Below are 72089 nucleotides of genomic sequence, written 5' to 3' on the forward strand. Positions count from 1 at the left end.
CTATTCACATATATAGTTTATTTGTTTTAATTTGAAATCAAAATGCTTTCAAATTTGTAAGAGACTTATACTCTAGATAACATCGTTTTGTTGGTTTTTTTTCCCTTATAATTTTTCCTTCAATGCTTCTCTCAAACCTTCTTTGCAAGACAGAAAATATTACTAAAGACACAAAGAGACTTTTCAATTGATAAAGTGCCTAACATATATGGAAGATTTAGAAATTATAAACATATATGGACCTAAAACAGAATCCCTAAGTAAATTAAGCAAAAATTTAGAGACGCATAAAAGAAATAGACAATTCAACAATTTAGTTAGCGGTTTCAATACTCCTTTCTCAGTAGTTGACAAGATAACTATAATAAAAAGCAATAAGTATACAGAAGACTTGCAAAATCCTATCATTCAACTTGACCTGACATAGAGAACCTCTCATTCAGCAGTAGCAAAATCCAAATTCTTTTTAGTGCACATGAAACATTCTTTGGGATAGACCCTATGCTAGGATATAAAACAAGCTTCAGTAATTGAAATAGATTGAAATTATATTATGTATGTTTTCTAACCACAACAGATTAAATTGGAAATAAACAACAGAAAGAAGTCTGTGCTTACAGGAAAATATATAGCCTTAAGCACTTACAGTTGAAAGGAAGAAAGAGCAAAAATCAATAAGCTCAGCTTCCCCCTTAAGAAGCTAGGAAAACAAAAGCAGCAAAGCCAATGCCAAAAAAGAAGATGGAAATAATAAGATCAAGGTGGAAATCAAAGAAATAGAAAAGAGAAAAAACATTAGAGAAAAATCGATAAAACCAAACGTTAGTTCTTTGCCAAGATCAGCACAGTTGATAGATATTTAGCTAGATGGATACAAGAGGGAGAGGTAGAAGCAGGGCATGTAAAAGAGAATCAGCACTTAGTATGTTGACCCTGATCTCACCTCTGCCACATTTAGAGTGTAGATAACAGAACTCCGAGATACATTTGGAAATCCAAGATTGGAGGTCACCAATGTCTCATGTTTTATTTGGATTACTAGGTGGTGTTGGTCAAACAGATTCTCCTATGCCTTAATGATATGGAAGCAGTAGGAGAGAGATGGTTTCACGGATGTCAGTGAAAGAGAGAGCCTGAAAGGAATCCCCAGCCTCTTGCAATAACAAAGAGTTTTTTTTAGGAGATTGTCCAAATATTGTCCCTGCTACCAAGAGAAGTTTGGAACCTAGATAAGAAACCAATAGGGAAAGGAGCCTCTAGAGTTTGACGAAGGCCCCAAGAAGATTGTGTTTCCTATAGAAAGACATTGTCCTTGTATTTTAATTGTTACAGTGCAAAGAAAGAAATTATATCTTAATGAATTAAATTCAACTTGTTCTTCAGGGACTGTTGAGCTGTAGTAAGTGGAAACTTTATGCAGATTCATGTATAGATTCCTGGACCTTGGCAAAGTCATGTGACCTCTTTGAGTTTCCTCATCTGTGAACTAACGTTACCTACTATATAAGTTCACCTAATGCTACAAAACAATATTGTAATTCTAGTGTTTAAATGATATGCAATATATAAAAGGCACTTTATAAATGTTCATAAACACTGTAAAATATTATATTACATAATGTAAGAATAAAGCTTTCTGGAATGTCAGGGATCAGTTAACACAAGTGAAGGATTTGGAAGGGCATCGTGGCTTGCCTGGTATCTTTAAATCACATCACAAAAATAATTGCTTATTGTTCTTAAAAGCAATCAGCACATACAGCACTCTCTGCCACCTGATGGACTCTGAAATAACTCAGGGGGCTTTTTGTCATCGCCAATGTCCTGAAAAATGGAAACACAGTGTATCGAATATTTTATTGTCCGTTTGTTGTCCTTTACCTATATAATCACTTATCTTGTTAAAATGCTGGTAAGCAGTACTATTTATGAAATATAACTCGAGGAAAGCTGTATTTTCATCACTCACTGAGTTATGCTTTAACCTGTTACTTCTTAGAGATTATATTTAACAGATAGGAGATTGAATTACATAGATATTGATGTTTGTGGTAATCTTTGGTTCATATAAGGACTTTACATAAATTTACATTTTGTTCCAGAAGAAATTATTGGAAATAGTACTCTATTTAATTTATTGGAATTATACTTATGATGAAAAGTTTGTGCAGTAGGCAAGCATTTATTTAAAAGTATTTTAATTTCCTGTAGGATTTAAAGACAGCTCTTAGAAAAGAGTTACCATTGAAGTCATATATAATTTTACCATATAGATTATCAGCCAAATATATCATATTTTCACAATCTTTTGGTGATGCAAAATGCATATGATATTCTAAAGCCTCAACTGTCAGTTGTCAGCCCTTCAGCCGTGTGGCTAGCAGAACTGACTTGCCTTGTTGGAAGATGAGAGTGAAGGGCATTTGCTTCAAGCAAAAATAAAAACCATGATATTGTTTTTGAAGTCTCTGGAAGATTATGATTTATACCCAGGTTTGGGAAGCACAACAGATAAAAGCATATAAAATATATTGAATAAGGATTTTTATTTTCACAAATAAAATTTAATAGTCAGTTATCCTTTATAAAATATACATTTATCAACTGGATTCTAAGTACCAGGCACTATTCCAGACATTTTCACATCCATTATTTCATTAAGTTCTTTTCAGAGATGCAACTTAGTAGATTAAAAAAGAACAATAACAACAAAAGAAAACCCCAAATTAATATTAGCCACTCTACTATGGAAGGAATGTAACATAGCGTCATGATGGCTAAATGAAAGGACATAGCTTCAGCAGCTACTGTTTTAAAATGAAACAGGCCTTGTCACATTCCTTTTTGAAATATTGTTTCATTGTTGATTTGTTTGGAAAGGAGTGACAGAAGGAGGTGAAGAGAGGACAAAATTATTCTATTTTCTTATTATAGACTTTCTATTTTGTGCTGTATGATGCCAATAGAAATAACTTAAAATATCCAAGTTCCCTCAGAAGGTTAGGAGGTACAGCACTGGTGATTTTTGCAATATTGTGAGGAAATGAGGTCCTATTCCAGGTATCCGATGCCTGGAATGCAAACGTATTGGATTACCTTAAAGTTCTCCCCTTCCCATTGCTCTTAAATGCAAAAATCATGAGATGAGACCCCCAGGAATGAGAACCTGGGATGGGTATTCTTTTAAAGTCCCTTAGGCTGTCCCGATGCAGGCTTCTGTGCCTGGAGATTTGGGAAATACTTCTTCTAAAGGTTTTATTTTAAACATAGAGAAGAATAGGGATATAATGATACCGAATATGTCAAAACTCTTAAAATTCCTGCTTCCTTTCTCAGAGCCAAAACCTCACAGCATCATTGCAAAATTCCCACTTTAATCCCATGGCTCTCCGGGTTGATTCACTGAGCACTCAGAATGAGGGAGGGAACGCTTTCCCAAGAGACCCTGTGGGAACCAGAGTTGGAAAAAGACTCAAATTGATGTCTGTTCTTACTCACTTCTCTGAGATTTAAAAAAATTAGAAAAAGACAAATTAGATAATAAGGGGAAGAAAAGGACCTCCTTTGCTTTCTCATGCATTATAAAATAAAAAATCTGATATGAAAAATAAACACAATCGATCATTTTGTCCAAACACCTACTTAGAGAGTTAAACTGTTGTTCTTCCCTCCACCCCTTCCCCCCATCTCTGATGAGGTGACAGAGATCCTAAGAGGTTAAAGAATTTGCTCCAAATTACATATCTACTCAATTGCATTCTAGTTACTGAGAATGACTTAGAGTTTAAACAACTCTTTTTAATATTTTACAGTTATAGGACAGAGTTACCCATTAATCTCTGCCATTCTCAGTCTCACACTGAAGCTGAAAGAGTTTACCTCATTTTCTGCAACAGCAAAGAAAGCCCTGGCTTCCCTTAGTTTTACTCTGCAATTGCCCACACAGGACAAGAGCTATGATCTATAGATAGCAAATACCAAATTCTCACTCTTATTTTTTCAGTCTGAGCTAGATTATTTTAAAATGAAAGATGAGTTTCAGACTAACATCAAGAATGTCTTTGGTACTTCCAAATTGAATTGCTTTCAGGCATAAAAGCAGATTTGTGTGATTTAATCTAAGTTTATTTTTTAAAATTCTAACTCATAACACATTGTTCATCAACAAATTAGCCTATATCTTGCCTTAAAGTCAATCAAATTAGATCTGAGTAGAGAAGCCTAAAACACTGAATGAAGGGGTAGAATTTGTCCAGACAGGAACAAAAGAATTCAGTAAGATCACTCATTTATTCAATCAATCCTGCTCATGGTTTATGAAAAGATTAAATGAAAGTGAGAGTAAACACTGAAAAAGTTTAATATATTAATATTCTTAAATCTTAAGTTACCTCTAAATATATGTATGAAGATAAATTATTCTTGACTTGCATTAAAGAAATATTTTGACAACTGTAAGAGATGGAGTATGGAAATGAAAGTTAAATTTTTTTCCAAGTTCAAATCTTTAATAATAGGTATACCTATGTTTTTGACCAGATATGTCTTTAAAAATAGTGTATTTCATATTTTTTCCTCATTTTGACTAATATGTGGGTTAATTTTCTTAAAAGTCTAGTTAAAAAATAAAACAAAATCGATTTTTTTGGTCTATCAGTATCCTTGAAACACTTTAGAATCTTTATGAAAAATCCTTACAGGAAGGAACACTTTCTTCTTTTTGTGTCTTACCAATTTTTAATGAAGTTATTGTTTTAGGCTTACCTGGTATTAGAAAATGAATAATTTAAAAAAAATAATGGTTTTGAAAAATATTAATTTATTCAGGGCTTGAATCAAACAAAATATCAGATAGGACTTTTTTTTTCATGGATGGAGGTGAGGCAGGAGATCAGCATGGGGAACACAGGTGGGGCCGAACGATAGGAACAGAATTCGGGTTACGGATCAATGAAAACGAAAGCTGTAGTCAAAATAGAATTGTAACCATTGCAAAAACACCTTATTTACTCTAGTTTGGGGAAACCCCTAGGGAGAGGCTTACGCATATGGATGGCAAAAGCGTCCTCAAGTAACTCTGACTTCATTATACTAATATTATCATTATCGTACCTTGTCACCCCCATGAACAGGCTTTGGAAGCCATAATACATCCGGGCTTGAGGGATGGGAGGGGCTAACACATCCGGGCCTGGTGGATGGGAGGGGCTGACACATCCGGGCCTGGTGGATGGGAGGGGCTGACACATCCGGGCCTGGTGGATGGGAGGGGCTGACACATCTGGGCCTGGTGGATGGGTGGGGATGACATTCTCATTGGCCTGGGAAACAACAACGAAGGAAAGAAGAGAGAAGAGGGGCACCCCGAAAGGACCAGGTGGGTGCATGGCGCCACTGCGCAATTGGACGTGTGCCTGCTCTGACCCCTTTGGAGTGTACTATCGTCTGTTTGCTTAAATAACCTCCATGATTACCGATCACTTTTAACAGCCCACTTCCATGCCTGTTTGGGAGTTTGTTTGCTAAATAAAAGTTTCTGCACGTGCTTCCTACTTTGATGCTTGGTTTCAGTTTAGTTACTGGACACAAGGACCGAGGAAGATCACATGCTGGAAACAGAGATTAAAGCAGATATGAGAAGATGTGTTTCCTGTCATTTAAAACAAAAAAGGTAAAGCAAGGTTAGATGCTGATAACACAGAGACAGCCCAAACACTTGAGGCTCAAATTTTTTCAGTCTTACTTTAATGACCTCTGCACTTTAAGTCCTGATGAGAAAGTCCTTCCTTCTCCACTTAAACATTATCAAACAATACACCTGTGTTTTCTTTGCTTTGCAGTTTATTTTGTTCCATTTAGAAATTTTGTTGTCTTTCAAGTGTATAATCATATCATCTGCAGAGAGGGTTAATTTTACCTCATCCTTTCATGTTTGTAAACTTCTAATATCTTTTTCTACCATAATTTTGTTGGCTAATACCTCCAGCTCATTAGTTATGGTAATAATGAGCATTCTTATCTTATTCGCCATACCAGTGTATCTTTCCTACTTAGTAAGCTAATTCCTGGGCTTGGTGTGTGTGTGTGTGTGTTTGTGTGTGTATGCACCCATGTTTGTATATTTTTCATTGATTTCTACTTTTTGAGGGTTTTTTTCCTTGTAAATAAAAAATTAGCATAGAATTTTATCAAATACCATTTCAGCATCTGGGAAAATGATCATGTTATTATTATTATTTTTTTTGCCATACATCTATGAAAATAATGATATATATTGAAAGATTTTCTTATATTGAGCCATCCTTGTATGCCTGGAATAAATGCCACTTGTTCCTGATGTATTGTTATTTAAATATGCTTCTGCTGGGCTTGCTAATATTTAAAATTTTCTTAAATATTGAAAGTTGGTCAGCATTTTGTTTTCAATCTTTCTATGTTTTAATATCAATGTTACATACCTTATTAAAATAATTGAAACATTACTTTTAATGTACTGTAGAATAGGTAATTTGCATAAGAATTATTTGTTGAGAATTTAGAATTCTCTGTGAACTGTCAAGGCCTAGTGGTTTTTTTTTTATTTTCTAGGATAGCTTCTTTATATTTAAGTTTTTGAATTTTTTTTCAGGATTTTCGTGCATATTTTATGGTCACTGTTGACAAATTATATTTTCTAGAAATTTTTATTTCATCCAAATTTTAAACTCATTGTTCTTAGAATTAGGAAAGTAATATTTTAAAATTATCCTGATTCTATGCTTATTACCTCCTTGTCATGTCTTTTTTTGCGTGTGCTCATAGCTTTCTGCCTTCTTTTTTCTTGATTAGAATAATGAAGATTTTAATCTATTTTATTGCTAAAAATGTTTATTTTTATTATTTTTGTTGTTTTAATTTTTGGTATTCTCACTCATTTCTGCTTTTATTTTTATATTTATTCATTTTTCTTTTTTCATATGGTTTATACCCAAAGTCAATACATAGTGTTTCCTTTATAATTATTTTTCAGATATTTTGAATTTTTAGTTTACAGTTCTTTTTCAATTTAAAAGTATTTTTATGATTGGGCTTTTTTTTAATATAATAAAATTATTTTCAAGTGGAAGAACTTTTTGTCTCTTATTTTGTATCAGTTTCTGGTTTTAATATATTATGATCAGTGAATGCTTTCTGCAATATTTCATTTTGAAATTATGAAACTTTTTTATGATCTAAAATGACATGATTTTTTAAAATGAATGTCATGGGCCTTTTTACCTACTATTGGAAACATATTTGCATATATGCATTAGATCTATTTTTTAAAAATATGTTGTTTAGATCATTACTATTCTTACGTTTTTATCCAAGTAATCTATCTTCAATTGAACAGTAAATTTTCAAAATTACCTTATTATACATTAAGTACTTCATGCCATTTAACAAAATCAAAATTATTTTGATAAATAATTATCATATTTTAGCATCTTTTTCTCCTATTTATTGACATAGTTTTAATACCATGCAAATATTTTTTGGAGTATTTCCAGATAGTGTTTTAACTACAATTTGTTAAAAGTCAAAGGTCAAAAACTTGCCCTGTGTTAAGAAGGCAGATTCTGGACATGGAATTCCCCACACAATGTAGCATTTGTAATTTCAACACCAATTCTTACTTCATGAACATCCACTGTATAATGAAAGCCTATGAAATATTTAGCAATTCTTTTGTTATTGTTTTAAAATGAACATAATAGTTCAAGATGATGAAAGTTACTACCATAGAGCCCCATTTATATAGAATATGACTCCTGTCTACTTAGGGTCAAATTCCTTACATTCAAAGCATGTGTGGCACTCTTTCCCTTCAAAAGAATGCTTTTCTGCAATTCATCAAATTTCATTGTGCTTGTGTAAGTGGGCACATCTATTACGCATAGTGAGGGCTCAAAAATGTGAAAGGGATGTCAGAGAAAAGTGATTACTCCTGATCACATACAAGATATATATATTCTACTCAAGTGAAAGATGTAATTACAAAAAAAATACATGCCTAAAGATCTCTGTGAAAGAAGAAAACAAGAATTTTAAAAACATTTCTATGCCTAATCTTGTGCTTATTTAGAGATATTAAAGAATTACTATTGCTTATTTGAAGCAAACTCATTTCTTTTTACAGAATAAACACATAGAACTTAAAAATACTTAAGTTTTTAAATACCTTCTGCTGATAAATGAATGGTAGTAATTAAAAATGCTTTAGCAACTCAAGATTTTAAAAAATGAAAGGAACATTGAGAAAAAATTCACAGAAGTAAATCAGGCCTATAATCATATAAAAGATTGAACATAGCTGTGAAATGGTATGTCATGTCCCTGCATGTCACATCATGTCACATTATTGAAGTTCTTTTTTTTTTTTTTTTCAGTTCTTTTTAAAAAAGGTAATAGTCAATAATGGTAAGGGTGTGGTGTGAAGGGCTGCTGATGGGATTACAAATTGGTGCAGCAGGTTTGTGAAGAAATTTGATATGTACGTAATGGCAAAATACCCTAAACCAGTCAACCACTTCTTACCTCCAAAAGAAATACTTAGAGATAAGTATAAATCTTTATGTACAAGTATGCTCATTGAAAATTGTTTATGACAAAGATACTCAACTTTTTCCCTGGATATAAACTAAACATACAATAATTGGAAAATAAAGTTAAATAAATTATAACATATTGATAAAGTGGAAGATTATATGGTCATATAAAATTAGTATTTTTGAAGGGAATTTAATAGCATTGAAATATATACGCAGGGTAACATATAAAGTCAAATCTAGCTGCATACCTCTATTTGCATGTTATTTATAGATACAAAGCCTTCAGTCATAATTTAAGGAACACATTCTTACACATAAAAACTAAGACTATTACTGGGAGTAAAATTCTAAAGTGTTAGCAGTAGATATTTATAGATAATAGAATTACAACATTTTGATTTTCTCCTTATATTTTCAGTGTTTCCCACAGTTATTTTACCAAATATATATAAGAAAATATTTAAGTATGATTGTTATTGGGGGAGTTTATTATACTTGTTTACTTCTAATTTTAGTTCATTAACCACCATTTTTGCAGAATTATCAGACAAGCTAATAATCACTTTATTGCATTCAATTTTGTAATACAGACTCAGTGAGTAGAGTCTTATCTCTTCCCTTCTTTCCCAGTGATTAATTTCAAACTTCATTCTAAAACATCTGCATTGTGTGCAAAGTTGGAAAGAAAAAAGAACCAATATCCCACCATAAAGTTTAAGTAGCCATATTGCTAAGAAATAGAGAATAGAGAAAAAGACAATAATCCCTGGTATCCTTAAGAAATGATTAAATAAACAGCAATCACAGAAAACAGTACCAGGTACATAAATTGCAATGAAATACATACAGACAAGGGATTATTCTTCAAATGTGTCATTTGAAGAATATAAATTGAAATTTATATTCAATTGAAATTTGAAGAGTATAAATTGAAATTTATAGAGTATAAATTGAAAGAGTATAAATTGAAATTTAAGTAGATATCTGCATTATTATGAAATTGTCTAATGAAAGTTAAAGAGAGGAGAGCTTTCTGTTCAGTTATTACAAGCAATGATAATCTGAAGACTTTTTAGGCTGGCACTTGTGTCATCTCAATTTGCAGTGCCAGTGTGTGGATGTGCTGTAATGGCACTTTATCAGCCACTTGTGACTGTACTGATTACTTCAAGATAGCACTGGAGATCTGGTAGCCCCAAGAAGACACAGGCTTAGCTTGTTAACTCGCCTAAGAATCATCTGTGTTATGACAGTGAGACCGATGGAACGGCAGAGTCAGATTCCTCTGCCTAAGTGTGTTTTTTAAATTTCAAAATATTAAGGAGGTGCACATGTTTTTGTCACATGGATAGTTTTTGTCACATGGATAGTTTTTATAATGCTTAGGTCAGGGCTGTTAATTAGTGTGCCCATCACCTAAATAGTGTTCATAGATTGGGGAAGTGAGGGAAGTACCGAATTTTCGCAGATACAGCACACATATGCACACCAAGCTCAGCCAAAGAGCTAGACACAGTAGGAAAGTCTGTAACATCTTAATTTATCATGAACATCCTCATAGACAGGTTGGCAACTCTCTTAGTCTATTCAGGCTACCATAACAAAACACCATAGACTGAGTGGTTCAACCATTCAGCTCTTTGGCTGAGCTTGGCTGGACTTCAAGAGATAAGCATTTAACCATGAGAAACAGCTGGAGATTAATTATAAGTAGAACGTGTACTCTGAAAGGCATGTGGGCCTAACTCTCCCAGCTACTGGCATTTCATTGGAGTCATGTGACTGGACGTTTTTAATGAGAAGCTGATGAAACTCATTAAGCAAAATCTTTATTCATGACAAATATTGACAGGGGAAGATTGCTGTAATGACTTCTGCTACAAAGGGATAGGGACATAACTGTCATACCCCTGGTCACAGAGTTGTACAGTAGAGCCGGGTCATTTGAAAGAACTACTTGACAGAACTGGAAGGCTGAGATCACACCAAAATGAGTCATGAAGTGAACAGAAGATAATAAAGTAAATGCATGGAAAGAAAACTATTCAGATAAGCAGTTTAGAATGGAAAGGAAACAGGGAAGGGAAGCAGTTTAAATGGGAGGGGAACAGACTAGGGAAGTACTATTTTTTTCAAGGATAAGGAATGTAAATTATGTTCAAAAGGAAGTGAAGGGGCCAATAGAGAAGGAAAGAATCAGGTAAAAATAAGTGGACATAATTAGAAGAGAAATTTCTCAGAGTAGACAGGAAGGGAGGAGGTCTAAAGTGCAGAAGGAAAGGACCAGCTTTGGACACAAGTGGGAACAGTCAAAAAAAGATAAGAATGGCTCAAGATAAACTTCATGTGAAGGGACGGAAATTTAAAAGAATTCATGTTTGATAGTATTTTCTTCTTTAAATTGGATAATTTGTTTTCTGTTAAGGGTGAGAAAATTGGTATTTAGTTTAAGTAAGGTAAAAATAAAATTGTAAAGAACTGATATGGAATGGAATAATGATATGAGTCGAGTTGAATAATAGCTTTATGGACCAATATGGATGGACATGCCCAAGGTCTGATCTTTGCAGACCTGGACCATTGGTCGGACTCACTTGAACATTTTTTCACCACTTTTTGTGGCTCTGATACTAAGCTTCCTCTCAAAAGTGCTATTGAGAAGTAGAACTTTATAATAAATAAGAATTCAGTGGTGACCTGGTTTTAAAAGGGTGAGGATGATTAGTATAATGGAAAGCAATTAAAATTTGAAATAGATAGATCTTTGTATTCTGGCCATGCTACTTGCAATAAGATCTTGAGCATACTAAGTAGACACTCTGAAGCTTAATTTTTGTAGGCATGAAATGGAGGGTAATGATAGAATTAAATGAGATATTTTGTTATTTTCATTGTCACATTAGCATCTTTATTGTTGCTATAGTCTAGGAAAGAAACACTTGCCAACAGATTTGTGATAGATTGCACTTTGCAAAGATGGTCACGACAGTATCTCCCATCTCACATGATCTTCTTACAATATATTTTTCATAATCCTTCCCTTGAGAGGTAAGATTTATATCCCATGCTCTTGAAACAAAGGAGGCTTCTGGGAGTGTTTTGACTAATAAAGTCCAGCAAAAATGATGTCAGATGACATTCAAGGCGAGGGAACAAAAGGCGACTCAGCTTCCGCCTTGCTTACTAAAAAACTTTGACTCTGGGGTTCTGAGCTGCAATGTCAGGGATACTGCTTCCTTGAGGCCACAATGCTATGAGGAAGCCCAAACAGTTCCAATATGAAGAGATCACATGGAAAAACTATGTATGAAACTATATGAAGAGAAAGATGCTTGGCCAGCCCTACACCCTGCCCCACTGTACCACACTACATTTTCACTTGCAATCTGATTGCAACTTCATCAGAGACCCAGAGACACATCTGCTCACCCTATCATGGACCCCTCAGATAGAAATCATGAGAAATAATAACATTTTTATAGTCTTATGCCATTGAATTTTTGGGAGATGTATTTTACAGCACTAGTAAATGATATGATTATTTTTCTAGCCTTTTTGGATTTTTAAAAAAAGGTTTCCTTAATAAATGGAAAGATTATATTTGCTGTTACATTGCACTTATTGTCTTAAGAATGAGATATTAATTTTAAGAGGTGACTGTTTTCCTTCTCATATTTATTGCTAGAAATTTATTTTCTTTGATCTGTGAGGGTTGTAATTCTCACTTATTTCTCTCATCCTCATTTCCATCTCTTCTGGGAGAAATGAATCTGAATTCCATAAATGAGAGTGACAGCTTTACTTTCTAGATAAGTACAGTCACTAGAATCAGCAACATCTTTCTTTGGCATAAGCTTATTTGAAATTACCTTTACGTTATGCATAATGTATCCTCAAAGTATTTCAATGCATCTATCATTTGGAGATAATCATGTTTTCCTGTGTATTCTCTACTTTTGTAAACCTCATTATTTTGATCTACTTTTTATATGTGGTTGAGTCTTCATATATTTTGCAGTAGAGTTCTCTTCTTTAGTGTGTTCATTGGCTTGTGTCATTTATAATATAGTTCTTATTTGCAGTCTTGCCTTTTGTGGCCAAACTTCTCGAAACACCCAATCTCTGTGGTTATTTAGTGAGTCAAATTGATGATGATGATAACAGTGGCAATAATGATGTGAACCTTTCTCTTTCTACTTCTTTTCTTCTTATCTTTAATCTTTAAGGCTTTCAATTTACTTGTTTCCTAATTTTATTCACTGCTAAAGGGGTTACCTATAAATAAAATATCTTTACTTACTTTTCATATTGTAAAACTCATAGTCTTTTTTAAATTTCAGAAGATTATAGGGGTATAAACATTTTGGTTACATAAATTGCTTTTGTACCGTGTGAGTCAAAATTATAAATGTGCCCATTCCCCAGATAGCATAAATTGTACCCATTAAGTGTGGATTTACCCATCCCCTTCTCCCCTCCTTCCTTCCACTTGATTTCCAATGAATGTTACTTTCATCTGTGCACATAAGTGTTGATCAATTAGTTCAATTTAATGGTGAATACACGGGTATTTGTTTTTTCATTATTGTGACACTTCACATAGAAGAATGGTCCCCAGTTCCATCCAGGATAATACAAGAGGTATTAGTTCACCGTTGTTTTTTATGGCTGAGTAGTACTCCATGGTATACATCTACCACATTTTATTAATTCACTTATGTATTGATGGGCGCTTGGGTTGTTTCCACACCTTTGCAATTGTGAATTGTGCTTCTATAACCACCCCCCTCCCAGTGCAGGTGTCTCTTTTATAGAATGTCTTTTTTTTCCTTTGAAACTCGGAGTCTTAATTGTATGTTAGCCTTAGGAAATGTGTATTATCAAGGAACAAAAGAAAAGCAGTTTTTCTGGTTTCCCTTTTCAGATATCCCTGAATCCTTATTGAAAGTGCTTCCAAGATAGACTTGTGAAATTGTCTATTTTGCTTTCGGTGTTCCCAGGGTTTACACACTTTCTCTTTCTCCTATTCCAGGTATCAGCCCCTCTCCCCACCCTTCCCAGATCTCAAGAGCCACATGTTCTCTTTCCTAAATCCATAGAAAAGTTTATCCTTAAATTGTTGATTCACACTAAAATATAAATGACTAGTCATGGCATACACTTAACCTTTTCAGGAATTCATTCTTTTTAATGGTAATAGAGCTCAAGAAATGAAGACCTCATTCTAGATTTGCTAGTAGATAGAAAAAGTTTTTGGAAGTGGCATTGGGTCTTTTCAATAGCCTTGAAAAAACACTTATAGATATGATCACTGGATCAACGAATTGGTTTATTACAAACTTATGTGTATTAATTCCTGACATATACTTATGCATAAGGTCATGTTTGCTCAGATTTGGGTCTAAATTGGTTTGTTCAGACCTGAATAAATGGGAGAAGATATTTGATATGTCCCAACTGTTGCTTTTCAATCCATAGGATTCTTTTAAATAGAGAAAAAGTGCAATAAAAGCAATTGTATAAAACACAGTTTAAGGGTTCAATGGTCTTACGCCTTCTCTGTGAAAGCAGGAAGTCAGACTCAGTAAGATAAAGAGAAGTCTATTTCTTTTACTGCACGTAAATGAAATCATTTTATTTGTAGCCACCTCATCCCTGGGAATACTCTTACAGAAGGCATGTCTTAAACAATATACCATTTCCAGAGGGAGAGGGATAGAGAGAATGTAATGTACTCTGTGCAATCTGTTCTCTGTTCTTAAGAATTTTGTTCCTTGGGCATTGTTTCATCTGGGTGCTGAATATATGTGAATTGTAAGATTTATGGTCTAGTTCAATGTTGTTTGAATCACAGTGGATGTGATTTTACTTCGCTGATCTCTTGAAAGCCAGACATAAGTCAATGGAAATAGAATTTTGGTCACTTTTATACCTAGGTGAGTATTATAAAGTCTTCTAGAATACTAATGAGGTTAACACTATTTTTTATTTGTTTGCTTACATTTGATTCCAGCATACATGTTAAGGCAGTTACTGATAATTAGATGTTTATTAGTGAAATATATTTCCTTGTTTATTTCGTGAAGCATTTGGGGACTCCAACAAGTATTTTGATGTAGCATTTGTTGTATTATATGAACTTACTAAACAGTTGTTAAGTAAATATCATTGTGTAATCAAATGTCTGGGTTTGAATCCCCCTTCTACCATTCTTAGTTATATGACTTCTTTGTTTGCTCATCCATAAAATGGTGGTGATAATAATTTCTACTCATTAAGGTGGATTAAATGTGTTAATGCCAGAAAATTACTTATGAAAGTGCCTGCACATATTGATAGCAAGCACTGCCTTTAGTCATTCGCCTCTCACCAGCATGCCCAAAGATAGTTTCTACACTCTTGGCCACGCCACCAGACTTTAACCACCAGCACAGTGGTTTTTAACCTTCACTTGATACAGGAAAACTTGGAGGTCTTTAAAAAAATACTGATACCTAGCTTCTTTCTTCCTCTTGGTGAGTTTGATTTAATTGGCTTAGAGTTTGACTTGGGAATAGAGAGTTATAAAGGCTCCTCAGGTAATGCTAAAGTGCAGCCAAAGCTGGGGAAATGCTGGACTAGATGTGATCAATAAAGGCTTGTCCACCACCAAATCTTACGGCTGTTCCTCACAGTATCTGGAATCACTAATAATATATCAAAATCACTCTGTGTTAGATTTATAACTCATGTCATGCTAGGTGAAATCCAAATAGGTAATATTTTTATAATCTTAACATTTTTGGGCCTGGATTAATGCCTCTTTGGCCCAGGGTGTGTAGGTTGTTAAATTTGTTTCTGTCGTTTTACTGGTTTGTGAGATATGAACATGCTGATTAATGATGAATTTTACACATGCATATACTTTAGAAGTGGTGATTGCATATTTTGGAACCTTCTTCGCAGAGACTACTGCTTTGACTTAGTACCAGGGAATAGAATGGCTGATGTTCTCTGAATAGGCATTTGTTTGGCTCTAAGAATTCCTTAAGCATGATGTTGGCGACTGACGAGATGAAAAATGGTTCTGTGATTCATTTCCAGTCTCAGGCTTATAGAAACGCTTAAATATTTTGAAATGCCCTCCTACATCCTGTAATTGTACTAAATCAGAACTGAAAAGATCTCAACAATCTGAGATAGAACCAAGGGTTCAAATATCATACTCTATTTTCTTTTTCACAATACACTAATAATATGAAAATAAAGTTTACTAAGAAGCATGCAATGTGACTAACAGGCAAATTTGAGCTTCAAATGCTTCATTATAATTTCTCTGCACAAGTAAAAAAAAAATGTTCTGTGCCCCTCCCATGCCCCTACACATCAGGTGCACCAAATGAAACAACAAATTCATGGATTCTTGGGAGCAATTGCAATTCCAGACCATTTTGGGCCAGTCATTAACATCTTTTGTTCTCTTAATGCCTTGTAAAGTTATTCTCAAGCAATGTTCTGACTATGACTCATAGTCAGGGGACAGGGCCAGGGCCAGTGGAACTTCTCAGTGTGAAGTGCTTTCTGTAGTATAAAGACACTTCTGCACTTTAATGTATGAACTTTGGAAGCAGCAGAGAGTAGAGTCAGATGGTAAACACATGCTGACCCCATTGAGAAAACATGCTCCTTAGATTCAACATGAGCTTTATATCAAGAAAGAATGCAGGGCTCCCAAAGAGCAACAGACTCTCACTGAAGTACATACACAACAGTGTAACAGCATAAAAACACAGTTCAACTGAAATACCTTGTAGTGGTTTGTAGCAGAAAGAGAGTAGCCTTCAAATTTTCAGATCACTGAATATACCCAAGTATCAGATGCCATTTTAAAGCACAACCTCTTGACTGTATTATTCATTACAGATTTGTTCATTCAAAAAGTATTTAGAGAGTAGCTACCATGGGTTAGGTGTTAGGAGTTGAGACTTCATAGTGAACAAGACTAGCAAGTTTTCTGCCATTGTGGAACCTATTAGAAGCAGTAAAGAAGCACCAAGAGAAAATGATTATTTATATAGTTATAGAGCCAATATGGATAAATCCATTCAAATCTGGAATAGTGCAAGCACATATAGAACTTACTATGTGTAAGATGCTGTTGTAAATGTGTACACATAATAACTCATTTAATCTTACAACAATCTGTGAGGTAAGTTATATTAATATCCCTCTTTTAGTATGTGGAAAAAATGAAATACGATGGGGTTAAGTAACTTGCCTGTGCTCACCCAGCTAACAAGTATCAGAGCTGGGGTTCTCTTTTTTCTAGATGGTCTGGCTTCTGTTTTATATTTTGACCTATATCATGGGCTAGTGGTGTAATTATTAGATACTAATTAAATTTTACGATAAAGCACATTGAGTAATTTTAATACAATAAGCCTTTGGTGTTCATTATCTGAAGCAATAGTACAGATTGAGAGAAAAGAATTACAAGAAAACTTGAATGATAATGAAGAGATAGTAGGAAAAAAGTGCTATGTTATGTGTTATGCTATGACATTTAAAATATTTTTAGTAACAGTAATTTTACTTTTTAAAATAGAAAAATAATTAGTACTCATAGAAAATTTGGGAATATAGAAAAGTAAAATGAAGGAGAAAAGCTATCCATTATTGATCTCATTATTCAAAGAGAACATTTCATTTCTTTTTCTATATGTAAGATTTACATAATTATGATGTATACTACTTCTTGCATCCATTATTATATATATAATATATATATTATATATATATATATATCTCATGGTAATATATATATATATATACCTCATGGTAAAACGTTATTTCTAAACCATATTTTCAAAAGCAGCTCCCCAGTATCCCATCTTTTGAGGAAAAAAGAATTCATGCTATTCTTTGATACTGATATTATCCAGAACATCATATTTACCTGAGCCAGCCTAGTGGTTTGGGAGTTCTTTAACGTGTCCAGAAGCATGGTCTAGAAAAACCTAAGTCATTGTTCAACAACTGTACAAACTATTGGTATCAAGAGAATAATCCAAATCTCTCTAAATAAGTGACCTTTCTTTTAAAGAGGAAACCATCTCAACGGAAGCCAGTGAATATTTATCCTTTGTAACATTATAAGGGTAATTTCTAATTACTGACCCCCAGTGTCAGCTCCTTAATAAGTGAGATTATTAATAAATGTGTCAAAATCATAATTACTTTTGATTCCCAGGGCATGTCACCCTAGATACTCATGTTCATTTATTTCACCAGCATTTAATACCACAGCACATGATTTATTTGGTACTATTCCAATGCATTGTTGAAGAAAATAAATAATAATTTCCTGTATATAATTATCTGGGAGAGTAGGTCTTTGACAGAAATTACCCATTTAAAGATAATCACAAATGCTGCTAGTCACTGGAGAATGTCTGAAAGCAGTTTCTTATTCCTAGATGAGTCTGTAAAGAAGCCTTCTGTAGAACCAATGATTATAGAGGTCATGTACTTTAAATCCCAAATTCTGTTAGCAAAGCAAGGCTCCTTTGTATTATTGGGTACTTATATTTCTTAGATCAAATAAAGAGAAAAGTAAAAAGATAGTGAGAGAAGAAAAAGCATATTTTCTAAGATCACCACTATCACCACCACCATCACTGATAACAATAAAACCACGAAAGTCAGTTGCAACAGAGAGCGGATGAAGTTGAAGGGAGAGAGCAAAGGAGGATAAATGGAAGTGAAATACATGAAGAAGTACATATGTGCAGATTATGTAAACATTCTACTCAGTGATATTAATAGAATAAATCATCTAATGTGGTGTAATGTATGATTCAGAAGACTGAAGGCTGAATTTCAGATATTTTCATTAGAGATTGTACAACTTTGAAATATGACATATCTTTATTTTCCTGTCTTGAAAAAAAAGAACAGAATAACAAGAAACTCCATTTATATAGTAAGGCCCTAATCAAAATAAAATGGTAGGTATTAATGTTCTAAACATTGTTTTAAATATTGTAACAATGAGTCTTTATTTTTATTTGTTTTATGATGAATATATCTTTTTTGTGGTTTTTCCCGATCTAATTTCTGTCCTTTATATCTCTTTTTGATTGGCCCATTTGTCATGAGTTTAAAAACCAGAGCTGTTTACCAGTATTAAGTGAAAAGTCTTAATACTTTTTCAATTGTTCATAATAATGAACAATTACTAACTGATTACTATGCCTTCAACACTAACCTAAGAGGCTAATGTGAATTTTCTCATTCTCTTGGAAATTCTTTGAACTAGGTGGTATTGTTATGCTACTGTACAGCTGGGAACATGAATAACAGAGGTTAAGTGACTTGCTCAATAGTGCTGCCAGGACTTATAACAAAAGCAGTCTGATTCCAGAAGCCATCCTCTTAACAATCACATAAAATAAAAGGAAAAAAAGCCAGGAATAAATTGGGTTTCTTGAAGCATACTTTGATTTTTGCTTAATATTTTCTACTAATTCAATATTCAACTAATGTTTACCAGCTGTCTTTTAGTAGCATGCTGCACTGTGCTATCAAGGTGAATGGCCTGTAAGGCCTGCCACAGGGCATGTATAATTTAGAGACATAATGAAATACAAATCATTTATTAATTTTTCATATATTGCAAACACAGGTCTGTGTGTTTGGGGTCCATTTTAATTTTATTTTTACAACATAATTTTCACTAAAGCTTAAATGACTTAGAATATATAATATGCATCATTTATGGTTTATTTATTAGTTTGTGAGGTTTTTATTCTAACCTTAGCTTTCCTAAAAATGTTGACTGTGTTGATAGGCAAGTTGCAACTGTTTATTACATCAAGTACCCCGTCTACCACATGATGATCACCTAGCACAAACGAAGGATAAAATGATGACATAGTTTTTTGGTAGAGTTCTCAGCTCTGTGGTAGGGCAGGGAAAACGAACACAAACTCTCTTTGTCCACCTTGAATAATTACTGTATAGTGGAGACTAATCCATGATCTCAAGTTAATAAGGGGAGGCTACCTAAATGTGCCTAATTTGAGAGGTTATGGGTTTAAGCAAACATACAGGGATCAGAAATAGCAGTCATGCTGTGAAATGAAAGTGCTCCAGGAGTACTTGCTTTTTTAAGGATGTTGAAATAATGGATTGAAACCATGGGAACTGAGTGATGCATCTGGCAAGCTGTTTATACATTGTAATAGACATGAAAAAGAAAGGTGAAGAGTGAAGCTGTTGAGTTGTGAGAAGGTTACAAATAAATGAAAAAGTGGACTGGAAGATAACGATGTTTTTGGAAGGAGAGTTTTCCAAGCCAAAGAATTTTTCCTGGCATGTCAGTAGAACATCTTGCTGTTTTTATGTTGAAAGAGAGTCTGCATTACAGTATAATAATTTTGTTATGTCTGCTTTCTTGTGATTTTCTGAAGCTCATAATAAGTGTACTAGGAAGAGCTTAATTGTTGTAGTTTACATCAGAATTCAACAACATGGTAGTCAGGAGAGATCTTCTAAGGTCTATAAAATATGTGTTAGTGTCTTTTTTCACTTTGCATCTTTCTTTTTTCCTTTTGGTTATAATTTCTCAGGAATAACATAGAGATGACAAATTATCTTTTAAATTCATAGTTCTTACTCTTCATCTCCCTTCTACATCTTTTTTCATTTGAATAGCCCCTAGTTGAAAAGGGATTTTCCACCTTTGAAATATCCATATTAAAAAGTTGTAGACTGAATTTGTAAATTTCTACAACTTCTGCAATGAAATTGATGGTAGTAGAAAACATTACCATGTGTGTCTAATTGTAAATAGATAGCAATTACTTTTTTGTTTGCTCATAACATAAAAATAATGACATTATTAAAGATATCTTATTTTCTACTGAACATAGGCAAAGTAGTAGTGATACTTAACTTATTAAAAGTGCAAACTCACAGGCCTTTTTTCAAACTTACTGAATTAGAAACTCTGTAGGTAGAGCCCAGGAGTAAAGGGTTTAATAAGCTCCTCAAATGCTCCTTATGCAAACTAAAGTTTGAGAAGTACTAGTTTATACCACTTTCACTCACATTTTCTTGGCCAGAACTTGGTCACATGACCACAGTGGTGTACAAAGTAGTGAGAGCCGCCAGTCTGCAGAACAACTCTATCTTTTGGTACACAGAAGCATGCAACTATATCCAGTCTTTGGCAGACAGCTAACTATATCTTGTTGACACTAATCTTTCAGGAGAAAAGTTAGATCTCAAGAATATGTGTTTTAAAAGACCCTGGAAGTGTGTTTGCCCAGCAGTCAACCCAATTTTATTTATTTTCATTACTTTAAATCTAAAATATAGGGACAATTTTATTTTATATTTTTGGCACTTTGGAAAAATTTTCAACCGAAGACTTCTTAGAGAAAAAAGTTTCTATGAAGATGTGTTCTGAAAGCAGGAGACCTGAAATTCTATTTTATTTCTGCCAACTGCTAATCAAGTGAGTGACATAGGAAAACATGCATCTCTTTTAAGAAATACAAATTAAAATAAAGGCTTGAACATTGAAGTTACTTGAGGCTTAACAGTTTTATGGTTTCTGTGTCCATATTTTGTGATTATAATTAAATTGAAAAATTAAATGTATATGTATTAGGTTATTTATTTTACCCTTTGCAAAGGTAGTTCCCAGAGATTAAGAAATATAGTCTAGTGATAGGGTAATTAATTACATAAATAAAAAATAAAAACTACATATGTGAATTTGTTGTTCTTTCATAAATTTCACGTTTCAGTTTTAAAACAAATTGTTAGCCTACTAAAATAACTAATTTACAATGTAAAGGTATTTTTAATGACATTATGAGGTAGGCCATGATAGGATTTATTAATTATACATTTTAAATATTTCCTCATTACTGTATAAAAAATAACTGTTTATTACTATCTGTTTAGATTCTGGAACTATACTTAGCATAATAGCATGCAATATATATTTGTTAAATAAATGAAACAAAATATTAAAAATATTAAGGCCCATGGTTTAGTTATGACTCTGAGTATCTTCCTAATCATTCCCTAGAGTGTTTTGTGGCTAACAATTTCATGCCTTGTAAATCTATCAAAGAGCATGATCTATGGGAACCACCAGTGTAACCAAAGAAAAATAAAAAGGGGCCCAGTGTGGTCATCTCTCAAAAATGAAGTTAGTGAGTCAATTGGGCACTCTGTGGTATGTGGATTTTTAAAACTTTGTGCAGGTATTAAATTAAAAAATAAAAAAGTCCAATTTAAAAAAAAATAACAAAAGAAGACCTCTGTTTGAGATTGTTAAAAGACAAAGTAATTAAGTATATTTGACAGAAAAAAATATTACTCTTCAATTAAAAGAAGAAAACTAAAATATTTTAGAGTGGTTTTGAAAAAAAATGAATGCTTAAGATAAATGCAGTTTTTTGGGTCACTTATGCTCAACTTCTTTGTCAACCCAACCCCAGTCACACCTTCCCAGAGATCTTTGGCTTATTTCTTAGGAGTTGGCCATCTTTTTTCTCTGTTTTAAAAAGACAGCAGACTATTGCCTCTTCTGGGCTCTTAAAATCAATCACAGAGCATTTCATTTTTTTCAGAGCAAAGATAGCCTTTTCTATAGGAAATAGGACCATGTCAAGTAATATATAGGAATAGGCCGGATATAAGGTATTTTTGCTGTTGTTTCTAGAATCTAGAGAACTACTGCCCAACAGCAGTTTTGGGAATGGTGCCAGGGTGTGTGTGTGTGTATGTGTGTGTGTGTGTGTGTGTGTGTGTGTTTTCAGTGAATGAGTGAAATCATCTCATTTTAAAGCATAGATCAGAGCCATTTAAACAGAATTGAATGTGGACTTCAAACCATTTTTTTTCTTTTTGATCAATATCCATTGACAACATCAATTGTTTTCTCTCTTTTCTTAATTTTACTATCAAGTATTCTTAAAATTCAGTTTCTTTCTTTTTAGAATAGATGACATTGGTCTTTTAATTTCCTCTCTCTCTGCTTATCTTTCAGCTTCTTTGTTCTCATTCTCCTGCTTCTTCGTACTATTAAATGGCAGAAAATGTGCTATTTAAGAAAATTAAAATGAAATTAATTAGCATATTTTCAGGAGACTATAGGTATTCTTAATATTTGATGATGTAAAAAATTCCAGTGAAATTTTACTTTAATGTAATATAAACCTTAGGACTAATTAAATTGGAAATATATTCTAAAGGCCACTTATTCCTCTATCCTATACTAACTCACAAGCTACACAATAGAAAAAAAATTTTTTTTTCTTTCCCACTATGAGAAATCTTACATCAGTTTTGCCAAGCTCAGCATGATAACCTAACTTGCTGTGCAATTTTGATTTATGTCTTACATCAAACAGACACACATATACACAGAAAAAAAAAACATCCTTCAACCCTTAAAAATATATTCTGATTGATTGGTTAGAGAATGAAAGATTTCCAGGAATATATTAGACAAAAGAGCAAGCTATGAAGCTATAACACTAATTTCTCATGACAAGAAGACAATAACATTCATATGGAAAAATCTCGTTTGAAGGATCATAAAGATCTTCTATTAAAGATTAATTCAATTTTTTTAAAAGGTTACACAAGAAAATCATGTTAAATTTGTATTTGTATAGATGTATATGTGGTTGGGCAATATAAGCATCATCCCTGTGTGTAATGAATTATAATACATGAAGATGGTAGAAATCTAGTCTTCAATATACTTTAACTAATTCAGTTATAAAGTTCATAGTATGCATGGAATCTTTCTAGGCTTTAAGTTTCTTAAAGAATTTGAGAAGGGTAATAAATTTGTAAACAAAGTCCTCTCTAAATAACCAAACTAGGTCATCTATAATAGTTAAGAAACCTATTCTTAAAGTACATGATCCAAATAGAGCATAAGAATTAATTTAAGAAATAGAAAATGAAAAAACATAGAAAATCAAATTGAAGCTATCTTCAAAATCATCTTCTACACAGAAATAACAGCAGAGGCCACATATTCTTCCCACTTTGCTAGAAATCAATGCTTGTAGGTAAGAAAATTTGAGAATTATGAGGATGATATTTTTTTCTTATTTCTTCCAGGTACATGGTAACATCTTAGTGTTTCCAAACTGAATATATACATTTTTCATTATAAAGGACCTTGTAAAATTTGACAATTTATCAATGTTGAGATTATCAAAAGCAAATAAAAAAAATTAAAATAACAATATTTAAACCATAGATTACAGTGACTGTGCAGTGACAACTATGACCAATGGTTGTATTTTCTAAATGTATTACTATTCTTGAAATAAATGACGCAATTTCATGTTTAATCTTTGTAAAGACAGGATCTCTCATGATGGAGAAGTGCTTTTTGGCTTCTGTTCTCTGAGAGGTTAGCGTGGCTACAGACACCAGCTCCATTTGGTCATCTGTTCACATATCCATGGTAACGGCCTGGCTTGCTGTGGGCCGCATCCAGCTACAGCTGCTAAGGCAAAACCAACTTCATGCAGTGTTGTAGGGGTACGCCAACATACTCCATATTTTCCAAGCATTTTCTACTGCATTATATAATGTTTCCTTTAGTTATTTCAAATGTACAATTTAAGATCCCCATATTCACTCTTCTCCCTCAAGACAGATATTGGCCATCATCTCCTTTAGGAAAACTGGACCTTACCCCTCAAAGAAATGCCATTCCCTCATGTATACTCTCTCTGTGCACTTTAAATACGTGCATCAAAGCATGTACAGTGATTGATTGAATCTGTCTATCTTGTTTATTAACTTACCTAATTTATTACCCTCACATGGACTTGTATATCTGATGTCCCGAGGGTTTTGGTCTTATTCAGTCACCTTTGCACATTCAACTCCTTGCTCCAAACCTAGCACATTTAGCCCTTTAGTTAATAACTATGGATTAAGTGCTTATTCAGAGATAGACTGGTATAGTGGTGTAGTGGTTCAGAGCTCATTGGCTGTGTGATCATGGTTACTTACTTAACCACTCTCTGCTTCCTTTTCTTCATTTGTAAAATGAGTGTCATATAGCACTTAACTTGCCAAGTTGTTGTAAGGATTAAGTTGTCAATGTATGTGAAATTCACAAAATAAGTTAAGCATAAAGTACATAAATGTAAGCTATTCTTATGACTACTAGTTGGGGACTGTTCAGGGCCTTGGTGGTAATACAGTGGTAAACAAAAATAGCAAGAGTATCACATAGAGGGAGAGTAGAAGGAGCCAGACTGAAACATGTAGCAGATAACTCAGATAAGTTCTGATTGTAATTAAAATTACAGAGACTGTGAAATAGGCAACATTATAGAGAATTTCTTGGGTATTGGGATCTAATTTAGATAGAGTAATCAAGGAAGGCTATTCTGAGAAGGTAAAATCTGGAGTTGATACCTGGATTATGAAATGAAAGCAGTTTTGAAAAACAAGCTTTGGGAAACAAGTTGATATATACAAAGAAGAGAAGTTCAACATGTGTGTGGCTTAATCATAATGACATTAGAAATAAAAATAGTTATTTATTATTTATTTGAATTAATTATTAGAAGATTGAATGCATTGTTTTATTTTGACAAATTCAAATGCAAAGCCAAAGTAATTTGTGCATCTATCCAAACATTTGGCTTATATTTTTCTATAATCAAATGCAGTGACTTATTAAAATTTAAAAATATCATTCTTTTCAATTTCTGAATTTGGACAATGTAAAGTGATATAGAATAATAATAATTTCCTGAATCATTTTTTAAAGATAATATTGGCTAACACTTACTGAGTGTTTTCTAAAAAATATTCTAAGATGATATCAATAAAGTTAACTGCCTAAGCAAACTTAAGAGTATAACTATCCCTACAGTATGATCATGAGACACAAAGAAAGTAAGTAACTTGTCCAGGGTCTCAAAGAAAATAAGTTGTAGAGCTTGGATTAAACTTAACTGATTTGTTCTTAACAACTCTATAAACCTATCCCTTGAAAAACTTAGAAGAAAAAATGCTCCTTTAACTTTATAAACTGAATGGTCATTATTTATTCAACTTGGTTGTAGGTATACTTACATGTATGGACACACGTGTTCCGTAACACCTCTACAGGCAAGCTCATTGGCACATATCCAAGATCGCACTGTGAAACACATCAGAATTAGTGCCCGTGGTACCAAGACTGCTCTGAGAGCCTTCAAATCCCCATCAGGGATGGAGGAATCGGAGCACAGCCCTTTCTGTGAGGCTGGCGAACTTGCCCTCTGCGTTGTCGAAGGGCAAGGCTGCAGCTGACAAATGGAGCCACTGTTCTCTGTTTCTCTGCTCTGTCGAGTTCAAAACTGATGAATCCAGAGTGGGGCTCATCAATGTCAAAAGGAAAAAAAAATTCTTTGGTGTTTTTTGGTCTCAGAGGATAAATATTTCTTGTGGCACCTCTGACATGGCTACATGCCTCTGCAGGTCAGCAGTGAATAGATGGGGTGGACGGATGGAAATGGCCAATTGAGCGGACAGACCTCACCTAAAGCCTTCAGGGCCAAAGAACTTCTCTGTAATCTTTGGTTAATGGCCAATCTGAAACCATTCCCATCAGAAAAAAAATAAATATATGTCTACAACAACTAATATTGATTCTCATCTGGGCAGCACATCAGGCAGGGATGGCTGCATGGGATTTGAAAGGGGCAAAGAGAAGGCATAATGAAGATAAAGAGGCGATGTGTAACTTTTTGGCAACGAGTAGGGTACAGAGCCAGCTGAAAACACCATGGCAGCCGCTTCTGGGGTAGAAGTGGAGAGTTTGCTGTTGGGAGGGGAAGGGAGGGAATGTGTATAGTCTTCTTAAGTTTTGTTTCATTTTCTTTCCAGAATATCAGTGACCTTTTCTCCCAATCAAAGAATTTAACTTAATAGAATGCATCATTTGGGGCAATAATAGCAAAATAACAAAACAGCAGCAACAGCAAGGCGATAGCATCTGCTAGTGTTCGCCTGCTAGCTGAAATCAATAGCATGTGTAAAGAGGTCTGGCTCAAAGTAACTACTCACAGCTGATGATGACTAACGACTGCTGTTGTTGATGCTCTTAGTTGAGGGCCTCTTACGAGTGCCTGTCATTTGTTGTGTCACTAGGCTTTTGTTTATGGGCTTTTTATTCATTTTTCTCTAATATATTCATAAAGATTTGTAAGCAAATTGTCAACTTCTCATTTTACAGTCAATGGAATTCAGGTTTAGAGAAATTAAATTGATTGAGCAAAATCACATAGAGAGGAGGTCAGAAATCAAACTCAGATTAGCATTTGTCCAGGGTTCACAATCATTCTTCTATATAGCATTGCAAATATCTCATGCACTACGTGTGAGATTTTGACCAATTCAAAGGCAGAAAGTGGCAACTAAAGTATGAGTAGACTAAAGGTCCATTTTTTATTAATCCATACTTTTCTTTTTTTTTACATTATTTCTATCCTAAACAAGAGTAAGTAGTTCCACTTGGATGAGAATCACAAGCTTGCCAGCTTCACCTTGACGACTTAAGGGATTTGAATTGTTCCCATAAATTTTGGGAAACATCAATACTTAAAAGATGATCCCTTATCATCTTTCAAAGTCACAAACTATGATAACATATTCAAAAATAAAAAAGGAGAAACCATTGAAAAGAGAACAAAACAAATTATTAATAGCCTACGTCCCAGTTTTGAAGGATAATTAACATTCTCTAAGATAATTAGAAGACTTATGAACATGGTTTTCATCAATAGTCACCATTTATTAATTAATTTGGATATTCTTGAAATTCTGTTATAAAATAGAGCACTTCCAGCAATTGTCAAGATATAAAAAGGTTCATGCTGTGTTATTTATGATATGGGTTTTCCGAAATTAATAAGGAAGTGTGAACTTCTTTGTTGTTGTTCTGCCACAGCTGAGGGAAAATGCTGTCATACAATGAATGGGCACCCAGCCAGGAGGCCACTTCCTAATAAAAAGTTAGCATTGTGCCATGAACATATGAAAAACAGTTTATAAAACACCAATATGGAACTGGTTGAACTAAAGGAAACAGAGGATATATTTTTTGTAACATCCCAACTTAAAAATAAATGTTCTCTGTTTGGGCCACTAGTATAATGTATAAAATAATTTGATAATCATCATCTGTAATTGTGTCACTTTTTCTCTTGAGCATTAAATGAGGTAGCATGTCACACAAAATAAAGCATTTAAAACTTAAACCTTAAAAACTGAGGGTTGTCATCCTTAAAATACTCTTGTTTATGGGCCTTAGGCAAAGTATTATTTTTAGCCAACTCACATAGTTACTGAAATGGGAGTAAATGAAAAGAAAAAAACAAATTCTCGTGGGACTCAACAAAGAAAAACATATAAAATTTGAACATAAGCAGGAGCCAACACTCACTGAGTTTCTATTCTGTGCAAAAATATCACAAATAAGCATAGTGTTACTCAACAATTATAACTTTCCTACTCAGAAAAGAAGCGAGTATGCTTTTTGAAAAATGACTTTCAATAGGACTCCACATTTTGGAAATAACAATTTAACTCTTGCTGCCAATAACTTGTTATAAATTATTTTAAATCCTATGTAGTAGTTTTCTGTAGAGAGCCAAAATAACTCAGAGTGTCAAAAACAAAACCCCACCATTGATTGACAAAAATCTCTGTATCATATCTAAGAGACACACACAACAGATAGACTACACATTTTAGTTGTCATCTTAGCAATGATAATGACTTTGGAAACATGAATCTGTTCAGAAGGTTGGGGAGGGCTTTACAAAGGGGAGAACAGATAAGTGAACCTTACCGGATATAGAAGTTTTCCAGGCAGGAAAGGCAGATTAGGATGGAGCAGAGACCTCTCTTAGGGGCCTGCAGGCCCCCCAGAGCATGAAAATAGAGGAAACTCTTGAGTCCCTTGAGAGGAAGTTCCGGGCACCTGGCTAGCCTTGAAAAGTGAATAGTCAGTCTGATGAGAACAATGGCCTTTCAACCAAGGCAGAGTTATGATGTATTTTGGTTCCTGATGGAAAACTAAAAGATGGCATTTTAACATATGTTTTTGAGTTGTTTTTCAGAAACTCCAACAGGATGGAAAATGCAGATAAGGGAGAACTGAGAAATTGAATCCAGTTTTCATCTGGCCATTCTTTTAGAATTCTTTGTTTCTCCATTCTTTGTTTTAAATTTCCCTTTGAGGGGCATGTCACATCCATCTTAACATTCCTTTCTGCTAATCCAAGAATCTCTGAATCCACCTAAGACCATAGCCACCCTCCCCCGATGCCCTTCAGGATATCCAATCTTTTTGGCACCAGGCCAATGTATAACCTCCATGTATTGATTTATCATTTTGCCTACCAGAAATGTACCCCAACCTTTAACAACTCTGGTTTATAAGCCATGTGGGAATTTGGGTCTTAAGTGTTAGCTGCCCATATTCCTTGCATGACACTATGTATGCAATAACAATGCCTTTTGCTTGGGCAGCAACTTTTGGCTTCAGTGTCTGCCTTTATTCTGCCAGGTGAGCAGACCCTGGTTTGGTTCAGTAACAAGGTGGACATTCCCATCAGAAGCCTGATAAAAGTCAAGTTTTTAAAATGTGAGGATATTGGTTATGCTTTACATCTGTGGATTGGCGATGGAGAAATAAATTAGTTGAGATTTTTTTTCCTGTTAAAAGTGAATGCAGGGGGGCAGGTATATACATACATAATGAGTGAGATGTGCACCATCTGGGGGATGGTCATGATGGAGACTCAGACTTTTGGGGGGATGGGGGGAAATGGGCATTTATTGAAACCTTAAAATCTGTACCCTCATAATATGCCAAAATAAAAAAAAAATTAAAAAAAAAAAGTGAATGCAAATTCAATCTCAAGCACCTTTAACAAAAAAGATATTTATCTCATGTTACTGAAAAGTCTAGGGTTAGATAAATGTAAGCTTTCAGTCTCTCAATTCAGGGGCATATGCAATTAGCCAGGCTAAGTTTCTTTCTCTTCATTGTTCAGCTGTGCTTCCTTTCTGCTGGGTTCATATTCAGCTAGAAACACTCTTCATCATGGAGTGGGCTTTATACCTTACACCATCTCTGGTTCAAATCTGGAGGAGGAGAGAGCAACTTGCTCTTTGTCGCTCCCTTACTTGAGCTGGAATTCATTCTGATTGGATCAGATTGGTGACTTGCCCATTCCTGATTCAACACTGCCGTGCACTATTTGGCCAGGTGTGTGGTGCTACCACTTGTCAGAGCTGAGGATAGAGCCCCACTTGAATAGCCCAGGAGGCATGGATCCTGGCAACCTAAAAATAACAAACAACTATAGTCCATCTCTTTGCCCACCTAACATACAAAAGGAATCTTATTCCTAAATTCCTTCCTCCCAGTTACTACATACAGCTCCAAGTGTATGGCCTCTGGTTAATATGCATTCCTGTTCATCAGGTCTGAGCGTAGTTCCTCATGACCCAGCAAACTAACAGAGGGTTTGACACCATCAAATATCCCATCGTATGCACAACACATGGATAGAGAATAGAGACATCTGCAATAAAACGCCTACTGAATTAGAATGGGAAATAAAATACAGTGGCCAAGAGTCCACACCATGCATCATACTTGGCTCAAAAAGAACAGTAAGGATGCTTTGCCATGTTGGCTCTGATGCTGAAAGGAGTTCTTTTGTCAGTAGACAAAGTTGTCCTGGTTCTGCTTTTCTGGATAGTTTTTCCTATTTTTGTCCTCAGTGGTCATATGGGAGATGTGTATGTGGGGTACCCTCCTCCTGTACAAATTGCTATAGGATTGGGAATTTGGTATATGTCTTAGTGGTTATAATTGTAACCTATGGTTTTCCAGTGTTGATAGGACAACTCCCTTAAAACTTAAGTGTAACTTTCAATTATGTGTGTTTCAGACAGTTCTATGGCAAGTACAAGAATGTCCTCAAGCCAGTCTTTGTAATAGAACTAGGTCCCATATTTTTCTCAATTAATACCTGCCTGCCCTATTGCTCTGACCCTCCCCCTCACCCACATTATCTGCATCTTGGCCTCTGTCTTGGGCAATTGAGCACAGGGACTAGGGCAGATGCAGTATCTTTATTATGAAGTAATCGTCTTTCTTTCTAAGTATAGTTTAAAATATGAACTTCTTTGGAGGAGGCCGAGGAGAATGGCTTCCCATAGGTTCCAGTGTTATCTCCTGCTGTTCTTTCTACTTCCCTGCTTCTGCTGACAGCTTCAGTATGGAGGACAGAAATCAGTTTTCTAAACTGTCAAATTTCTCAGTGACATTGAATAGAAAGTCTCAGGCAAGAAAGGTATTCCTTAATAAAGCCATATTTTTTTCTCCCTGTCTGTACTCAGGTAAACCAATTTCAACATAAGTTTGTCTTTTCTTATAAAACTTACAGTGGACCATACACACTAGAAGGCACACTTTGAAATTCTATATTTTTTATATCAAGACCATTAGTTCTGATATAGCTTTGAACACCAAGATAAAAAGGTGTAATCTCTGTTACCAAATTCAAGTGTGATCATCTTTCCAGCCCAGAGTCCTCCTGCCTCCTTGATTCTGCCAATAATGGATTTGGTGTCTGTCATTTGCAATGTTCCATTCTTAGTATCAGCTTTTGTGTGTTCTGATGGCGAGGTAGAGAAAACACAGTCCAAAGTACTTTATCATAAAATAACTTTATTGACTCATACAACTGAAAAGTCAAGGTTTGCTTGATTCGGAAGGTTGTTAACAGGATTAAATTTTTCTATGTTTGTGTTTAAGATTTACATCTTCTGTGTCGACGCCTTTTTCAGATAGTGTGCTGGTTTATATTGTGCCAATTTTTTTGAACAACGTTCAGATACAGTGTGGAGGATAGATAAATAGGAAGAAATTGAGTCAGAATAATGGATTTTCCCAGACAGAAGATACAGATGAAAAGAGAACACTGGGCTAGAATTCTGGGATACATCAATGCTTAGGGCAAAGAAAGAAGTGATGATAAAGATGATTGAGAAATAGCAGTAAAAATGTATTTTAAAACTTGGGGATAAGTCTTTTTTTGACTTCACTAGACTAGTACATGGACTATCACTCTGAGGAAAATTGAATGTTTAGATGCTTCAACAAATTTTGAATACATTCATGTTTGTATATGGCTCTGAGAAAGATGAAAAATGGATTTTTTAAAGGAGGGAAATAAGCTGTGATTAATAACAAAACATAACAGGGCTTTATTTGAAAATAAAGCAACTATGAAGACAGAACCTGAGTGAAAAGTAAACTGCTCTTAAAAGAAAAGCTATATGAAGATTTTGACAATTTATTCAGGGTTATCATAAGATGTCCATATGAGTCCAATTTTCAGTTAAGTGCTTTAACATTTTGGGATACTCCTACTTTGTTATTTATCAATAACACTTTCAAATGTCTTTTAAATAAGAAACACATTTATCATAAAGAAATTTTTTATTCTTCTACAATTACTTCTGACTTTTAGAATTATTCTTTTCAAATCAGTTCCTGAGTGTTCATTTAAGCAGAGACAACACCTAAACAGAGAACCTCAGGGAAATTTAGGGTTTGTGGTCTGTATTTTTGCTTCTCAGGAAGACAGCATAAAGTTGTGTAATATCTTTGTATCATCTATTTTTTTATGGATATAGTGAGTGATTTTCCCATGGCTTGACTCTATAATTATAGATGTTTAATAACAAATCATGGCATGATTGGTCTAGGAATTTCAATCATGAAATTGGCACTTGTCAAGTATTAATTATAAAATGCAAAGCATTATACAGATATTAGTAGTACTGTTTTGTTCTCAGAACATCAGCACATATGCACAACAACTATTGTTATGACATATATATTTTAAATCCCTTCAAGGAAGATAATGCCTGCCTCAGTGACAACAGTATTATCTATCCTTTTTTTGTTTCTGTCTAAGGTATTATGAGTTACCAACTCAGAGTCTTTTGATTTCTTTGAGTATACTTTAAAAAAAAAAGTCAACACATGCCAAAAAACACCCCACCATGGTGAAGCACAATTGAAAGAAAAGGTAAACTGCTAGTTAGAGACTGTTCATGAACTGGGATAGTTAGTGAGATATTTCAGTGTCAAGGATATCAAAGAACTGCAATGATTTCAGACTCTTGTTCACATAAGACTTTCAGTTCAGTGTTTTGCATTTTTCTTTTAATGACCAGGTAACAATTGTTACATTTATGATACATAATATGTTTTGAAGCATGTATATATTGTATTATATTAATAGAATGGCTAAATAAAATTAATTGGCATATGCATTACCTCACATATTTATTTATGTTTTTGTAGTGTGAACACTTAAAATCTACTCTTAGCAATTTTCAAATATACGATATATTGCTATTAGTGATGTTCACCATGTTGAATAATAGAGCTCTTGAACTTCTAATAGATCTCTATTCCTTCCATTTAACTGAAATTTTGTATCCTTCAACTGACATCTCCTCAACGCCCTTCTGCTCCACCAGCCCCTGGTAAACACCATTTTAGTCTTTTCTTCTACTAATTTAACTTTTTTAGATTCCATACACAAGTGAGATCATCTAGTACTTGTCCTTCTGTGCTTGGATTATTTCATTTAGCATGTCCTCTAGGTTCATCCATGTTGTGCAAATTACAGGTTGTTTTAACATACATGAAAATAAAAATGTAATGGTATGTAAGACAAAATTCAAAAAGTGAATGAAGTTTGTAAAGCAAAAGCAGTAAACGAAAAATTAAAAATCTCATATAAATGATTTTTAAGATAAGAAGTGATTAAATTTTGTAATTCTAGACTATTACGACAATAAAAATGAGAACCCTACATTGAAAACTGATAAAATAGATTCGCATCTAAACTCAAATGCTATATCATGATTAAACAATAGCAAAAATGAACTAAATATTTAATTCAAAATGATTCAGAAAAAAATTATAACCCCTCCTCTCCCCCCATCCACGCACAGACAACACAGAGAAAGAGAGAGAGAGAGAAAAGGGAGGAAGAAAAGAAGGAAGGAAGCAGTTAAAGGATGTGAACTAGAAAACAGGAAAAATATAGTAGAACTGCAAAGGAAACATGTGAGTTGATTCTTTGGGGAAAAATAGTAAAACTAAACTTCTGGAAACTATAACCATGGGAGAAAAATCTTTTGAGAGATAAGGAATGTAACAACACATAAGTAGGAGATTAAAATTATAAAAATTATGAGATGACTATATATTCTTCAATTCTAATACATTTGAAAATTTCTATGAAATAACTGTTTCTTTGGAAGATACTAAACTTCTAAAAATATAAAAAATGAGTAATGAAAGAAAAAAATACAATTTGAAAAATTATTTCCACATAAAATTCTAAACAAGAACAGATGACTTATTACAAATTTACAAGGAACTGATTTAACATTTCATGCCAAATCATGTAGTCAAGAGCATAGAAAAGGACAGAAAGTTATTCAATTAGGCTTTTGGAGGTAGTATAGTTCTGAAATTACAGAGTAATCACTTTTATGATTGTCAACATGAAAATTCAAAATAAAACCCTAACAAATTGCATAAAACAGCTTATTTAAAAATCATTATTTTCAAGCAGTTTTACTCTATTAGAGAAGGGTTAAATAATAGAAATATACCATATAATGCATACATCATATATGTCCTACAAGAAAAAAAGAGCTCATTTCAAAAGAGGCTAAAATGTATTTGATAAAATTTAATATTTTGACTACTTGTCAAAGCTCTTAGAAAATGAGGCATAGAAAAATCCTCCTGATTGCAGTCTTTTCCCCTAGTCTACACCAGCCACCGACTTTTGTGGTTTTACCTTTTCTGCTGTTTTTAGCAAAATCTCTATTTTATACATTCCACCCTAGCCCTACTTTTTATCATTGCAGTTCAATTTCTCTACTAATTCCCAGGACAACTGTTGTTCGAATTAATACAGATCTTCAATTCATTTATCCTACCACAACATCACTTTTCACCAACTCCTCCTCTGTCCCCACCTCCTATCTTCATTTACCTTTTAGTCTAATTTAGATTCCAAGGTGAATCATTATAATCACCCCCTTGCAAACGGATACATCTCCCTTGTTACTCTTATTACCCCCCAACCCTGCAATACGTTATGATACTCTAACCTCAATTAACTCATCTATCCGCCTACACCATACTTGCAACCTAATAGCTGAACACTGAAAAAGTCCAACTAATTTCACTTGAAGTTGCTAACCACAAGCCTCAAAACTACTCAGACCTGTCTGATACTCCTATTCAATTTCCCATACCCAAGATGAATGAGTTATTATTAATCTTCTTGCCTCAAAGTTCTCTACCACCTCCCATTCATAAGCCTCACTCACCGAAGATAATTTAGTCTTGTAATTCATGGGCTAGTTAGATACAGGATCTCAGAACCTCATTTTTTACTTACCTAATGGTACACCAAACTTAGCTACATTTGTATCCACAATGGTGCATTCTACTGGTTAAAATGGAACAAGTTCCCCTTCTCCAACAGGCCAACTTCTCCACCAGGGAGTCGTCATTTTCACACAAAAGCAATCTAACAATTGTCTTCATTCTACTCGTTAAAATGGAAGTGCCCCTGTTCTAACCACAGGTGAACCTTTCTGTTCACCTGCATTTTATCTCTTGGGCCCTCTCAGGACTTCTCTACCTGCCTCCATTTTGGGTAATATCTCTCCTTCTCCAATTGGTTCATACACTCAGACCCTCAGACCCTCTCTGTTTTTAAAAAGCAACCACGATCACAACAAAAGCAACAAAACTTTGACTGCATATTAATCTTTCTGTATCCTTCTCAGCAACACTACAAGTAACTGTCCTCACTCACTGCCTTCATTTTATGACTTTTTTTGTCCTCCTCAAAAGATTTTTTAATATAATTGTTTTTGAGAAGGCAACATAAAACTGCAGGACAAAATCAAAGCAGTACAAAATATAAGAACCCTTCTTTCAGTGATCTCCAATACTCAGGTTTCTCTTCCTTGAAGTGATTTTTTTTTTCTCACAAGTTATAGCATATTTAGCTTTTCCACTTACTTTATCATAAAGTGTGCAAAGGTGTGTCTCATTCCTTTTAACCACTTCGTGGCTTGTTGTCATATATATATATATATATATGCACATACATACATATATATATATATATTTATATATATACATATATATACAGTTCCCCACAATAAGATTTAGGTTGCTTTCAATCTTTTGCTAATACTGAAAACATTGCTCTGAAAATCTTTGAAATTATATTTTTATGGCATGTATTTATAGGATAAACTCTTAAAAATGAAATTATCGAATCCAAGGATATATATGTTTATTTGTGATTTTGGTAGATGTTGTAAAATTGCCTTCCAGAGGATTGTACCAATATTATGAGAATGTTTCTCTATGCCCTCACTAATACAGTGTAGTAAGGGAATTTTGATTTTTGCCAAATGTATTACTTGAAAACTTGAACCCAAACATAATTCTAATTTATATTCATTTTGTTATGATTGAGGTTGATCATATGTTAAAATCTGAAAAATCTTTGCATTTCTTTTTTTCTCTGAATTCATGTCTTTACCCACTTTTTCTATTGGCTTGTTAATAATTTTCCCACTGATTTGAATGGGCAGTGCATGTATTAAGAAAATCGACGTATCTGCATACGTGTTACTAATATAGCTAAGTTACCAAGTTTGTAATTTTTCTTTTTCTTTCTCTTAAGTTTATTAAGTTTTTCTTGGAAAATTTAATTTTGTGGAACACAAATTTATAAATTTTAAAATAGATTTTACACCATGTTCTGAAAGGTTTTACAACATGTTTATAAAGACCTTTTCTAATGAAGTATGTAAGAGAATTTGCCAATGTTTCCCTTTCATTTCCTTTCCATTTTATGGTTTGATTTTTTACATTTAAAACATTGGTCCTTTTGAAGCTTATTTGGTATAAGAATTGAGAGAAAGAATTTAGCTCATCTGTTTCCCCCAGATGCTATCCATTTATCCCAGCATTATTTAATTCACACTCCCTCTGCCCTGCCCCCATTGATTTAGAATGCTACTTTCACCAGCAACTACCAAGCCATATATATTCAAGACTATGTCTGACTTCTTAGTTATATTGACTATTTGTGGCCAGTGCTAATATTTCCTGTTGTTTTATAACATTTTTTCTCATATGGCTAACGTTTAATCTCATATGGCTCATTATTTTTCTGTTTCAGATTTTCTTGGATATTATTGCAAGTTAATTTTTTTCTATATAAACTTTAGAATCAACTTACAAAGTTCCATGAAAAATTCTGGTGTAAATTCATTTGGATTGAGTTAAATGAATAAATAATCTTACAGAAATAGATATATTTATGATGAGTTGTTTCATTAAAGTACTAACACAATTGAACTTTTTTTTTTTTTTTTGAGACAGGGTCTTGTTCTATCACTCAGGCTGGAGTGCAGTGTCATCATCATAGCTCACTGCAACCTCTAACTCCTGGGCTCAAGCAATACTTCTGCCTCAGCCTCTGTAGTAACGGGAACTACAGGTGCGAGCCACCACATCCAGCTAATTTTTTAAATTTTTTGTAGAAATGGGGTCTCAGTGTTGCCCAGGCCAGTTTGGAACTCCTGGCTTCAAGTGATCCTCCAGCCTTGGCCTCTCAGAGTGCTAGGATTACAGGCATGAGTCACTGCACCCAGCCCCACAATTGAAATTTAAACTTGTTTACTCTTTTAAAACTTATTTAATATTTTATTAATGTAGGCTTTATGGAGTTCTTAATAGACTCATTTGCAATTCAATGCTACTACAGGTTTTTTTTTAAAAAAAATTATATTGTTTAGCTGCTTATTGTTCCAGTCACTGTTTCACTCAAGGATGGCTTTTGTCCCCACCAGTCTACTGAAATGTTTGTTGTCAAGAGAACCAATGACTCTCTATTGCAGAACCTGGTAGCCTTTTCTCTGTTCTTCATTTTGATTTTCAGCAATAGTTAATCCTACACCCAATCTATCTTCCCTGAAAATCTTTCCTCTTATGGGTTCTCTGGCATGGTATGCTCCTGATTTATTATTTTTTTTACCTAACTCATTAGGGACTTTTTCTCTTATTTTTCTGTCCCTTCCTTCCTCCTTACTTGATTTTTAAAATTGTAACGTTCTTGGATCTTTTTGTCTTCTTTGGCTACACTCCTTCCCCAGGTGATTTCATCCTGCCTGCCATGTATATGTTATATTTAGGATAACCATGAGAGACTTTTAGATATTGAAAAACTACCATCCTCATAGTAGATCGTGTTGCCTTGGGGAAAAAGTTGCCCATCAACCTCCAAAAAGAAGTGTCAGAAAAAGGGTTTAGAGAGAATGAAACAGAAAAAGGATAGCGAGAGACTTCCGCGGACACTAACAACCTTTATTGAAGTCTGGACAAGGCCTCTGCAAGGAGAGGCAAGAGGGTCTCCCCCTAAGCGCTTGGTGAGGGTTTTTAAGGCAGAAAAAGGAGGTCTTGCTTATGCAAAGCTAGGTGTTAAAAAGGGACCAATCAGGGCCCAGGCTCGATATGCAGATTAGGGATTCAGAATCAGCCAATCAGAGCCTGGGGGCCTTTATGTAAATGAAGGATTCAGATTTAACCAATCAGGGCTGGGGAAGCCTGTACGGGCTTCCAGAGAGGAGGGTTTTGGGGGTAGGGGTGGAGATTCCTTTGGGGTGCTTTCCGCTTGGGCTTTTTGTGTGGGGGAGAAGCAACATGACGGTTGTCCTTTTTGTCCTTCAGGAGGTACATATAGGCTTCTTTAAGAAGCTCTTGTTGCTATCTAACCAGGTTCATTTGCCCGCTGCCCAAGAAGCAGTGAATTTTCCGAGTCAGCAGGTTTTAAGGCGGAGAAAGTGTCTATTCCTAATAGTGCTAAGCGGGGAGGCGGTCCTCTCTTCTCCGGTAGCACTATGCAAAATAAAAACTCTTTCTCCATTGCAATCCGACTGTCTCAGGACACTGGCTGTTCTCTGTGCAGCAGGCAAATAAACCTGGTTGTGTGGCATCACCCTCAGAAGGGATATTACGTGAGCAACAATTTTCACATTTGGAATAATGCAACTGGGAAAATGGTGCAAAACTTGACTTTGATCCCAAAACCATAAATAACACAATTTGTAACGCGAATGCCCAATGAACTTACCTAAATTCATTAGCAAGACCTATGGACAATGTGCATTATTTTTGTTTTCCTCTTAATTAACAAAAAGAAGATTTATACTCCAGCAAATACTTCTTGTTACAACTACCTACTGTAAGACAGCATGAACAAGTGAAAAAAAAAAAATAGATTCCTGACTTTCTAAAACAAACATAGGTGGATTTATTGCCTGAGCTTTATAATCTAGAGCTCTGGCTTCATAACTTGTGTCAAAGACTAATAATCATTTTGTGTCTGATAATTGCTTATGTTGCAGTTGACAAATGTATGCTTTTCTGAGTTTCAGAGACTACCACATAGCAACGGTCACATCAGCGTGTTCAAAAACTCATTTTGGAACAAAAAGAGCAGGTAACTAATCCTAGTCCAACCACAGACTATGTTATGTTCTCTTAAAAAAAAAAAAAAGGAAAAAAAAATCTTACCAGCAAAATCTCAGTGATGGTAAAAATATGGATCTTATGGGTTAATGTCCTGTGGCTTCACTCTGTCTGCCCTTGACCCACAGGGGAAACTGAGAAAGAGAAAAGCAGCCCCTGACATCTGGGACTGGCCTGGTCCTATAAGCTAGACTTGTACAATCAGCTGACCTGACACTTGAAGTTAGACTTTATGTTTTTCTTTTCTTTTGATCATAAACAATTTTATAGAACATCAACATCAGACAAGGCTACCCCGTGACCTGGATAAATCAAGACAAAAGCAAGACCACTTGTAACCATGACTTGAACACAGACAAAACATAAACACTCCCCAGCCACATAATACCAAACATCTTCTTATCCTGGCAAACATAGAGCCTGCTGCTTTTTTCCACTTACAGCTTTACCCTCAGTCTAGTTTTCCCTCCTTCCAGATAAGATTTATTAAGATAAACAACCATAGAACAACTGCCTCTGTTTCCTGCAAACATCAAATCTAGGACAAGGCCTTATTTTCTGAAACCCTCCCTCAAATCATCTAGCATGAACCTCAATTCTTTAGTAGCTAGTTTTAGGGATAAAAATTAAAAAAATAATAAATATGTAACCATAAAGAGTTAAAAATTTTTAATATGTCTAGTTAGGTGCCTCCTTAGTAAGAAAAGCTAGAGCAGTCACCTCATGTTCAATAGAAGAAAGCGAAAATGATATTATTATATTTTTAAATGAAAATAGGCATAATTAAGTTCTAAGATCCTTTACCATTGTGTTGATTGAATAAATTAAATGTAGGAGAAAGACAAAAGTGGTACATGACGTGGGTATGGACTCAAGAGTTTAGTAGTAATTTTCAATATGAATAGACTTTCTATCACCTAATCTTCCACTGCTTTATGATACTTTATATTGGTGTGTTATAGTGTTATTTATTTTTTCATGTGTTGATTTCTTCTTACTAACCACATGTAAGTTAGGGAAGTCCAGTAACTCATCATATTTTTTATCCTGTTTTATACCTAGGATAGGAATTTTCTCATTGATTCATTTTAATACCATTTACTGTTTGATTTTAGTGTCTTTTAGAATTATGTTAAATTTTGCCAAATCGGTAATTTTTTGGATGTATAATACACACATATAGTACCAAATGATCAAATTGAAAAAGAGAAATAAGATTGTTCATGTTAATTATCTAAAATGTATAAAATAATAGGAAAATTTCCTTTTAGTTGGACCAACTGAAGGCCATTGTATCACTAAGAATATACATTTTGAAAAACAATTTGTATACAAATTGAAAACCAAGAAGATGTATATGTGTGTGTCTGTGTGTGTGTGTATATATATATATATATATATATATATATATATATATATATACACAGAAGTCCAGGATCTCCTGAGAGACAAGTAGATGACCTCTTTCCTTTATTATTTTTAAGATTTAATGATAGATTAGTTTATTTGGCCTTGACTCTTTCCTGGCTTACAAGCTACTTCCTCTTCCACACACATGCTGTTTTAATTAATCTCCACCAGTTGCAACGGCTTGATTTTTCTGGAGAAAGAAACGAACTGTTTTGCTCTGTAAATGCTTTCTATGGGCGCTCAGACACATGAGGAGGCGAAGGAACAAATGAAAGATCTTTCCTAATACTGGTAGTTTACCAAGCGCAAACAGAAGATGAAAGTGTCTTTGTTTGGGTTTCTATCTTTTCAGTCAGAGGAAATGCCCAACCATGACTGTTCATTGTTTACAAAAGTCTCAAGGATTTTAGTTTTCTCAGAGCTGGTTGTTTTCTTGAAAGGGAAATGTGAGAAAAGAGGAATGTAATTAAGAAACAGAAATTCTGTCTTTGGGCTACATTGTTGGGTTAAATCTACAAATCTTCACTGCAGTTCCATTGTTCTCTACCCTGCTTCTGGCAAAAATTTGAGCAATATTTGCCTAATCAATTTTTGTCTTGACCACAGCCTACTCTGCATATTTTCACTAGATTTTCCTCCAAAACTGAAAAATATATTTAACTGTTTAATGTAGTTTTATAAGTTAAACATATAGACATATATGTTTAATTTCCTCACTTTAAACTCTTTGAAAGAAACACCCAAAATAATTCTGGTTTTGTGTCTATGCCCTGTCTAAACACAGAAATACTGAGTACTGGATTCTTTCTGGTTCAACAAATATTTATCAAGAATATGTTTTAAATGCAAAAGTAATGGCAATCTTCTATGCCATATTAGGGCATTGGGGTTTTATTTTGTAGGTGAATGGAGACTTATTGCAGGTATTTAGGCAAAGGAGTGAAATAATGGAACCTGTACTAACATTCTGCTAATGTATTATAGATAATGTTTTGGAGAGGATTGGGCTGGAGTTCAGTTCAAAAGTACGATAGGTGATATAATCAAGTGTCTAAAGTGAGAAAATATTTGAGAAATATTTGTAAAAATACAGGGCTTGGTGATTATTGATTTGAGGACACAAGAGAGGACCCAGTTGGGGATGATTTTTAGCTATTTTGCTCAGATGAAGTGATGGGATGTGTTGTCCCCACGTGAAGCAGAGAAAATAAGAGGAAGAGCAGGTTAAGATGAGAAAACAATGACTTCAGCTTTAAATACATTAATTGTGAGCTACTTCAAAGTGTTTGAACCCTGGTAGAAATATACAACTATTAGGTTATAGAGAGAAATATGGGCTGGAAAGTAGATGTGGAATTCTTTAGTATTTAGGTTAAAATGTAAAGTTTTGTAGTCACAATAAAAATGGGTTTTTATGTACTTTGTCCTCTTTTTCTCTGTGTTTTATGTTTTCTCCAAGAAGACTTCAGACCAGCATTTTCCCCCTCGTACAGATAAGTGGGGAACTTGTAATGATATTGAGAGGTCTTTGTTTCTAAATGTTGATGTTTTTCTTAACTCCCAAATGAAGCAGCTCCTTCTCAGCTTCAAACACATCTTCTTGTTTGATGAGGACCTTTTGTTTTCCTTTAATTTCTCAGTTCCAAGGAAACAAACTACTTTGACTTTGCCAAAATGTTCATTAGACAAAACATAAAGTCAACATCACATACCCAAGGTCAATATTAGAAGGGTAAGGGTGACATTATAAACCAACTTTATTTTATTTTGTTAATTGATAACTCTAGCATTATGTTACTTTGTGGGTTTTATTTCCAAATAACCCCTGTAAAATTTTATGTTTTCTAGGATTTTGAAACCCACTAGAATGAATACTGATATAATACTAAAAAATCAGGACTTTCAATGCATTTTAATATGAATTTTTAAATGCAGAACAAAGAGTAAGGTATAATACTCATAAGGAAAATTTGTTAAAAGTTCAGAGTCCCCTTCTGATATTAAAAGAATGAACGTTCATTTAATAAACTTGTAAATATGTATATATTAAGTTGAAAACTCAAAAAGGAAAATGTAGATTATTGGATTTCTTTATTTATTTAAAACATTAAAAATACTTTTAAATAATTTTTGTTAGTAGTAATGGTCATTGAAAGTATAATTTATGTAAAATTTTTGCTCTCATAAATATTTGTGTGTTTCTTAATGACTCAGAAAATAGCACTGTATTTAAAGAGATATAAATCTGTTTCATTTTACTGCATAAGATGGGGAAAAATTGTTAGGAAACATCTGGTCTCTCTAAAGAAGCAGAAATCCCACAGAAAATCTCAGTTGACCTATTTCATAACTATTTTTTTTTTTTTAACAGATAAGGCCTTGCTCCATCTCCCAGGCTGGAGTCATAGCTCACTAAGGACTCAAACTCCTGGGCTCAAGCGATCCTCCAACTAAGCCTTCTGATCATAAGTATTTATTTTAAAAAATTGGAACTACCATAATTATTGCAAAATTAGGCAGTTTTCATTTTTTGAGAATGCCTGAATATGTTCATTGTTCACTGATAACCAAACTAAGGTGGCAGTCTTCCAAAAGATGACAGGATAGTGCAGCTTTTTATTCCAACATGAGGTGGAACCAAGAATTTAAGATTCACAGAAACATTTGAGGAAAGCACTAGTCCTTTGGTATCTCTAGAACACTCAATCTTTTTATTACCTTGGATTATGAATCAGCATTTGAATTCATGTCTTTTCTCTGATCTTTGCTGCCCCCTGGTGACTCACACTGCACTTTTTCTCCAGTTTAAATCTACTTAGTCTATACCTAATTAATGTTGTAATTATTGTGTAAAGTAAATATTTATGGGAAGCCAATATTTAAAGATTTCCAATGTGTAGGTAAAACATTAACCTTGACTTAATGTTAGCCCACTGATCCCAAGAAATAAATTCAGAAAGGGTCTTACCATTTGTAAATGAAAACTGAATTTGTATTTTTGTGTGTTTACTGATTTGTTTTTACTGTATGGATGAATAATTATGCATGAAAAACAAATTAAAGGAAGTGGCATGTACATGCATGATAGGGCTTGGTGAAATATTGTCAAGTATTATTTTCATTGAACCTCGTGTGGATCACAGCTGGGGCTTACAGATTTAGAGTGCTTGGCTGAATAGTCACCTGGCTATGATGAAAAATTCATGGTTTCAGGCAAGATTTCAATTACTGCCATTATTCTAAAGGTGAAAAAATAAAAACACCGTTACTTACATGAATGCCCTGAATGGTAAAATCTTTAATATGATACCTATTGTGATTTTAGGAAAAGGAGGGGAAAGGCTTATCTTTGATGTAACTCCTTAGAATTCCTCATTTTAATTTGGCTTACTATCAAAATTTTCCTAATTGTTTCAGTTCAAACATCATTCTTGAATTATTAATAGCACCAAACTCTTCATACTATCCTAAAGGCAAACAATTGAGTAGCTGAAACTGTCCTTATGTATTTTTTTGTTTGTTTTTTGAAAACTCATACCTCCACTATTCTAGTTTTCCCCAAAGGTGAGCATTTCCTAAAGTTTAATGCTGTCTTTCAATTTCTATTTCTATGTTCTTTGCTTTGGAGATCTTACTCTTTGAAGCCTTAAGAATTTCTCCATGTAGACACCTCTATAATCTGCCTCTTCAACACTGACTGCTTTTCTCAACTTCTATTTTGTATTCCAGTGGCCTCCATCATATGAGTCACTTGGTCGTTCCACTGTTTTTTTTTAACAAGTATAAAGGTAAGTTCCTCTCAAACAAGATGGAAGGATGGTAGAGATCACTGAGTTCAACATCCTCTCTTTTTTCTTTTATTTTTTCTTTTTCTTTTTTTTTTATTTCGGCATATTATGGGGGTACAGATTTTAAGGTTTCAATAAATGTCCTTTCCCCCCCTCCCCCCACAAGTCTGAGTTTCCAGCATGACCATCCCCCAGATGGTGCACATCTCACTCATTATGTATGTATATACCCGCCCCCCTCCCCCCTTCCACCTGCCCAATACCCTATTACTGTAGTACCTATGTGTCCACTTAGGTGCTGCTCAGTTAATACCAGTTTGCTGGTGAATATATGTGGTGCTTGTTTTTCCATTCTTGGGATACTTCACTTAGAAGTATGGGTTCCAGCTCTAACCAGGAAAATATAAGATGTGCTATATCACCGTTGTTTCTTAGAGCTGAATAGTACTCCATGGTATACATATACCACGTTTTATTAATCCATTCTTGGATTGATGGGCACTTGGGCTGTTCCACAGCCTTGCAATTATGAATTATGTTGCTATAAACATTCGAGTGCAGGTGTCTTTTTTGTAGAGTGTCATTGGATCTTTTGGGTAGATGCCCAGTAATGGGATTGCTGGATCAAATGGTAGATCCACTTGTATCACTTTAAGGTATCTCCATATTGCTTTCCACAGAGGTTGAACTAGTTTGCAGTCCCACCAGCAGTGTAGGAGTGTTCCTCTCTCTCCGCATCCACGCCAGCATTTATTGTTTGGAGACTTTTTGATAAAGGCCATTCTCACTGGAATTAAGTGATATCTCATTGTAGTTTTGATTTGCATTTCCCTGATGATTAGAGATGATGAGCATTTTTTCATATGTTTGTTGGCCATTCTTCTTTCTTCTTTAGAAAAGTTTCTGTTCAAGTCCTTTGTCCACTTTTTAATAGGGTTATTTGATTTTTTTCTTGGTGATTTTCGTGAGTTCTAAGTATATTCTAATTATTAGCCCTTTATCGGATACGTAGGATGCATCAACATCCTCTCTTTTAAGATGAAGAAACCGTAACTTTAGAAAAAAATTTATTTGACCAAGCTCACAAATTAATTGTTAGTGGGATGAGGATTAGAAATAATGTTGTCTGACTGCCAACCAGTCCAGCATGCATCCTACCACACCAAACTCCTTATTTCCCTACTAATTTCTGATTTCTCTCCCATAGGGTTGTTTTCAAAATTCTCTTTAGTAATCCAGGCATAAAACCATGGAGTAATTTTTAAAATTTCTCCTTCTTTGCTTCAAAATCTCATCATTCTGGTCTTTTGTATAGATTCTTTGCAATAACTTCTGTGCTTTTCACTTTCTTTAAAAAAATGATCAAAACAATTCATGCCCATGGTTCAAAACATCAAGGAGCTCTACAAGGCTTATAACAAAATATAGTAGATCATGTCTACATTTCTTTCCAATCTCTGAATCTATTCCAAGAGACAGAGATGCCTCTGGATCTTTTACCTGTTTCTTCTGAGCTTCCCATTCATGTCTCTAAAAAGCAAGTCTATATTTTATTTTGTGATTTTTCATTTTTTAGGTTTCTTCCTTGGAAAATAAGGATGTATTTATCTAAAAATGTTAACCTTCTCTCCCTCTTATCCTTTCCCAATCATCTTAACGTAATTATTTCAGTTTTTGCTTAAACATTCAGTATTCTCATTATTGTATTTATATAAATATTATCCACACCTGAGTCATATTGTGTGCTATCTTATTCTTTCTTATGCACCGTTTTTTGTGTCCTCCAGAATTAGCAGTTGCTTTATTTTTGTTTGTTGAGTGTTCTATGTATCTATTACCATTTCATCTACAAACACTTGGAAAGAAGAGTAGCTCCTTCCTCAATGCACTGGACATATCGATAATTTATTGATTTTCTTTTATTTTTAGAGACTTCCTTCCTGGGCTCCTTCTATATAACTCTGATCTAGACAGACCAGTGTCTAGAACTGTGGGAGTTTCATATGCTCCTTTTTTCTTTTAGACCTACTATCTTAGTTCCAAGTTCCCTGCTTCTTGGTTATTCTTTCATTTTAATGAAGTTCATCTTGTCTTGTATTTTTTTGTTTGTTTGAGACAAAGTCTCACTCTGTTGTCCAGGCTAGAGTACCATGGCATCAGCCTAGCTCACAGCAACATCAAACTCCTGGGCTCAGGTGATCCTCCTGCCTCAGCCTTCTGAGTAGCTGGGACTACCGGCATTCACCACAATGCCCAACTAATTTTTTCTATATATTTGTAGTTGTCCAGCTAATTTCTTTCTATTTTTACTAGAGACTGGGTCTTGCTCTTGCTCAGGCTGGTCTTGAACTCCTGAACTCAAATGATCCTGCCGTGGCTTCCCAGAGTGTTAGGATTACAGTCATGAGCCACCGCACTTGGTCCCTGTCTTGTATTTTCTTGAGAAGTAATGTATGGGGGATAATTTTATTTTATTTCTTTAGAAAAAGTGAAAAGGTGAAAAGGTTTGATTCTATATTCTCATTTGATTTATAGTTTGGGTTCAGAATTCCATACTGAAAATAACTTTTCACAGAATATTGAAGGCATAATTCCATCTCCTTTCAGTTTCCAATATTGCTGTTGAAAGGCTTATACCATTTTGATTGTCTCCTTTTCTCTGTATCTCAATTCCCTGAAATTTTACAGTACTGTGCTTTGCTGTGAATTTTCTTTTCATTCATTGTGGTAGATACTAATCAGCCCTTTCAACCTATAAATTCAGACCTTTCATTCCTGAGTGTTTTCCTATTTCTTTCTTTATGATTTCCTTTCTTTCATTTTCTCCTTTATCTCTTTTTGGGACTCTGTTATTTGACTGTCTGAACTTCAGTAATAAACCTCTAACATTTTATCTATTTTCCATTTTGTCTTTTGATTCCACCTTCTGAAAGATTCTGCAGTCTTTATATTCCAACCTTCCTGTTTAATTTTGCCTCTGCTACCATATTTTTAATATCTAACAGCTTTTGTTTTTTGAAAGCCCCTCCCCCATTTTAACATGATACTTTCAATATTCTAATTTTATGTATATATTATGTACTTCTATTTCTTTAAGGCTATTAATTATAGAGGTTCTTTGAGTGCTTTCTCCTGTTTCTTACATTGCCTCAGTTCTTCTGTGTTGGTTTCTATATTTCTAGTTAGTGCTATGTCTTTCCTCATCCTTGGCTGCTATTTGATATTTAAGAGAGGGACCCTAGAAACAGACTAGAAGTTTTGTATGTAATTTCAGGGCTTGTTGACCAGTGGGCTTTTTGGCAGGGTAATTAGAAACCCAGTTGTTTGTCAAGAGTTTTCCTTGGGCCAGTGGGGTTCTTGAGGGAAGCCTGGCTGCTAATGTTATGAAAAAGTGGGGGATGTGGGTCTCAATGTTCGAAGTATAGACCCTTATGGAAGGGTCTTGACCATGTTTGATGTCTCTGAGTTACTAGTCTTTCAGGGGAATAGACCTCATTCTTCTCTTGGGTGGAGATAATTTAAGACTTCATGTATTCTTGTAAAGGACTTGAAGGAATGCAAAGGTCTAAATGCTTCTTATGTTGCAAACAATCTTCACATTGTCTGCCAATCCTACAACTCAGCCTTTAGAAGAACTTGCATTTCTTTCCTGGATTCCAGAGCATGTATTGACTTTTGTCTTGACTTGAACCTTGCAGACACTATCTTTCTTCTTCCTCTGGTCTTAATTTTCTGTTTAATACCTTCTAATTGTTTCTTTGCATCTTAATTTTTTGTTGTTGTTCTCATTTCTGGCTTTTCTTCTGTGATTTTATGCATATTTTAAATCCATTTACTGAATATTTATGGAATCGTGAGAAGAAGTGAATGTTAATCCTACATAAGTCACCAAAATTCAGTTCCTTCCTTTTTTATTCCATTGCCATTGCCTGAGATCATATTTTAATCATTTAATGCTGGGATAATTAAGTTGGTTCCTAACTAAATAGTTTCATTCACTTAAGTTCTTTTCTTCAACTAAAATGTCTTAACTGGCACCATAGAAACAACCCTAAAATATCACTCTAGTTAGATAACTCACCTGCTCAAAAACTTCAGATATTTTTAAATATCTAAAAAAATAAATTTCTAATCCATTCATAATCCAAATTTCCAGGCTTATCTCTTACCATGCTTCAATATGAACACTTTTTTCATACAAATGACTTTACTTATTATCTTCAGAAAATTTCTATCTTTCCATCACTCTTGGAATAACCCATTCTTCCCCTTCTTTAATCTTACTCATTCTTTTCAACTCCTCCAAGAAGTCTTTTTTGATCCCTTTAGTATAAAAATTATTTTTGCCATCTTTGCACTCTATTTCTTTCATTATAGCATCTGTAACACTTAGTTTTTATATTTTTATCTTTCTCTACTAGACTCTTAGTGCATTGAAGGTCAAGATCTTGACATATCTAGTGAATGTCCCTTTTCAATCAATATTGAGTACCTACTGTGCCAAGCCCTGTGCTAAAAGTTCTGCAGGCTTTCCTTAGGTAAAGACAAAGGCATGTAGGCAGTAGTTTTCAGAAAGAGTAAAAGCTGAGAATGAGATCCCAGTGGTTAGGTGGCGTTCAGAAAGACGACTCCAGTTTCTGAGAGGATGGATAAAAGCAAGACTCATCTTAAGCCTTACAGGAAACAAAAGTAAGATGAGGACCCAGTTCTGTGGTAGGTATGCAGAATATATGATGAATAGGGAAATTGTCTCCTTGTTGGTCATTGGACCAGGGATCAGAGCAGGGCTAATAGTAAGGATGAGTTACTTAATAAAATCTTGTCTATATCTCTTTATCTCAGGCAGTATTGGTCCCCAAGTTTAAAGAGCTGTTAAGCTTGCATGCCAAGTGGTTTAGCATTTGCAGAAAAGAGCCTCCGTAAGTTAATAAAATACTTGGAGTTGTGAAGGACTAGATTTCTTTAAATTTCCCAGAGAGCTTTTTGACTCCAGGATGTATTATTATAAATGTCAATCTCATCCAAGGAAGATGTCCATTTTCTTCTCTTAATGATTTTCTTTTCTTTTTTTTTTTAAATTGAGACAGAGTCTCACTCTCACCCAGAAGACTCATTTGTAGTAGAAAATTTCCTAGTTTTACCCTATAATGATGTACAATAATGATGAAACTATCTCTTAATGAATTAAACAAAAGATGTTTATCAAAAGAGATGAAATTAGGATAAACATGAATATATTTCATGATTTTATATAATTTATTATTTGTTCTGTGCCATTTATTATTTTAAAATATATACAAATTCTCTACAATTTTTAATGCTTTTGAGATGTATAAACCTAGGGAATAAAAATTAGAGTCACTCTTGCATTCAGCCCTGCTACCTTTTTCACACTGTCAGTATGCTCACAATGAAGGAAGTATGTAATATAGAGATAGATATAGTCGATTATCATTTGTTAAGCACCTGTTAAATGTAAAACACTCTGCTAGGAAACATCTGTTCACATCTGTGTGTATGTGTGTGGGAAGAGGGTAGGAGCAGGGGAATGCACAGATTCCTCTTCCAACATTCTTTCTGTGCTCCCCCTATACCTGCCCCCTACTGGGTACTGAGGTCACCATTCAGTAAAATCCCTGCTCTGGTGAAGCTTACATAGTAGTGGAGAAGAAGATAATACGCAGGAAGAGCAAGTACACCCTGCTGGATAGCGATGAGTGCTATGGAGAAAAAGAAAGCAGGCAAGTGGATGGGAGTCCAGCATGAGGGCTGCAGCTCCCACTCACGTGGACAAGGAAGGTTTCTATCAGAGGGGATATAGAACTCAAAGCCCAAACAAGGGGAAGGAACCAGCCATGAGGCTCTCTGAAGGAAAAATATTTCAGGCTGAGTGGGCAACAAGTGCCAAAGCTCTGAGGCCCAAGCATACCCCAGATTCATGGAGCGGCTAAGTGGCCCGTGTGGCTGGAGTAGAGTTAGAAAGAAGAAGAAAAACAGGAATGACTTAAAAGAAAAAAGGAGAGAATTGATCATATCAGTCTTATGGACCATTATAAGGACCTTGACTTTCATTATGAATGATATGAAAAGACATTGGAAGTTTTTAGCAGAGGAGTGACATTATCTGATTCATTTTTTTTTATTTCGGCGTATTATGGGGGTACAAGTTTTAAGGTTTCAATAAATGCCCTCCCCCCACCACAAGTCTGAGTCTCCAGCATCACCATCCCCCAGATGGTGCACATCTCACTCATTATGTATGTATCTACCTGCCCCCCTCCCACCTGCCCAATTCCCTATTACTGTAGTAACTATGTGTCCACTTAGGTACTGCTCAGTTAATACCAGTTTGCTGGTGAGTATATGTGGTGCTTGTTTTTCCATTCTTAGAAGTTTTTCCATACTTCACTTAGTAGTATGGGTTCCAGCTCTAACCAGGGAAATATAAGATGTGCTATATCACCGTTGTTTCTTAGAGCTGAATAGTACTCCATGGTATACATATACCACATTTTATTAATCCATTCTTGGATTGATGGGCACTTGGGCTGCTTCCACAGCCTTGTAATTATGAATTGTGCTGCTATAAACATTTGAGTGAGGTGTCTTTTTTATAGAGTGTCATTGGATCTTTTGGGTAGATGCCCAGTAATGGGATTGGTGGATCAAATGGTAGATCCACTTGTATCACTTTAAGGTATCTCCATATTGCTTTCCACAGAGGTTGAACTAATTTGCAGTCCCACCAGCAGTGTAGGAGTGTTCCTCTCTCTCCACATCCACGCCAGCATTTATTGTTTGGAGACTTTTTGATAAAGGCCATTCTCACTGGAGTTAAGTGATATCTCATTGTGGTTTTGATTTGCATTTCCCTGATGATTAGAGATGTTGAGCATTTTTTCATATGTTTGTTGGCCATTCTTCTTTCTTCTTTAGAAAAGTTTCTGTTCAAGTCCTTTGTCTACTTTTTAATAGGGTTATTTGATTTTTTTCTTGGTGATTTTCGTGAGTTCTAAATATATTCTAGTTATCAGCCCCTTATCAAATGTGTAGGATGCAAAAATTTTCTCCCATTCTGTATGTTGTCTGTTAACTTTCATGACTGTTTCTTTGGCTGTGCAGAAGCTTTTTCATTTGATCATGTCCCATTTATTTATTTTTGTTGCTGCTGTGATTGCTTTTGGGGACTTCTTCATAAACTCTTTGCCTAGGCTGATGTCTAGGAGAGTGTTTCCAACATTTTCCTCTATAATTCTAATAGTTTCATACTTTAGGTTTAAGTCTGTTATCCGGCGTGAGTTGATTTTTGTGAGCCAGACAAGGCTGCCCACTATCTCCACTTCTATTCAACATAGTGCTGGAAGTCCTGGCTACAGCAATCACATAGGAAAATGGAATTAAAGGTATCCAAATAGGGGCAGAAGAGATCAAATTTTCACTGTTTGCTGATGATATGATATTGTATTTAGAAAACCCCAAAGATTCAACCAAGAAACTCCTGGAACGGATAAATGAATTTAGTAAAGTCTCAGGATACAAAATCAATACACAGAAATCAGAGGCATTCATATACGTCAACAACAATCTAATTGAGAACCAAATCAAAGACTCAATTCCCTTCACAATAGCAACAAAGAAATTAAAGTACCTAGGAATATACCTAGCCAAGGAGGTAAAAGACCTCTACAGGGAGAACTATGAAACACTGAGGAAGGAAATAGCAGAGGATGTAAACAGATGGAAATCCATACCATGCTCATGGATCGGCAGACTCAACATCATCAAAATGTCTATACTACCCAAACTGATCTACAGATTCAATGCAATACCTATTAAAATCCCATCAGCATTCTTTACAGATATAGAAAAAATAATTTTACGCTTCGTATGGAGCCAAAGAAGACCCAGAATATCAAAAGCAATTCTAGGCAACAAAAACAAAATGGGAGTTATTAATATGCCAGATATCAAACTATACTACGAAGCTGTAGTAATTAAATCAATCTTGTATTGGCACAAAAATAAGAATATTGACCAGTGGAACAGATGTGAGAATCCTGATATAAAACCATCCTCATATAGCCATCTAATCTTTGACAAAGCAGACAAAAACATATGCTGGGGAAAAGAATCCCTTTACAATAAATGGTGCTGGGAAAACTGGATAGCCACTTGTAGAAGACTAAAGCAGGACCGACACCTTTCACCTCTCACAAATATCTGATTCATTTTGAAGAAGAAAATTGAGATGGGAGCTTATTCTGATTGATTTATTCATTTAAAAATTTAAAATAGACCAAGGAGAAAGTGTAGAAGCAGGAGGTGATCCTTTATGCCAGGGGTCCTCAAACTTTTTTTCACTTTAAAAGGGTGAATTTTATAGTATATAAATTGTATCTAAAGTTAAAAAAAAAAGTCAGTCAAGTGTCCCACACGAGACAGCTCTTATGTCTTTTTTTTTTTTAGTGTATTATGGGGGTACAAGTGGTAAGGTTACATATATTGCCCATGCACCCACCCCTCGAGTCAGAGCTTCAAGTGTGTCCATCCCTCAAACATTGCACATCTCACTCATTATGTTTGTATATACCCATCTCCTCCGCCCCCCTCCCACCTGTGCAACACCCAATAAATGTTATTCCTATATGTCCACTTAGGTGTTGATCTGTTAATACCAATTTCCTGGTGAGTACATGTGGTGCTTGGTTTTCCATTCTTGAGATACTTCACTTAGTAGAATGGGTTCCAGCTCTATCCAGGAATATACAAGAGGCGCTATATCACCATTGTTCCTTAAAGCTGAGTAATACTCCATGATCCTCAAACTTTTTAAACAGGGGGCCAGTTCACTGTCCCTCAGACCGTTGGAGGGTCGTTGGAGAGTGCGGCACACATTCCACACATGTGCACTGTGAGCCTGGGATGAGTTGGCCGCTGAGCAGGACAGGCAGCGGCAGCAAAAGTACTCAGCGGGCCGGATGAATGTCCTTGGTGGGCCGCATGTAGCCTTTGGGCCGTAGTTTGAGGATGCCTGCTATGCTGCTAGTAATAATTCAGTTGGAAGTGGATATTGGATTGGATCAAGGTGGTAGGGGTTAGGTAAGATATGGTTGGATTTTGTATTAGATTAAGGTCTGCTTTATAGAATTTGCTAATGAAATGCATGTGAAGTATGAAAGAGAGAGATTAAGAAAAACTCCAGGCGTCAGGGCCTGATCAGCTGCAATTATGGGGTTGCCATTGACAGAAATGGGGAAGGAAAGAGATGTGTCAAGGAGAAAATTTAGGAGTTTGGTTTTGAACAGGTTGAGATGGTGATTAGACTTCCAAGTGGAATGGAGAGTAAGCAGTTGGATATGTGAACCTGGAGTCCAGGAGAGAGGTCTGAGCTGGAGTTACAGTGGAAAGACAATATTGGGGAATTTTATATTTGTATAATATTTAATGCCAAGGACTGGATGATATGGCCAAAGGAAAGAGTGTACTTAGGAAAAAGAAAAGGTCATAGGTTGGGGCTTTCCATTGCCAGGAGTTTGGGGAGGTAGAGAAGGTAGCAACAGAGGCTGAGATGGAGAAGTCAGGGTCAGCAGAAGAAAGCCAGGAGCATGTGGCATGCTGGCAGAAAGTGTTTCCAGGGTGTGAGTCATCAGCTATGTCAAACGCTGCTGACAGATCGTGTAAGATGCAGACTGAGTAATGTCCTTTGGATTTAGCAGTGGGGAGCTCATTGTAACATTTTCACTAGTAAATTTGATGGAGAGGAGGGGTGAGAGTCTGACTGGCATGGGTGCAAGAGAGAATAACAAGGGAAGAATTAATAGGGGAGAAGTTAAAGTATGTTTTTTGTGCTGATGAAAATGATTCAGCAGAAAGGGAAAACATGATGTAGCAGGAAAGAGAATTGCTTAATTCCCGAGTCAGTTAGAGATGCTGGGATCTTGTGCACAAATGTGGGATTTAGCATTCACGGGGGCTTGTAAAATTCTTTCCTCAAAACAGAAGAGTTGGAGGATTAGATAAACTCAGCTGAAATTAGGTGGGAAGCTTCAGAGATGGGAGCTTGTGGAAGTTCTCTCCTGATTGCTTCTATTTTCTCAGTAAAAAGGAATCAAGGTAGGAACTTTATGCTCTCAAGGAGTTTAAAATATAGTGAAAGAGACAGGAACATACTAAATCAAGACTGAATATTATTAGCGTTATAACAGATGTACCTGTTGTGTTGAACAAACAGGACTCATGGGATGTTACTATAAAACAACTTTTCTTTTGTCCTCCTTTAAATTTATTCTATGGTTCCAGTATTATCATCCCCTGGATGGAATTTAGGGCCAGTCACCACACTTTTTCCAGGCATTTTCATTAATAACGATCCTCCGATGAGCAATTAATATGTCCAAAGTAATAAGCAAAACTTTAAACTTTATTCAAAGATGAAACCACTCCACTTTACCAGTCCAGGGCCATTGCAAGTTGGCTTCTTTTAATGAGAAAGAGGCCATAATTGGGCTTTTTCCCTTTTCTATTTTCAATCCGTCTCCTCCATTGTTACCATTTTCAACCTTTTAACCTTATAGTGTCTGACATAGGGTGGGGATAGTCTAGAAGATAGAGGAAAGATCAGGAAAGTTATTTTCTTAGTTTGCATCATCATGAGCTGGCATTATGTACTTGGGCCTGTAGGTGTCCAAAGTTGACTTTACCTCTCTTGGGGAACTTGTAGTTTTTTTATGTGTGTGATGCATCCTGTCTGGCTAACTTATTGGCAACTCATAAGGAAAGGAGAAATGGTCTTGTGGCTTCAGCTGAAGCTGAAGCTAAGTTAGTTCCATTTTAGCATTCTATTGCATGATTGAAAATCAACTGTTATTAGTGTGTAGAGGAGAAAGGAGAGAGAGAAAGAGCACGAGAGAGTGAGAGAGCGAGTGCTGAGTTTTATTTAGGAACATAAGGATAAGATAAAGGGGCCTTTGACTTTGAGCTGGGTGATAGAATTTAATAGGACTGATGTTCTTAGTGATTGTCACTCCCAAGTCTTATCTCTCTGAGAAAAAAATCAGCTGAGCAGTTTCCCATGGGTTGCTATGTGCTCTACCATGTAACGTCACTGCCTTGGGTACATGCGACTGAACCAGAGATCAGATGAGGTAACATGAAGGCCACTATCTATGAGGTGGCCTTTTATGAGTTCTCTGCCCAATATAGGTTCTTTATATGGCATGCTAACTATGACAATTGAACTTACTTTCAAAAAATTAAAGTATTAATAGAATAAAATAAAATTAAAATAAGAATTTTCAAAGTATCTCTACAGACAATATGGAGAGAAGAGAAAGAAACGAAACAGAAGTACTGAGTAGAAGCCCTGGGATGAAATAAACCATGAGCAACCTGGTATCATAAAACAGAAGGTGAGTAGAGAGAAGTGTTGGAAGCATCTTATTGAAAGGACTGAAATAATAGATGATTCAGAGTAGCTGAATCATCACAGTCATGACACACTAGACTCTAGAGCCACATTTGTAAAATAACCGTGGGTTTACAGGTGCACACACTCTACCTTATTGATGTCTAAGAGCAGCTGCAGTTAATCACACAGCTGTTTGAGATAATCAATCGCACAGTCAAAGCTGAGGGGTTGGTCTCTCATTCTCCACCCAAATTGGGCTCCCCACCTTTCTGCTCATCCCTGGTAAAGGCATCACCAGCCAGCAGTTTCCCAAGTCTAAACTCAAGGACTTAGTCTTGTTCCTCTTTTTCTCATCTCATGCATCCACTTCATCAGTGTTAACTCTACACCTTCTCAAAGAAAGTTCCTTCTTTTCTTCTTCACTATTCCAACTCTGTTTTAAACCACAATAATTTCTCACCCATAGCATTATAATTGAACTTCTGCATCTTCTCTCACCCATTCCCAATTCATTCTCCATTTAGCGAATGCTTCTTATGAAAATATAAATGAGATTATTTATTTATCTTTAAAAACCCACTAAAGCCTTCCCATTGCACTTAAAAGAAAACCCCCTGTGCTCATCCTCACCACAAAGCGTTGGCCTGTCTTGCTCTGTGACTGCTGTGACCAACCACACTGGCCCACTTTTTGTCTCAAACTTGCCGGGATTGTTTCTGCCACCGGGACTTTGCATCCCCTTTCCCTTATCTGGATTGTTCTTCCTTCTAGTCTTAGCATGGCTGGATCCATCTTGACATTTGGTTTTCAACCTAACTGTCCTCTCCTCACAGATACCTTCATTCTCACCCAATTTTAAGTAATGAGCCTTTCATTGTCTATACCCAATTTAAATTGATGGTGTAGTGTGGCTGATTCTTTCTGGGTGTGGTTTGTTTACTGGATTGTGTGTGTGTGTGTGTGTATGATTTATTTAGCCATTTTTGCTTGGTAATATTAATAGAAGAAGAGCCCTTCTGTATTGGAAGCAATGAGACATAGATTTTAAGTAGAATGCCCCCATTTATAGGTTAGACAACTGTTGTTTTCATTTAGTCTCTAAGTTTTGATTTTTCAACCTAGCAGAAAATTTGTCTTTGGAATTTCTTCTCAAGGGTAATTAGTCTAAAAACAATTTGTCCTAATGACAAACTGACACCAGTTAAGAAAAAAAAAAACAACTTGAGAGATATCTTAAAATGTATGTATATTTTGGTTAAAAAAATCTATCATGACATATATTCAATATCGGCACACTTGCCATTCTCTCCATTAATTTATTTATTGGGTTTATAAAGTGCTTTTTCCTCCACTAACTCAATTTAATTTTATTCAGTTTCGTGACTGTCATAGTTCATATTTGTGTATGTGAAGGTATCAAACCTAGTCAGGTTTGGTTTGGCAAGAGCACAATTCCCTGTTTTCCCTACTGATACAAATATTAATAATGGAGGGTAATGAAGAATTAATATACTTCCAAGCAATCGTGAACTCATATTCAAAGACCTTTACATTCTAATTGATTAATGGTTCTAAACAGCAATGTCCCAAAGTGTATTTGAATTATAAACTTAAAAGTATTTAGGCCTCTCATTTTCAGTTTTTTCTTTTACCTGTCTCTTAAACTGCTTATAAAAATGAATGTCGCTGGGCGCGGTGGCTCACGCCTGTAATCCTAGCTCTCTGGGAGGCCGAGGCAGGCGGATTGCTCAAGGTCAGGAGTTCAAAACCAGCCGGAGCAAGAGCGAGACCCTGTCTCTAGTATAAATAGAAAGAAATTAATTGGCCAACTAATATATATAGAAAAAATTAGCTGGGCATGGTGGCGCATGCCTGTAGTCCCAGCTACTCGGGAGGCTGAGGCAGAAGGATCGCTTGAGCCCAGGAGTTTGAGGTTGCTGTGAGCTAGGCTGATGCCACGGCACTCACTCTAGCCTGGACAACTAAGCGAGACTCTGTCTCAAAAAAACAAACAAACAAACAAACAAAAAAAAATGAATGTCATAGCTTCATATACTTATTAAAAATCTGCAAAGCAAAATGCAAGATTTACTAGGCTGGCAATTTACTTCTTTTCTGTAGTTAAAAATTATATTTCATATTTTCTAAAGGGAAGTGATGAAAACTCATCACTGATTAGCTGATTTCGTGGCCTAAATAGATGAACCTGTGGCAGTCCATTCCTAGCTCTTCCGTGGCATAAGTTAATAGTGCTGAAACTTTAAAAGTTTCCATTTACGAGTGGGAAGATGAGAAGTGCTGAGAGAGCCAGTGAAAAGGCAGAGGGCTGAGTGAGAATGAGATGGTAGGTAGTGTTTAGGACTTTATAATAGGAAGCAAGTGGCTGGAATCACAGGCTCTGACAGTAGGTGTCAGCAGATCACTCTGAGGCCAGAAAGGTCCCAAGCCCTCAGAAGCCATAGGTTAAGATCACCCAAGTCACTCTGCAGCAGAGACCAGAGAGAGAACCCTGGTGGTAATTGTGGGTCACTGGTTACTAGTGAAAGTTGTTTCTCAGAAAACATTTCAGAATTTATGAAAGTGTGGCCTCCATGTTTGGAGAGATGGTGGTGGGGTCGAGGGGATATCCAAATGCCATGTATCTCTATGAGGGAAAATATTTGGATTCTATTTTTCAAATGTTTCTCTGAACTCTCAGTTATTTGGGGGTACTTCCCTTCTAGGAGCTGAGGACATAGTCCTGAGTGAGAAATGGTCCCTGCTGTCATGTAAACACCAAGTCAACTGAACTTGGAGAGAACAGTGCAATGACAGAAACATGGACACCCACAAACCCCACCTTGCTCTAGCCCTGGCCTTACCATTTACCCTCAGATTTTCAAGCACACCTGCTGCAATAAGGTATGCAAGTGAAAATCTATATTGTATATAACAGAGCACTGACTTATTATATTTTTACATAGATTGAAATTTATATTGCTTATAATAAGATAGTGATTTATGCTACATACTGTTAAAGTGTCAATTCTAGGGTCCTTTATCCTAGAGTAATGGAATGTTTTGGTAAAAAACATTTTAACACAGAACAGTAAACTGAAAGAAATGACCATAGTAGATGGCAGTTTACTAATCTGCTTTTCTCTTTGCCTTAGTATTTTGCTACTTCTTAATATTGTCCAGAAGAGAAAAAAAAGGGGAGGAAAGTACTTTATTTGCTACTAGGGGATTTAAGTAATAAGATTGGAGAGTTACTAACCAGAGTGACCATATAATTTATCAAACAAACCAATTCCCCTTGGAAACAAAAGGGGGTGCTGCTAAAAATCATACAGTTTTAAACTGGGTCTCTTTGATAACACAGGGATTAATCTTACCCTCTGGTCTTCAGGTTACTTTTATGGAAATAATCAGTACACAAACATGAGTCACTTTAAAATAGAAGAGTGAATGATGGTCTTTAAAATATTGCCCAGGGCCTTACATTCACACAGCCTGCCCAACCTAATGTCTACATTTAATATGTCAATTGAAATTTTTGTGGGAGGGAATTTGAAATTACTATGGGCAATGCAATTTTGAAACTAATTATGGATTTTAAATATCCACACTCCGCAAGTCCTCCTTTCACTAAATAAATTATGTTGGCTGTTGAAGGAAGGAAGGAAAAAAGGGAAAGAGGGAGGGAAGAAGGAAGAAAAATGGAAGATAGTAATGAGTCAGGAATGTAACAAAAGAATTCAAGTATTTTCAAATGTCTCAGGCAGAAAGCATACTACATTTGGCTAAATTCAGAGACTATGTTTTCTCATGGTGAGACAAAAATCACTGTGTTAACAGCTCAGATATCCCTAGTCTCTCAGCAAAGCATAAAATGGTGCCTTTTGCTTTCCAGACGAGGGAAGCCTCCAACTATTTAGTTCTAAGCCAGTAGAGGGCAATGGAGTACTGGAAAGAAAACTAAATCTTTAACAAAGAACATTCTCTCACCCACTGCACGCCTCCTCAACCCCATAAGCCACTCACTGTTAAAAGAGAAAGGAAAGATAGAAGGCATAGAGAAAATCTGGATGGAAGAAAATATACTATAATTCAAAAAGACACATTTCTTTTCAGTATTGAAGGGAAGGCAAAAGGGAAAGATTGTTTCAACATACTCTGAAATTGAATTGAAACTGCAATTCTCGAATTTTGCAGAATGAATTATAGGGACTGAAAGAATTTATTTTAGCTGATAATTATAAGGAATTTCCCCCTGTTTTTGCAAATGCTCAATTGTACAAGATACATTTCTGAAAGTCTAAGAAAATGTCTGAGAAAATATAAATAAATAGTGAAATGGGTTGCAATCACAGATATGCAATCAAACAGCTCCTATCTTTGGAACTGTTTCTTCTGGTACTTTTTGTTATTAATAAGAGTCTAGGTTATGGGATTCTGATAATTGAATCATCTTTTTTTTCTCCTTTTTTCCTTTTCCTCCAATGAGCAGTTTAAAGACCCTAAGTTGAGCAGTCACTGATGGCAACTGAGTTTCTATTGTTTTAAGTGATTTTATTTTAATTCATCACATAAAATAAGATGAGGCTATATAGCTTCATAAAAATGCTTTATTTCCTTTTTTTGAGGTACAAGACATTTTTGTAACTGATATGCTATATCATCATTAAAATTTAGAAATTTCTCAGTTTCTAAATGTATTTTTAGCATCACAATGTGTGTTTTTTTAGTACTGCATATGTTTGAGAAAACTATCAAGATGGCATTTTGTTATGGCTTAGAAAGGAATTTGGTGAAAAGGCTTGTACTGTTGGGGGAAATAGCAGCTTCCATCTTTAGCATTTAAACTATTTATATGTTTGCACTTTTAATTCCACCATTACTTAAAAATTAAGGCACTGCTGGGCATTATTGAAAAAATATGTTAGAAGATTTTTCTAGAATGTTTCCAATTTAAGAAGCAGAAAGAATAGAAAGGAATGTGACTATATGTGTTCCTTACCTTAAGTAATAGCTGTATTCTTCAAAAGATATCTGTCAATTGATTTTTTTCGAAGTGGAGCCATATTTTTTATTGACTCAGATGAAAATTTTAAAGATGCTTTATCTTTATTATTTGTCAGTGATTTCTGACATTTAGCTTGGAGGTTTCTCTGCCCAGCGAGTAAACAATCTAAAAACAGTCCCGTGCACCAGTTACTATTTAAAAAGAACTCTGTAGAAAATTACTTTCAAAGTAAAGAATCATTTGGCAATATAAAAAAAATCTTAATTTATCTTTTTGTAAAATGTGGCTTTCCTTCTTAGTTTTCTGGAAATATTTTCTACTTCTTTTTTGTGCTATTCAGTCAAGGATCATACTGACTGAACAAATCTTAACTATTACTGCATATGAATAGGAGTCTTAATTACAAAAAGCCATACAATACTCTCATTCCCTTTCTAAAGAATATTTAAGAGCTATGTTTTCTAAGAGTTCATTTATAATTTTCTGAATAGTATCCTAGCTCTCTTCTGTTTAGTTGGGGGAAATCTCTTAGAGGAAAATATTTCTTGGGCTATCTCTTCAATGACTGTCAGCTGGATTCTATTGTATTTTCTCCAATAAGTAGAAAACTTATTGGTGAAATAATTTTGCCAGGAGAGCAAAGGCTGTTGTATAATACTACCAAGGAATTTGGGGTTTAGAAGAGTAACCATCAAAGTGAATGCATTTGTTTTAAATTTCTAAAATAGAAACTAGTTCCTGAAAAAAATGAAGGAGGAAGACAGAATTTCAAGACTGTTGGGTAAAACAGAAGTGTTTGAGGTTTAGTAATTCTAATTACTTCTTGTCCCCAATAATTTGGAATTTATGAATGCTTGATAAGACAATGGAATTGAAATGCATAAAAGAATCTAATGGTCAAGTCATATTTATATTCCAACAAAATTGCCTTAAATATATAGCTTCTATAATTTTGAAATGTCAATCTGGTTTTTTGAAAACTAAAACTAAAATTGTATTAATGTAAAATTCTAGCATATAGCAATCAGCTCATGTATACTATTAATGTATTCAGATCAAAGGGTCAGGTATTGAATAAATTCATCATAGTATTAAAGCTGAGATGATTATATTCCAGAAGTCTTTTTGTTCCCTTTAGCCCAGGTGGCCTCACAGGTGTGTGAGTGAGTGTGTGTATTGAAGGTGCAGCTCCCCACCAAATTAGCTTAGAGAAAGGTGAGTTATAATGTATCTATTTATGTGACAGGTCATCAGTCCAATATTTTTACCACTATCAATATTATTTCTACTAGTAAAAATCATATTGACTCATAAGATACAATATTGCATTTATAGAATTCAAAGTTTTAATTATGCTTCTTTCTTTATACTGAAGGGCTACAAACATTTTGCTATGTTTATATTATGCAAGAGTTTCAGTTTAGTTGGGAGCATGTAATACATGCAAGCTCAGAGAAAAGGCAAGGCAGTAGAAATACTCATTACATCTATTGAACCAGGAATTGTTCTAAGTGCTTTAATAAGGGATGACTTCTTTTACCACCTCTACTTCCATGAGGCACTGACATCATCCTCATTTTAGAAATGAGGAAACTGAGAAATAGATTATTTAAATGATCCAAAGCAACACAGTTAATTAGTAAAGAAGCTATAAGTCAAATCTAGATCCTGTGGCCCCAGAGCTTAAACACTTAGCCACAGCACCAGTACCTGTTCTTGTGTAATTAATGCCAGAAGGAGTGGTACTGACATAAACAATTCATATTACCTTCCTTTCATGCCCACTTCTCTGCCCATACTTTAATTGGCATTTTAAGATTGCTTGATGTTTATGTTTATTTTCATTGAATCTAATGCAAAAATTCTGAGGTTTCTCACATTTATCCATTTTAATAAGAAGCTTATATTGCCTCACATTTTGACTAGATTGATTACAAACACAATTTTTATTATACTTTATAAAAAAAATGGAGGAAAATTTTTTAGCTTTTACTGACTGAAAAATACTAAAGCAAAACATATTATTTCTGTCCACCCATTAATCAAAAAGAAAGGTAAAGCTTGACCTCTTTTGATTATTTAAGTCACTGACTGTCTTATGATAACATAATAGTGGACTTTTTCATTACTTAATCAAATTTTGTGGATCTCAAAGGTCAACATGATGAAATCAGTCATTGAAAAACTTCCATCAACAGTCCAAAGTATTATTTAGTATAGTTATTTGGTAAAGTTATATAAAAGAAAATTTTGGTATAGTTTTTTGTTAGCGTATATTGATTTTACATGCCAAACTTGTGTAGTAATTGTCAGTGTACCTTTGCTTTATATGAATAATTGGATAAAAAATTGGATTAGTATAAACATTTGAAAGTCAGTACATAAAACCAGTAAGATTTATTTTTTATTTTGTATGTGAATTATTTCACATAAAATCAAGTGTTTGACAAGCATTTTTTCTTATAAATAATTTTCGTTTCTCAAAAACCTACAGTTTTTTTAAATTTTCTTATTTATTTTTTTGGCTGTTTGAAAGCTCAGAGACATATTTGCATTGCAACTATAAAAACTGTATAGCTGTTACAATATTTTGCTTTCACCTGTTGTCTCTCCTGGCCTTCTTCTGTTATTTTATTTGGGATGTCTGTTGATCTAATGCTTTTTTTCTGTAACAGGTATATTTTCCAAGCTTCATCAGATGGTGATACAGTTAGAGTATAAGTGATGGTAAGTACAACACTAAGCCCAACCCACTGGGTTTTTTGTTTTGTATTTTAATCTACAAAGCATTCAAGCTCACATGGGGACTTAAAAGTAGGGGAGGACACAAACCTTCAGGTGATGCAAAACAAAATCTGTTCATTTTTTTTTTTTAACTCTCAGAGCCTCCTGATATCATAGGCCATGGAGGAGTCACAGTTATGAAATCTGATTGCTTCCTGAGTATTTTAATCATCAAGGTTTGCAGCAGAGAAAGGAGGAATAGATGGGCCTCAAAGTCTGATATTTTTCAAGGAGATTCATCTACCTCTTAAGAATGTCTCTCCAACCCCAGAACTCCTTCTACTATTTCTATTAGGAAAACAAAGTCTTAACTTCCAAGTTAGGATTTACCTTCCGTTGCTAACCTTGGAGACTCTAAGTGTGATTTTATGAAGGTTTTCAATTGTCATTTAACCATTTCCAGCGAATCCGAGTGCCAGGCAACACATGGCACAGATGCCTCAGTGGTGCCATTTGCCATTGGCAAGCTTTACGATGACATGTCCTGCATGCGGCACCTACACCACCACTGTGTCCTGTCCAATTCATTGCTTTGCCAGGTGCTGAGACCAAGCCTTTGTAAAAGTTCTGTCCAATGGAAACTGTTCCAATGGAACCTGCTGACATGACCCATCATCATGGCACTACTATTTATTTAGTCTTCTCTTTTCCTATTTCCCTGTAATTTAAATATTTAATAACATATTCATTGAGCTTATATTATTATTATATGCCAGATAGTGCCATCTTTAGTGACTTACTGTCACTGTTCCATTAAAATTGTGAATAGCATATACACACACACACACGCACACAGAGTCCTCCTTGTCTTTATAGAGCATATATTGAAGAAAGGAGGCACAAAATTTAGCAGATAAATAACTAAGGTAATCATCAGTTTTGAAAAGTGCTAGGAAAGAAACATACGGGTGAAGTAGTAGAGAATAACTGTAAGGCTGGGGGCTAGGCAGGTAATCCAGGAAGGTTTCTACAAGGGTTTAGTAAGCACATCCAACCTCAAAAGCTACCTAATGTACATTTTTCTATTTTAGCATTATTTGTTGTCATAATTGCTCTCAAATCAATTCAAAATGTATCTGAAAGTAGAGGGATAGAAATAAAAAAAAATAGCAGAATTTGCTAGCTAACAAATTAGTGATATAGATATAAATGAGTATGAGATTTGGGACTATAAAAGGAAACATAATTTATAAACGAGTTTCCACTGCGGTGTACATGATCTCAATTATATGACCAGCAGGTGTTTGGTATTAAAATCCTGCAAATCCTTTATCTAGGGTGTTTTCTCATAGTAAAGTGTCTGGGGTTTCATTGATCTGTATGAAGAGAAAGGAATTGAACTAAACTGTAAAATGTTGCAAGGGGGAATTAGTGCAAGCTTATTCCAAATTCCAATAAATATGCCTTGAACAACGTTAATATTTAAGATGAAAAACACATATTGAATGTGCTTTAGGATCATTAAGCAGGGAAAACGCTGGATTTCCATTGCTGTAGTACAGTGATTTACCAGCCTTCCTCATGCTCAATTAGAAGTTTCTAGAGCACAGAAGTTATCAAATCTCCCACAGAGGCTGAAAGGAGAGCAAAGAACACAGAGTCAAACTCCCACAATGTTTGGCTAAGTCATTAATTTTAACTGCATTGCAATCGGAGATCTGTTATAAAAAGACTGAAGAAGTCAGAGAAGCAGTAAAATGGTATCAACTAGTTAGAAAGTAGGATTCCAATGACACACTGGAGGCTAACTGGAATGAATATAATTGAAGAAGTCTAGGCTACTTTTGGACAAAAGTATCACAGGAGCAGAAAACATAGCTGATATTTTTAGAAGTTTATTAGGTATGATGAACAGTACTGGATAATAAAATAACTAACCTCCTAGGGATTTAACAACATGCATACTTCAATTATGTTGCATTATAAAAAAGAAACAGTTTCCAGTGATGGAATTAGAACTCAAAGACATTATTATTTGCCAAGAAAATATAATTATTTTTATAGGGCAATATCTTTACTTAAAAGAAACTGAAACACTTTCTTAAATAATTATGGAAGGTCTATGAAAGTAGAAGGGAAGTAAGCATGCCTTGAATCCAGTTCATATTTCCTTACATTTCCTTCTCCAAGCCTCTGACTACCAGTTTTTAATCTCCCTTTTACCCAGATACTCAAAAGTCATATTTATATCTGGAAAATAGCTTATTTATAATCATGATTTAAAAATTTGCAATTCACTGTAAGACAAAGCCTTGCAAATGGAATAGGAAAAACAACAAAAAGGAGTGCTCTTACTAGTATTTGCATAAAGAAATGGATAAAATAATAATTTATAATATTTGATTGATAGAAATAAAGAGAAGAGTATATTATCCACTTGGTATCCAGCTGAGCGTATTTCCTAAGAGGTTAACGTAACCACACAGCAAGATTGATCATGGGTAAAAAGATAAACTAAGTAAAAGTTTCTTCATATTAGTTACCTATTGCTGCATACAAAATCACCAGCTACCACTCATTGGTTAAAAACAACATGGATGTATCATCTCATAGTTTCTCAGGGTTAGTAATCTGGGCCTGGGTTAGCTGAGTCCTCTGCTTCAGAGTCTCTCCCGAGCCTATGATCAGGTGTTAGACATTGTTGAAGTCATCTCTGAAGGCTCAACTGGGGACAAATTCATTTTCAACTTACTTCCATGGTTGTTGGTAGGATTTAGTTTCTTGAGGATTGTGAGGCTGAGGGGGGTAGTTCTTGATGGCTGTTGGCTGGAGACCACTTTGAGTTCCTTGCTATGTAGGTCTCTCCAACATGGCAACTGGCCTATCAAACCAGTAAGAAAGTTGGCTGGCAAGGCAGAGATTGTTATCTTTTTTTTTTTTATTTCAGCATATTGTGGGGGTACAAATGTTAAGGTTACGTATATTGCCGTTGCCCCCCTCCCCTCTGGAGTCAGAGCTTCAAGCATGTCCATCCCCCAGATGGTGCACATCGCACTCAATATGTATGTATATACCCATCCTCCCATCCCTCCTCCCATCTGCCTGATGCCGGATAAATGTTATGCCTATATGTCCACTTAGCGATAGAGCAGGAACCCATTCTACTAAGTGCAGTATCCCAAGAATGGAAAAATAAGCACTGTATGTACTCTCACCAGCAAATTGGTTTCACTGAGATCACTATCTTATGTGACCTAATCACAGGTATAATATCCTACTATCTTTGCCATATGCTCTTGTTTAGAAGCAAGTCACAGGTCCCACCCAGTCTCACGTGGAGAAGATTACATAGGGGCATAAATGCCAGGAGCTAAAGGGAAGCTTTGGGGGCCATCTTGGAAGCTGCCTGCTATATTCTCCAAATGAATTTTCTACTTTTTATTTCCTGATTTGTTCACATGCTGGGTCCTTATTAGAAATAAAACAAAACAACTGGCCATGTACTTTCCATTAAGAAATAAATAATTCTATTTTGTTTGCTTTAGAAAATATATAGTTTGCTTCATTCTGTAGAGACTTAGGTGATTGAAAATACATGCAGTGGAAAAAACATGGAAAATATAAAGCCAAATAGATTGTCAACATGACATGGAAGAAAAATGGATTATATATTATTCAGCACATAAGATTTCATACAGGTGTTATTGCTGTCATGAGATTTTGGCTTCAATTATCCAAGTTTTAAAGCATCATTTCTTAAGGGAATTGAAATCTTTCCCAGTGCTTATTTTAAAATAATGTGTTTTGTTTTCTTTTATTTTCATGGGACATTATATGAGGCAAACCTAGATGAGTCATTTAAAATTTCTTTATGAATACAGCTATTGGTTCTGATGTGCTATTTTTGATATTGTTTCCTGATGAAACCCAGAGTCTGCATTAACACACAACTTAAGGGGGAATAATGCTGTAAAGGCAAAACTAATAGGTCCAGTTAAGGAACTTTCTCAAAACTCAGTTTGATTCCTGAAAACAATTGGGTCCATGTAGATTCTGAATAGTCCAAAGAACTTCAATATATATTACTTTTGTTAGCTGGGTTTTCATAATATTTTTAGGACTGGGTGGTTAGATGTTTTACTCTCTGGCCTAGGCCTGGTGTAGAGATCTCCAGTATGACAGTTAAGGATGAATTCACTTGCATTAGGTGGTAGAATTGACATTCTTTGAGAAAAGAAGGAAGGTATAACACTATACCTTAATTTGGTTTTCCTAATAGGAGATACCAGGAAAGGCAATGAATCAATCTGTAACAGTGAAACGTTAAGTATGTTAACACATGACTGAGATCTATTATTCTACGACTGTATACAGAAATGAAAGAGGAATTAGGTGACTTCCAGACCATAAAGCCTCTTCCTGAAGGCTTGTTTGAGCACAGAGTTTCCTTTACTTGAGGACTACTTGACTGAATCAACTACTTTCTAATCTATTATATTTGTGGGTCTATAGGCAACAAAGGAAACAAAATGAGAAAGAAAACAGTATTTGCTTCTTAGACACTAAAAATAGCAATAGTAACAGAATAGGAAAACAATTATAGCAGCTAATATTTGAGTCTCATTCCAAAAGTGAAATAAACTTCAATACAGTCAATAAGCATTTTCATCTTCTATTTAGTTTTATTCTTTTGGTTAATATATACTCAAGATAGAAAGGTCAAAATTCTGTCCTCTTCTGAGAGAGTTGAAGATAGAATGACATTATGTGGTTTGTTTTTTTTTTAAATCAATTCCCTTCACAATAGCAACAAAGAAATTAAAGTACCTAGGAATACACTTAACCAAGGAGGTAAAAGACCTCTACGGGGAGAACTATGAAACACTGAGGAAGGAAATAGCAGAGGATGTAAACAGATGGAAATCCATACCATGCTCGTGGATCCGCAGACTCAACATCATTAAAATGTCTATACTACCCAAACTGATCTACAGATTCAATGCAATATCTATTAAAATCCCATCAGCATTCTTCACAGATATAGAAAAAATAATTTTACGCTTCGTATGGAACCAAAGAAGACCCCGAATATCAAAAGCAATTCTAGGCAACAAAAACCAAATGGGAGGTATTAATATGCCAGATATCAAACTATACTACAAAGCTGTAGTAATTAAATCAATCTGGTATTGGCACAAAAATAAGAATATTGACAAGTGGAAAAGATCTGAGAATACTGATATAAAACCATCCTCATATAGCCATCTAATCTTTGACAAAGCAGATAAAAACATATGGTGGGGAAAAGAATCCCTTTTCAATAAATGGTGCTGGGAAAACTGGATAGCCACCCGTAGAAGGCTAAAACAGAACCCACACCTTTCACCTCTCACAAAAATCAACTCACACTGGATAACAGACTTAAACCTAAGATATGAAACTATTAGAATTCTAGAGGAAAAGTTGGAAACACTCTTCTAGACATCAGCCTAGGCAAAGAGTTTATGAAGAAGTCCCCAAAAGCAATCACAGCAGCAACAAAAATAAATAAATGGGACATGATCAAACGAAAAAGCTTCTGCACAGCCAAAGAAACAGTCATGAAAGTAAACAAGACAACCTACAGAATGGGAGAAAATTTTGCATCCTACGCATCCGATAAGGGACTGATAACAAGAATATACTTAAACTCACGAAAATCAAGAAGAAAAAATCAAATAACCCTATTAAAAAGTGGGCAAAGGACTTGAACAGAAACTTTTCTAAAGAAGACAGAAGAATGGCCAACAAACATATGAAAAAATGCTCAACATCTCTAATCGTCAGGGAAATGCAAATCAAAACCACAATGAGATATCACTTAACTCCAGTGAGAATGGCCTTTTTCAAAAAGTCTTCAAACAATAAATGCTGGCGTGGATGTGGAGAGAGAGGAACACTCCTACACTGCTGGTGGGACTGCAAACTAGTTCAACCTCTGTGGAAAGCAATATGGAGATACCTTAAAGCGATACAAGTGAATCTACCATTTGATCCAGCAATCCCATTGCTGGGCATCTACCCAAAAGATCCAATGACAAAGATCTACAAAAAAGACACCTGCACTTGAATGTTTATAGCAGCACAATTCATAATTGCAAGGCTGTGGAAACAACCCAAGTGCCCATCAATCCAAGAATGGATTAATAAAATGTGGTATATGTATACCATGGAGTACTGTTCAGCTCTAAGAAACAACGGTGATATAGCACATCTTATATTTTCCTGGTTAGAGCTGGAACCCATACTTCTAAGTTTCCCAAGAATGGAAAAAAAGCACCACATATACTCACCAGCAAAGTGGTATTAACTGAGCAGCACCTAAGTGGACACATAGGTACTACAGTAATAGGGTATTGGGCAGATGGGAGGGGGGAGGGTATATACATACATAATGAGTGAGATGTGCACCATCTGAGGGATGGTCATGCTGGAGACTCAGACTTGTGGGGGGAGGGGGGAAAGGGCATTTATTGAAACCTTAAAATCTGTACCCCCATAATATGCCGAAATAAAAAAAAAAGAAAAAAATCAACTAAAGTGAAAGAGAATTTGTGACAGGATATTTAAGGGGGCTAAAATTTGCATGCGCCATTTTTACATTTATTTCAAATTCATGTAGAAGACGGATGGATTTAATTTTATTTATTTATGTTTGTTTTTTGTTTCGGTTAAATTTATATCTTTTTTTTTGTTTTTAAACATATTGACTGGCTCTTCTTCATTTTGTAAGGTGGCAGGTGAAAAAGCTGAAAAGCCAGATACTAAGGAGAGGAAATCAGAAGCCAAGAAGGCTGAAGCCAGTGCAAGGTTAAGAAGGGTAGACTCAAGGCTCAAAAGCCCAAGAAGAGACGTCTCTCTGCACTGATTCCTCGCCAGTGGAATTGGTACATATTCCCGATCTGCTACGTATTCCAGAAAGGCTGTGTAGAAGACGAAGTATGTAACCTCATAATCCAGGATTGAGAAGAAAAAGGAGAAGGTCCTTGCTAAGGTTACAAATCTGTTGGTGGTGACAAGAATGGTGGCAAGAAGGTGTTTTTTCTGAAGCAGCTGAGCAGTGGCTTGCTACTTGTAACTGGACCTCTGGTTTTCAATGGAGTTCTTTGTAGAACATACCAGATATTTGTCATTGCTACCTCCAAAATTGATATTAGCTATGTGAAAATTCCAAATCATCTCACTGATGCTTACTTCAAACAGAAGAAGCTGTGGGAGTCCAGACACCAGGAAGGTGAAATACTAGACCCAGAGAAAGAAATGCAAGATTACAGAGCAGTGCAAGGTTGATCAGAAGGCCAATGATCAGAGCTATTCCTCAGCTCCAAGATGACCTATGATCTGTGCTTGCCCTGCTGTTCTAAATTTCTTACCAAGAACATAATTAAATAATAATTTAATTGGCCATGGTTATTAAAAAAATAAACAAAAGTAAACACATTGTCACCATCATGGATTTTAGTAGCAAATGTTTGCTGAGTATATATGTTAAGAATTCACTTGCAACTACTATAAGCCCTGGAACCCACTATTATTTCAATAAATAGAGACCAGGGGAATCAGGCTATTAATAATTCTTCTTATACATTTATTATATATTACATAACATACATTACACACTCATATATATTAATATATGCATAGTATATATTATATGTAATAAATGTAAAATGAGTTATGAGTTTTTGAATATGGCAATGGGAATTAAATGAAGTAAAGGTCACTGTGGGCTATCGTGGCCAAGGTCTCATTAAATTTCTGAAAAGTTGTCTAGACACAATGCATAGTATAAATGGGCCATTAAAATTACATGGAAAAATAAGAGTAGAGTTGGGAAAAAACAGAATTTATCAGTTCTGTCTCCCTGCCCGGTTTCTCTATAGCCTAAAGTTGTGGGACATTATTACAGTGAGAATTTTAGTTAGATGAATGGCATTATAATATGATGTGGTTTTAAAATTGTTTTTCCATTATTAAGAGCCACTTATAATACTGAGAGGTTTGTCTCTTTGTAAGGGGAAACACATTACTGTTCTGAAACAACATGCATTCTATTTTGCTGTGAATTGAGACTGCAGAAATAGAAAGAAAATAGGGCATTGAGGCTGAATAAGGGGCTGATCATTTATAGCTTGGTTATATTTTGGCTACACTGTTTGGATTTTGGAATAAAGATATATGATTAAAGAAATCTGTTGTGCAGCAGCTTTTATTGACAGAATGAGAATTGATTTCGTGCCTACCGTGCAGTCAAATGATACAGGGATCGATGTTTCTTGATTTTGAGAAGCTTTTATATGGCCTAGGAACCCAAATGCAAACAGAAGAAAGCATATAAAGCACACATAATGGGTTAGTCAAGTGGGAATATTTCTGGCTAATCATGATGGATACAAGGGCATAGTTGATCATCCAAAAGTAAGGAAGGAGG

At 35.0% G+C, this 72089-nt stretch overlaps 1 long non-coding RNA gene across 1 annotated transcript; it reads left to right on the top strand.

Annotated features, from left to right (window-relative positions):
* Positions 1–5285: 5285 nt before the first annotated feature.
* Positions 5286–44605, top strand: LOC105881763 (uncharacterized). Its single transcript, XR_012923302.1, has 3 exons — positions 5286–5377; positions 39192–39256; positions 43067–44605. It is a non-coding gene; the product is annotated as an uncharacterized LOC105881763 (long non-coding RNA).
* Positions 44606–72089: the final 27484 nt, after the last annotated feature.

This window comes from Microcebus murinus, chromosome 15, assembly GCF_040939455.1.
Source record: "Microcebus murinus isolate Inina chromosome 15, M.murinus_Inina_mat1.0, whole genome shotgun sequence".
Lineage (NCBI taxonomy): Eukaryota > Metazoa > Chordata > Mammalia > Primates > Cheirogaleidae > Microcebus > Microcebus murinus.